Raw genomic sequence first — 72,089 nt, forward strand, 5'->3', positions numbered from 1 at the left:
AACTGAATTAAAATGAGGTCATCAAGTCGTTCGTATTTCAATATGGCTCATGTCTTTATATGAAGAGATTAGGACACAGCCATGTATAGAGGGGAGGCCATGTGAAGAGACAAGGAGAAGATAGCCATCTACAAGCTAAGGAGAGAATCCCCAGAAGAAACCAGCCCAGTTGACACCTTGATCTGGGATTTCCAACCTCTGGAATAAAAAAATAAATTCTGTTGTTTAAGCCACTCAGTTTGTGGTGCTTTTTTTGTGGCAGTACTAGCAAACGAATACATAGCTGCCCATCTAGGGGGAGGTGCCACCTTCCTGGCGTTTCTTTGACATTTCTGTTAAGTCATAGAACAAATGATGGCTATGACAACTGAGAAAAGCCAAAAAAAGGTACTGCCAGATCTATTTTCCAGATAATCATATTGAGGCTCAAAGTGGTTAGAAGTAAAATTAAACATGCAGCTTGCTAGGCTCTATTGTCTTTTAAGTCTCCTTCAGAACATTATCCCTGGAAGATCAGTAGAAAAAAGAACTCTATGATCCAATATATTTGAAAACATTATATATTCTCTCTTCCCCTTAGTGATTCATGCAGTCTATTAGCATATTAAGGACTCTGATACTGTATTTCAGAGGGTTGTTTAATTTTATTAAGTCTAGTATTTACCAAGTGTTTTTGATCAGAGAATTTATTTCCTAGAGTATCTCCTAATATTTAATACAATGAATATTCTATTGAAAATATTTCAGCAAATGCTTAACTATTTGCATTGGTGTTCCAATCTGCATTGCCAAATGGACATCAAATTCTATTTTGGTAATAAAGTACTGACATTATTATTAGCCAGTGAGAACATTGGCTTAAGTGGCTCTCAAATAAATTGATGACATATGCTGTCCCCCCTGGCCAAACTGCCCTGTCCATCCTTATCCCCTTGGTTATATTTCAAAATCCTTCTCAAGTTTCACTTTCTTTGTATAACCATTCTTTACCCTTTCTCCTCTTACCCCCTACCATAAGACATAGTCCATCACACTTTTTTCTGGATTGCATTCTGGTACATGTCATTTGTATAGATTTAATTATGTTTTGTATTGTATAGATTCAATTACGTTTCTATTTTTCCTCTTAGATTGAGAAACACTCGAGGGCAAGCTGTGTGTCACACTCATCTATCGCTGGCACAGAGCAGAGTGTCTGACACATGGTGAGTGCTCAGTGAAGGGTAACACAGTGAATTATTTCCTGGTCTGTAACCAGTCCTCTAGTGCTGTATCAGCTGGACACACTATCTTGTCTACCTTTTTTTTTTTTTTTTTTTATTATACTTTAGGGTTTTAGGGTACATGTGCACAATGTGCAGGTTTGTTACATATGTATCCATGTGCCATGTTGATTTCCTGCACCCATTAACTCGTCATTTAGCATTAGGTGTATCTCCTAATGCTGTCCCTCCCCCCTCCCCCCACCCCACAACAGTCCCCGGAGTGTGATGTTCCCCTTTCTGTGTCCATTTTAATCATATTAAAGTCATAGAATAAAAAAATTTTTCAATAGAATGTTCTGGAAAAAAGTACCAATACCTTTAAAATATTAAACTCAGCAAGCTGTATTGCGCATGCACTGAAGCTAGTGATGATCAGTTTTTGAATAATAATAGCTCTTATTGGTTATACACTTACTATGAGCCAGGCCAGTGCTAAATGCTTCACGTACACTATAGTGTACTAGTATAACAATGTGTATAGTGTACTAGTATAACAATGACTACTATTGGCTCTGTGTTGCCATAATTTCCAAACAAAAGCACAGACACTATTGAAAACACAAACTGAGCCGTGAGTTCTTATCCGGAGAGTTGTGAGGAAGTAGTAGTGAGAAAGAACACAATTTCCTGTGGTCCAGCCCCTTCTCTTTATGCAGGAACTCCCTGCCACCCAAATATATCCCAACTTAGCCTGTTACATTTCACCGCTACTGTCACCACTGAAGGCCAAGCTGCCACCACGTCTTGCCTGAACCACCACTAACTTTCCTATTTGCACCCACTCTTGTCTCCCAGAGGATTATTTTCCACCAGCAGCCACAGCAACTTTTTCAACTGTAAATTGTATTACTAGATGTATTTGCTTAAAAACTTTAGTCGTTCACTGTCACATTTGGAATAAAATTCATATACCTTATCAAGGTCTACAAAGTCTTTTTGACCTGTTTTCTACCGACCTCTCAGATACAATTTCTATCTTATTCATTTTTTTTTATTTGTGCCTTGAGCAAGCTTATTCTTGTCTCAAGGCCTTGGCATTTGTATGTAGTTCTTTTTGCCTGGAAATTTCTTTCCCAGGTTCTTTGCTGTGCTGGTTCTTTTTCAAATATTACCTCTACAGAAAGACCTTACTAATATTAGTCCTCTTTAGTTACTTTCTATTGCTTCTCCTGCGTGTGTGTGTGTGTGTGTGTGTGTGTATTTACTCACATAAATATGTAAAATCATCTTGCTTATTTCTTATTTCTTTTATGTCTTCCTCAACTAGAAGGCATGTTCCATGAAAGCAGGGACATTACTAATTTATTTATGACATGCCCAGTTCCTAGAACAGTCTCTTGCATATAGTAAGTGCTGATTAAATAATTTTTGAAGGCATGAAAGAATGAAGAACTTTTCACTATTTGAAGTAGACTGTGGTCAGTGGAAAGAATATAGTGGCAGGCATCACTCCTAGGACAAAGGACAAAAGAATGCCTAAAGTCCATTTCCCAATTTTTTTCTAAAGTTAGGGGTCATTGGGTCACTGAATATCAAAAACAGTGATCTACACTGTTTTATAAGTGAAAATTAAATTTTTAAGGGACTTCCCATAGTGACACGATTAGATCCCATCCCCACCACTAGAGGTGAAATAGCCTCTAATTTAGTCCTTTGGGTACTTCAGAAGGGAAATCCTCTTGGGTATGGTTTATGACAGTCAAAATTTGGAATCAATTCCATTCTAGAATTAACAACAACAGAATGAAGCTCTGGTAGAATGAAGTGGAATGCCTGCTGAATCCAAAAGCGAAAGAAGTTAGAGGGAACAGGATTGGAGCCTATGAAAACATCTCAGCAGTGAAAGAGGTAAAATGTCAGTGCTTGTGCTTTATTTGTGACCTGGCCTCTCTGGGAAACTACAGCCCTCGAGCCCACTGGGGAATGCGTATCTGGTGTCAGCCTTACATGACAAAATCCTCTCTCCTCTGGATTCAATGGGAAAATCATGTCAAGGTGTTTTTTTTTTTTAAGTTACTGTACAAGAAAGAACCACACTGTCATTGATCAGCTATAAACCTTCATGGCAGAGAAAATCATTGTGGGATCCAGCACATTGCAAGAGAAGATGTGAGGGGCTTATGTAAGGTTCTGGGTATAAAAGCACCTGAAACAATTTTGGCACTCTATAAATGTTCACTTTCTCTTCTTTCCTTCCTTCATCATTTTCCTTTCAACCCAGGTATAGTGCATGGAGAGAAGCAAGTTGAACACTCTACAAGTTCTATGTATTATCATTTAAAGATAAATTTAAAACAATTCCTCCTAAAATTGGTATGAACAAAATGGAGATTTCCTTTGCGATAGTTTTCAAATAAAAAGAATACATTTAATCAAGCTCAAAGTTAATGCCTTTTTACTTTTAAACATATAAAAATAACTCAATTTGTAATAACAATCATGATTACAATTCATAACCTAACATGATCTAACCTCTTCCAAATAACTTTAAGAGCTGTAGTATCTCCAGTATCTAGAACAATAGTTGGCACATAGTAGGCTATAATCAAATGTTTTTGAAAGTATAAAAGCATGAAGAGCTTCTTTATTACCCTTGGCAGAATCCAGCTGGGTGACAGAAATTTGGGGTGATCACTCCTGGAAGGAAGTCCCTGAAATTTATTTCCTGCACCATTAATGGATTAGTGCCTTATTATTATTTCTGGAAGTGCACTGAATTTGCTAAGCATATTCTATTTTTGGAAATACTTTAAAATATGTTATACATAATCTTCACAGCCCCCTTGTGAGGCAGGAGGAGTTTTGCTCTTCCTTACTTATTGCTAGAGAAACTACAACACAATGTGTTTACATAATTTGCCTTCTCCATCCACCGATTTGTGGCCCCTCCAAGATTAAAGCTGTGATTTCCTGGCTGTAATTAAGTAGGCTACCTGAGGGTAACATATATGTTTCAAAGAGAGGATAAATAGGCTGCGAAAGTGAGGATTTTTGAAGAAAAATGAAAAAAGCTCGTGCTAAGATTTTTAAATAGTGCAGATGAAGAACAACAATAAATTCTGGAATCATTGTCTTAGGAGAAGTGAAGACAGGCGAATACTGAGTGATGATGTTACAGAGAGTATACGACTATTATAAATTTATGATACTTTTTCATTTTATCTTACATTACAGTTTCTGCTGTGCCCATTTATTTCTACGCTATAGAAAAAGAATCCTGGGAGATAGAACCAGTATTTTATACAATTTTTCATCATCCATAATACTTCAAGCATTTAAGAATCTAAGTAAATTTTAATTAGACTCCTCCATTTCTGCATTCGCCCTCTGTATCATAAAGAAAAATGAAGATGTTTTCATCTTTGCTAGGCACATAATTAAAATGGAACAGCTAGAATCTAAGTCTACTAATATTTGTACTTTAACTTTTTCAAACCACTTTATTGAGGTGTGACTGACATACAAAAAGCTGTACTATTTAATGTATGCAACTTGAGTTTGGAGATAAGTATACATTGGTGAAACCTACACTACTATCTATGCCATAAACCTCTTCATCCCCTCCAAAGATTTCCTCCCACTCTGTTTATTATCATATTTTTTTCTGATAAGAACACTTTAGATAAGAGCTACCATCTTATGGTGGTTGCCAGGGGCCAGGGGCAGGTATTAGTCAAAGGGTACAAAGTTTCAGTTATACAAGATAAATAGATCCTAGAGATCTACTGTACAGTCTAGTGTCTACAGTTAACAATACCATATTGTATACTTCAAAATTTGCTAAGAGGGTAGATCTTATTTTAAGGCTACAACTCTTTAAATCAGCAATTCTGGCCAGAGCTATAGAGAAGAAGACAATGTATACCAGGAGTGCTTAGAAGGCCAATTTGGGGCCCAACATGGGGTTGATGAATTCATCACCCTGAGATCCACTGAAACCCCCTTACTCTCTCCTTCTCATGGCCCACACCTGGCAGACTCACTGGTAGTTATAGTCCTTGCTCAGTTTCTGTAGCTCACTGGCCATGCCTTAGACATCTTGAAGTCTAGTCTTAACCATGAACTTGATGGTGTTCTAACCCAGAAATTGCCTCTTGTCTCCACAGGTGCTTACCAATGGACATAAGGGTCACATAGCATGATGATATAATGTGGGAAAGGACACTCCATCTGCCTGTGTGCCTGAGAAGATGAGGACCTAGGCTGAAATATTCTGGCATTCAATAAGGATTAATTTGTCTATACTAGCTACTGGGTATTTGAATTTTATAAAATTATATTTTATAGTTGTATAAGGTTATAGTTTTATAATTTTATCACCAAAGTTTTTCAAGATCTCTTTCACTTTGTATTTTTGCTGGTTTCTTTCTGAAAACACATGTCTAGTAATGCCATTCTCCACTTCAAAGAATGGAACACAATTACAGAAAGCATAGAACAAAGCCTAGGTTTCTTTCATGGCATTTACTGTTTTTTGGAATCTATTATATCTCTTACTCCCTCCACAAACCCTGATTTTAGCAATGCTGAAAACACTCAGTGCAGAGACCAAGGTAGATTCACTTTATTTCTCCTGTGCTCAGTACAAGCTGTGGCACAGAGTAGGTGGCCAGCACATGCTTACTGAATGAATGGATGGATGCAACTATGGGGCAGTCTTTCAAGCATGCCTTTCCCCGGCTCTCCTTTACTTTGCTTGTGCTGCAGTCTCCACCTGGAAAGCCTTTTCCTGCCACTTTCTATTTTATTTTTATCTATTATTGCCCTATGTGCTCATGTCCAGGTCAAATGACAGGTCCCAGGGCAACTTTCCTAGATTTTGGACTTCATCCCTCTGTGTTCTGAATCCGCCTTATGAATATGGCCTTCATGGTACTTTTTATTCTACCCTAGATGACAGTGTCTGTGGGCACATTTATTTCTACCCTGAACCAGAATAGAAAAAGAATCCTGGGCAATAGAAGCAGTATTTTACAGAACTTTTCATCATCTGTAATACTTTGAGGATTCAAGGGTCTAAGTAAATCTTAATTAGCTAGAATCCTCCCTTTCTGCATTCCCTCCTCTGTATCCCCTAAACTTCTCCCTTCAGTTCATCATTTTCCTTAGTTCATACCTTCCTACCCTGTTTTATATGGTATCCTCTTAAGTCCCATGTTTCTCTCCTGACTCCTCATCATATCTTTCACCCCACTCATGGAAGCGTGGGCTCAGGTCCTCCTTTTTCTTATAGGGCCAGCTCCTGCCCCTGCACTTTTTTCTTCTTATGAGTACTATAAAGGCAGTAACAGTGACTGTTTTGAAGACATAAAGAGGAGTGTGAGATAGTTACAAAGATGGTGGCCCCTTGGCCTGGGGAATTAGGATAAATGAAAAATAAAAATATGGAGGTAGAGTATATCTCCCTAAAGAAGACTGCTCTCTATTTGGCTTTAGCCCACATTGTTGAGGGGGATGTTTTCTTTGAGGTGGCCTGGGGAATTAGGATAAATGAAAAATAAAAATATGGAGGTAGAGTATATCTCCCTAAAGAAGACTGCTCTCTATTTGGCTTTAGCCCACATTGTTGAGGGGGATGTTTTCTTTGAGGAGGTCTTCACTTGCCTTCTTTCTTGCCAGCTCTGCCCCAGAACTCTCCAAGCAACTCCAGGTCACAAAATAAGAAACAGTAGATGAGTCAGTCCATGCCCAAGAAGAGGCTCTAGTGGGGAGTGATGTGAGAAAAGGTTATGGAGGCTGGATCGGGGCCAAGGCATAGTCCAGGTAGCAAGGGGATGGTGAGGTAGGCAGGACACAAGGGAAAGGGAGGGAGGCCTAAGATGCTTTCCTCTCATCTATGGTGAGGGCTGGGAAGAAGAAATGTTAAAGATAGTCGAAGTTCGTTTATATTTGTATCTTCCCATTTGGCCAGTTCAATTTCCCTTTCTCCACATCATACCAATACTTCCATTTTTTCTTAAATTCTTTTATGCATGTTCTTATTCTTTTCTATCCCTGATAGTACAGTTCTCTTTGTCATCATTGTTTGGTCATCCTGTATGTCTTTTTTATAACCTGGAGTTCTCAATTTGTTTGCTTTTTTGTCCAAGTCCATCTGAGTCATGTCTTCATCTGAGGTGGATTTATATCCTCATCCTCCACTGATTCTGTTATCATTTTGAGGTGGGGGAGGCCTGTGGCTGGAGGGGAACCTGGGGACTTATTCTGCTTTCTACCACTACCTTAAGGAAGACTGCCACCAGGAGTGGGACTTCTCAGTGTTTGGTTCCCATACCCGGACAAAGCAGGTCACAAAGCAGGTCGGGGATCTGAAGCTGCCTGTCAGAAACTAGCTACAGGTGTGAGGAGGCAGCCATGGAGACAGGAAAAGAGAAATAAGCCTCAGAGAAGTTTTGAGAGAAATGACATGCCTATGGCCTTAAAGCTGAGCCACAAGGTGGAGAGGAAGCCTTCTTATGAGCTTAAAACATAACCAGGAGCCAAAAATGTTTAATCCTTTTTGATGCCACATGGAAGGACCATGATATTGGGGTCTTATACCTTCCTTTCAATAACCTCCCACAAGCTGAGCTAACAAAAGAATGTTTCTTCAGCAGGCAGATATATGGTAAGTCCAGCTAACTACTTAAAAAATCTAAATATCAAAGACAATCCCTTAACTTTTCATTCTTTCCACTCATTAATCAGCTGTTCAGTTCCTTTTTCTTTTTAATTTGTGCAAATGTATAGAGCACATGAGAAATTTTGTTATGTGTAATACATAGTGATCAAGTCAGGGTAATCAGGGTGTCCGTCACCTAAGTACAATACATTTTGTTAAGTATAGTCGTCCTACTCTGCTATCAAACACTGAATTTATGCATTCTATCTTACTGTATGTCTGCATCTTTTAACCCACTTCTCTCATCTTTCCCAGTCTTTGTTATCTATTTTTCTACTCTGTCTCCATGTGTGCAAATTTTTTATCAGCTAGTCAATTTCCGTGTCTTCATGTAACTAGTGTGTGCATGGCAAACCATACCGTACTAAGGACTGGAATGGTGCTGTATGGAATGAGTCAATTTATACAAATATGTTTGCAGATATCAAAAGTGTGTGACAGCCTGAACCCTAAATTATTCTGTACCTCCAAATAAAAGTTTATTTTGCAAGAATGGGAGAACTGTATTATTCTATCACTTCTTAAAATATTCATAAAGCAAGGGCCATCTTGAGAGGGGAAAATGCTGTCATAAAGGCTTCATGGTCAAGCTGAGCTTTCAAGAGGAAGCCTTTCTCTGGTCTATGGCCAGAGGCTTGAGCAACCAAATTTTATTATCTGGATCACAAGATATATAAATCCTGGCTTCAGCAGATCCTCTATTACTTCCTCCCACGTCTCCAGGCAAATCCACCTTAAATTTGTACAAGGAGAATTAGCAAGAATTAATAGGCAAGGATGGACAGCTACATGTGCCCTGGCACTCTCTGCTTTGAATAAGCCAACTACACTGACTAGAAAGCTGCAGGAGTCAAAAGTTGTTGTTCTCTTGGATCAGAATGATTTCCCACTACTCAGCTTTTTATCTACTTTTTGCCCATTCCTCAAAAGTCAACTCCCTCTCTCTTGCTACTAGGGGCCTTCCCTGCTGATGGTTCTTATGGCAGCCCCTTCCTTTTCTGAGCCTATACTACCTGCACTGTTCTCATTAATAATCTTTGGTACCCTGTCTATACCTGATGACTTGGACACATTGTGGGGCTTTCTAGATTTTTTTTTTTTTTTTCTGAGACAGATTCTTGCTCCGTCACCCAGGCTAGAGTGCAGTGGTGTGATCACAGCTCACTGCAGCCTCCACCTTGCGGGCTCAACAGTCGTCCCACCTCAGTCTCCCCAGTAGCTAGGGCTACAGGCGCATGACACCAGGCCCAGCTAATTTTTGAGTTTTTGTAGAGATAGGGCTTCACCATGTTGCCCAGACTTGTCTCAAACTCCTGGGCTCGAGTGATCCTCCTGCCTCGGCCTCCCAAAGTGCTGGTACGACCTAGTGTTTCATAAAGGGAAACTTTTTGTCCTTAACTATACTGACAGTTCCTTCAAAGAAACATCTATAACTCATTATTTTACATTTTTTACTTTCAGGAACTTATTGTTGGAAATTAGTTAACACATGACCTGTTGAATTAAATGCTATAACATTTTTAAAAATAGAACCTTTTGATTAAAGATATTTTAAAGATCCCAGTAAAATATTCAAATCATTTCAAAATTTATTTTTAGTTTTAAATATAAAGAAATGGAATAAATTATAGTCTTAACTTTGAATTCTTTGATTCTCATTTTCCTTTTCTCCTTGACATGGGGATGAATAATGTAATAATATGGTTTGTACCTGCAGTGACAATAACAATATTAAATAATGTTCATCTAACACAGGTGCAAGTATTCTAAACCCTTTAAATGTATTTTCTTTCCATTAGCCCTTTGGGACTGGTACTGTTAACATGCTCATTAATAGACGAAGAACTGATATTTAGGGAGATGACTTCCAAAAGTCACTCACTTACTCACTTATTATGAGGAAGAAGGGAGTTTTGAGCCCTGGTTTATCTGAGGCCAGATCCCAAATCCTAATCATTGATCTTTACAGTCTCTCTCTGTCCCTAGATTAATTACTGCAAATGTCCGTCTTGCAAAAACAAGTTGAGCTCCTTCATGTATTACCAATGAACACGAAGTCCAGAACAGTGGCATTCACCGTGGATCCGTACCCCTCCAGTACACCATGATGGCAAGCTTTCATTCAGCTCTGCTGCCATGCCAAAATCTTGTCCTTCCAGGTTTTACAAGTTTTGGAAAAGACTAATTTATAGTTCACGGAGCTATGTACTTCACTGGGATATACTGAAATGGAGACCTGGCCTGTTAAGTACATGATATTTTATTTTGATACATTTAGCTATAAGCTATATACTATTTGAAGAAACAGTAGAAAGAGGCAAACAGCTGATTTCCCTTTAGCCTTGACTCTTGAGTACTCAGGGAATTGTTATCTGAGGGGATCTGTAATATGACAGTTTTTCATCTCTAGGTCATTAGCACTAAATCCAGTCCAGGATACTAAGGGCCATAAGGTGTTTTTTGGTGGCTATTTGACACTTTACAAGAAATAAATTTATGTTCTGGTGGACATCAGGAATATAGCCATAGAAGCTTCTAACATCTATGGCTTCCTGAAGGATTCTTTAAAGAAGTATGTTAATAAGAGTTGATAATTATATCAGAAATGATTTCCTGAAATCCGCACTGGAAATGTAAAAGAAAGCTTGAATTCCCTCCACAGACATGGGAAATGGCCCCTCCTATTGTAATATCAAAAGGCTGTGCTGAAATTATTTGCATAATACTGTGTGAATGACATGGGCCACATATACATCCTATAAACCCACATGGACAGCTTGGGACACCTACATGGACAGCACTCTTTCCCTATAGACCTTCTAGAATGGGTCAAGAAAGACTAACTGATCAGATGATGTGAGGGCCATCTGCAGTTAACAGGAGCATAATTTAGCTACTGAAGAGACCATATATGGTAAGAATTAAGAGCAGGGACTCATGCCAGGTTGCTGAGCTCCACCACCTACCAGCTGTGTAACTTTAAGGAAGGCAGGCACTTAGTCTCTCTGCCACTCAACTCCTTAGCTCTAAAATGTGGACCATAATAGAATCAACCTTGCAGGGTTGTTGTGAGCATTAAATGAGCTGATATATATGAAGTACTTAGAATAGTGCCTGGTACATTTAAGGATTGACTATTATTATTATTAGAGCAGAATATAGGGAATGATATTGATGTTCATAATAAATGTAAAGGAGCTCTTGAAATTGCAGTTTTTCAATCCTCTTAAGTGAACTAGAAAATATCTATATCTATTTGACATTGTCTGGGTGCCAGGCACCCAGCAGGTTGCCAAGGATACATACATGAAAAAGTCATAGTCCTTATCCTTGAGGGATTTATCATTGTGAGTAAGGCAGATATGTATAATAATGATCCTCAATTATTATGTTAAGTGCATGAATAGAGATGTCAAGTTGTTATGAGCTGATAAAGAAAGGATTGAATAATTCTCCCTGGGAGGGCTGCTCCAAGAAGATATTGTTCAACTGCATCTTAAAGAATGAGTAGAAGTAAGTTTACCAACATTCAGGACCTGGTGATGGATCTCTTTTTTGGAAGACGCTGTATCTATCTGTATTGTACCTAGAATATTGTGTCGACTTTATCACTGAATAATAGCAGTATTTGCTAATCAACTATGACATGATGGTCTCTTTATTAGATTTTCTACAAAAGGGTAGAGAGAAAAGAGAATGGGGAGGAAGAGAACGGGTGAGGAGAGAAAATCAGAAGAGGAGAAAGAGGAAAGAGCATAATTTTCCCAAAGGTAAAGTTAAAGATAGGAAGGTAAAAAGCTTCCCTGTGTAATATCCTATTCAAAGGCAATAATGTCCCAGTGGCTTATTTTAGTAAATTAATCAGACACATCGAAGCCAAGTAAGGGGCCCTGTCTTTCATTGTTATGAATGAAAGAACTTTATTTAGAGACAATTCCTCCAAGGAAACAATGCCGTTTTAACTGATTTTCATGTGACATCTGGATTTGTCCCTCAATAAGTAATATACAGACATTTCAACTGCAGTTTGCCCAGTTCTGCTTCACTGGTCATTGGGGAAATTCATCTAAAGCTGCAAAAAAGACTAGGAATGTTTGCATCATATTAATAAACGGGAAACCGAGGAAACTGCCAACTGGCAGCAGAGTGTGTTTTGGTGGTTTGATAAGGCTACTAAAGAGTTTATGATGTGACAGATGTTTCACTACACTATTGTGAAATGAATAGATTATGAGAAGTAATTAGATGTACATTGGAATCAATGCTGTTATCATCGAGGCCTTCGGGCGATGCAGTAGATGAGAGTCTTGGCAGCAGGTGGTCCAATGGCTCCGAGACAGGAAGACACACCGCGGGAGACTGAGTGACAGGTTTCACAGATCCAGGGGGTGAGAGATCTGAGCTAGGGCTTGCATTTGTAATCTTTACTCATGTATAAATAATAACAACTCCACCATTGACTTCATATGCTATGTCATAGCCTCTGTTACCCTCACACACGTAGAATAGTACTGGTTTCAGACACGCAAAGTTATTCTTGGTCTCCCTGTTTTCAAATATGCATATGTATGTTCAATTGTAACTGACAGCTCTATCATTTTTTGAGGGAAGATTTTTAGAGCTAATCATCTGATGATTACATTTATTTTTAATGCTTGGCATTGAGCCGCCATTGTACAAAACTTCCTATAGGTTGCAGATCAGAAGCTGAAAAGTACTTTAACTGCCTTTCATCAGGAAAATGATTTCTTCTCTCTGGCTCAATGACTAACATTTAAAGACACACATTTTCCTCTCTGCTCTGGGAAATCCCTTTGCAGGAGACTTGGCAGGGTCACCTTCCATCCTTGAAGCAACCATATGGAGCCTGCTGCTTTTAAGAGAAGGTTTTGGTTTCTGCCAGTTTCCAGGGTCAGCTATTAGCACACTGGGGAATGTTGAAGTTTTCAAGCACAGAATGAAGAGGGAGGAAAGAAATGGGTGATTAGGGGAATTAAGTAACTGATTCCCTGTGTACATCTGCCATCCCTGCAGGAAGAAATATCTGGTAGAACCATTTATTAGCCCCTATCTGCTTAAAACAGCAATGGTATTTATGTAAAAGAAGGTGGGGAGCTTTATTGAACAATCTTAATATGTAGTTCTCATAATTAAAGAGATCTTAGTAGGAAATATGTAGCATATGGTGTATACTCATTCACATGTATACAAGTTTATAATACTCTTACGTTTCTACCTCATTAATTCTATTAGTTCTTCTATTAGAAGAAGTTCCTCTATTAGTTCTTCTAATTCATTAGTTCTTCTATTAATTCTTTTAATAAGCATTCATTGAACCTTTGCTATAACCCTATTACTTGCTGTTATGGATATGATCTTAAGTGATTATGTCATGAAGAATGCAATTGCGTGTGTGTGTGTTTGTGTGTGTGCGCGCATGCATGTGCATGCATACATGCTTTCATGTTACTCCCTGTGTGCTTTCCACACAAGAAACTAGATATTTTGTTGGGGTGGTCTTTTTGGGTGCTTTCTTTGAGGCTAGTATGCATTATGTATCAGACTTCACAGAACAGAGAATAAAAATCGATGTCATCTAATGAAATAATATAGAACTATGATATGAAAAACCCTTTTAAAACTAAGGACAGCTGGTTGGCATTCTTAACTAATCCATGGATGTTTTGGCATAAGCAGTGGCTGCAAAACATATTCTAAGATGATAAGATTTTGTTTCTTATTAGTAATCTGCTTAATGAAAGCCTAGAAAAAATAATGTACTCCACATGCCACAGATTAAAATAAGAATGATAAAGATCTAATGTATGAAACACAAAGCTTTTGCTTTTCAAAGTTCTGCTGTATTGGCTGTGTCTGGGGATCTCTAGTGTAAATCATAAGCTCATATGATTCTGATAGAGCTATGGTTGATCAATCAAGGCTTCCTACCAAGACAATGATGCTTAATCCTTCATATATAACATGACCTCATCAAATGGGCACAAGAAACAATCTGAAGAGGAAGGATCTGTGCAATGGGTCTATCCCCAAATGAGCATGAAGTTACAGTAATAAAAGCAGCCACTTATGGAATACTCTGCTAAGTGCTTTCCAGATATTATCCCATTTAATCTTACCAATAGCCTTAGACAGTACATTCTATGATCATCTTTATTTTATAGATGAAAACATTAGAGTTTGGGTTAAGAAAATCACCCAGAGTTGTTCAAAGAATGTCAAAACCTGGAATTAAAACCAGTCCTCTGATTTCAAAGCTCATTTGCTTTGTCACCATATTTCAGGTCAAATATTGTTATTTGAGTTCCTTGCTTTTTCTATGGGACTCAAGGTCTGATAGGTTTCAAATAAAGAGGACGGTTATTCACTCTTGGTGGGAGTGTAAATTAGTTCCACCATTGTGGAAGACAATGTGGAAATTCCTCAAGGATCTAGAAACAGAAATACCATTTGACCCAGCAATTCCATTACTGGGTATATACCCAAAGGATTATAAATCATTCTACTATAAAGGCACATGCACACATATGTTTACTGTAACACTATTCACAATAACGAAGACTTGGAACCAACCCAAATGCCTATCAATGATAGACTGGATAAAGAAAACGTTGCACATACACACCATGGAATACTATGTAGCCATAAAAAAGGATGAGTTAATGTCCTTTGCAGGGACATGGATGAAGCTGGAAACCATCATTCTCAGCAAACACAGGAACAGAAAACCAAACACCACATCTTCTCACTCATAAGTGGGAGTTAAACAATGAGAACACCTGGATATAGGGAGGGGAACATCACACACGGGGGCATGTCAGGGGTTGGGGGGCCTTGGGAAGTATAGCATTAGGAGAAATACCTAATGTAGATGGCGGGTTGATGGGTGCAGCAAACCACCATGGCACGTGTATACCTATGTAACAAACCTGCACATTCTGCACATGATTCCCAGAACTTAAAGTATCATTAAAAAAGAAAGAAAACATTCATGGTAATTGTATTCTAGCATCTTCCCAAGAATTACTGTGATACATGAATTAGGGCTAAATTTGTTTTAAAATTATTTGATATTTTCGTATTAAGTATATTGCCTCAAAACAGAATATTTTAGGATTATTAGGCTTGCTCAGTATGACCCAACGCTTTTCTTCATACAAAGAGAATCAGTGACTGCTTGCCAAAATGTAGTAGACTCTGGCCTATTTATTATTATTATTAGTAGTAGTACTTTGTTACTTTATTGTATTTTAGATTCAGGAGGTACATGTGCTGGTTTGTTACGTAGATATATTGTATAATGGTAATGGTTCTAGTAAAACCATCACCCAAATAGGGTATAAAAACACAAATTATCTATCAAGTACAATATTGGTTACAAACATAAAACTTTGAACACAATTCAAAATATCATCATTAAAAAAGAAAATTCATGCAACTCTATTTTCTGGTTGAATAAAGAAAATAGTGGCACAAAACAAAGCTTAACAGTATGTACATTTATATTCATTGGGATTCTTGCTATATTGACTTTGCTCCCAGTATTAACTATGGGGCTTTGAATGAACGTGCCCATGGGTTCCAGTGATTGGTGTATTATTCCATCCGTACCATAGCAATTAATTACACAATACCCTCAGGTGGTTAAATTAAATAGTATCTTTGGGTGATTGAATTAAACAAGATCCTCAGGTGGTTTATGTGTACGTTAAAGTCAGAAAAGCACTAGCCCAACCTAGGCAATGCTTAAACATCTCCACCCATATGAACGCCATTCTGTCTTTGGACAGATCTGGCTTTTAAAAAGTTTGAAGTAAACTTCGTCTCCAAACAGCTATCAAACTTAGATTAAAACTCTATGTTGAAGATTTTATTAGGCAAATTGATACCAAAGTTTATATGGAATAACAAACATGGAAGAATGCTCAGAAAAACACACAAAGAAAAACAGCCAGACATTAAAACATACTATAAGTTTCTGTAATTAAAACATTATTGTATCAGCACATAAGAAGACAAACACACGAGTGGAACGGAAAGCAACCCAGAAATAAAGCCAAGTATATACATAAAATTAGTATATATTAAAGATTGTAGCTGAAATCATTTGAGCAAAGGTAAATTTTGTAAATAATGGTTCTTAGTAGCCATTTAGAAATAAATAAAATTAAATCTATTCCTCATATTATAAGAATAATCTCCATATCTATAAAAATTTGAAATATGAAGCCATATCAATACCAGACCAATTCATGGTTGAATTTCTCCTCAACCTAGGAATAGGAAAATATTTTTGAACTATGACTCAACATCTGGCAGTAAAAAAGGTAGTTGATAAGTAAGTTTGACTCCATAGATTTCTTTTTCTCATTACAAAAACACCATAAACAAAGTCAGAAGACTACTAAGACATTAGAGGAAAATATTTGCAACATACATCACAAAGGTCTGCTATCCCTAATATATTAAGAACTCTTAAAAATTGAGATACTGAGGACCCAAAACCCAATAGAAGAATGGAATGAATCCATAAATAGACAATTCACAAAAAAAGTTATCAAACGGCTTTTAAACTATGGGAAGATGTTCAAATGTACACGTAATTACAGAAGTGCAAATTAAAACAACACTGAGGGCCGGGTGCAGTGGCTCACGCCTGTAATCCTAGCACTTTGGGAGGCCGAGGTGGGTGGATAATCTGAGGTCAGGAGTTCGAGACCAGCCTGACAAACACGGAGAAACCCCTCTCTACTAAAAATACAAAATTAGCCAGGCATGGTGGCCCATACCTGTAATCCCAGCTACTCCGGAGGCTGACAGGAGAATCGCTTGGACGTGGAAGGCGGAGGTTGTGGTGAGTCAAGATCGTGCCACTGCACTCCAGCCTGAGCAACAGGAGTGAAACTCGGTTAAAAAAAAAAAAAAAATCCCACCACTGATGTGTTATTTCCCACCTAACAGATTGGCAAAAGTTAAAAAGCATTATAATATATTCTGTTGGTAAGTTTGTGGGAAAATAGGTACTTTCTCATGTATTTCTAGAGGGAAGGCATAGTGATACCTACAGCCTGTATGCAAGAAAATTTGGCCATATTTTAAAAATCTACATATGCACTTACTTTTAGACCCAGCAATAGCATTTACAGGAATTTACACTGTAATTACACCTCCAATAAAACACAGATTCTAAATAAATAAAACACAGTACACAGTTTTTAATTGCATCATTAACAATAAAAGTTTAAGAATATTAATCACATCATTGTTTGTAATTATAAAATGTGTGAAACAACCTAAATGCCCATACATAGAAGAGCAGTGGGATAAACTGTGATACATTTATACAAGGGAATACGAGGCATCTGCAAAAAAGAATGAAGAAGAGCTCTATGACTGATGTGGAATGCTTTCCAGGATGTATTGATAAGTAAAAAATGAGAAGTGCAAAGAGTATCTGTAGTAGGCTAATTTTTTATGTAAGCATGAAAGGAAAATAAGAAAATAAACGTGTATCTGCTTATATGTGGAAAACAACACAGTAAAGATAAATGAGAAGTAATGAGACTGGTTACTTACAGGAGGTATGGAGGAAAGAATGGAGGAATGAGAATAGAATAGAAAGGATAAGAGGAGAATGACACTCTTCTATGTACATGAGGTTTTGGTATAATTCTGAGTTTTAGAAGCTTGTTAATGTTTCACGTGCATAAAAATAAATAATTAAAAGTAACTAGAAGAGGGAGGAACCAAAAGTGTAATGTAAACAGTAACAAATTAATGTAACTGCATTACAAATGTATAGCAAAGCCACACTGAAGTGGGTAGGGAATAAAAAAACAGATCCAAGTCAATTTGGAAAACAATCTTTTGACAATATACATAAAGGTAAAAGACAAAAAGAACTGTACTCAAATATTGAACAATAGTTTTAAAATTTGTTTTTCACAGAAGTATGAGTTAGTGACTCTGAGACTACTTTATATGTAATCTGGAATTAAATAAATGTGTAAATATATTGTGGCTAATGAGGTCTGGGTTTTTCGTTGTCCGATAAGGAGTTACAAATAAGGGAAGAGACAAGGTTGGAATCAGCCCTCTGGTGTTGGACTGGAATGAGACGTATCGATATGAACTCATGGTTTCTAAAATATTTACAGGTAGACAGATACAGAAATTGATGTGTGTGCATGTGTGTGTGTGTGTGCATGTGTGTGGATACATACTTATATTTCCCAGTTCTTTATGCTAAGGGGGCCTAGAAGAAATGACACCTCAGAAGGAACAAACACACCAACACCCAGATCTTGGTTTTTAAATGCCATTTTCCAATAAGGGAAACAAGGATTTCTTGGAGAAATTGCTGATTTCATAAAATGCTTCATGACTTTCCAAGACTAGGACAAGGAAAAGAAAAACAAAACAAGATAAGCCAGGAGCATCGTGTAGTGCTAGAAATTAAGCAAGTGCTTAAAAAATGATAAACATATGTCAAAAGGACTTTGAAGGGACACAGGAGCCAATCTGAAGTAATTTTCACGGTCAAATCTAGAGAAAAGTGAATTATAACTCAAAGAATAAAGCAAATATTACTATACCTATTTATATCTATACTGATATAGATATAAAAATCAATTGAAAAAATTGTCGAACCAACAATTAAGTAGAGAAGGGGCAGCCCTTCCCTATGGTAGGATTTTAATTAATAGGTGTGAAAGAAATAATGCAAATGGAAAATCACCATTTGACTTGATAGATATATCACAGTAATTGTTGCAAACAGAAAGCACCAATAGATGCTAAAATTAGTGTGTGAAATTATGATCAGAAAACATATATTTACATAACTCAAAGTATCACCACACAAGATATCTATTAATTGCAAAGGGAAAAGTAGTAACTTTGCAGTGAAAAAGCCTGGAAGACATTACCTTTAACAAATGATTGGAGTTAACCTCATCAGTAAGAAAGCATATTGATATCATGTGCCTTCTGATATGATGCACCTAGGAGGGTACTATGTTATGGCTGTAAAATGCTTGCTAAAAATACGCAAGCCTGTATTTAATCATGAGAAAACTTCAGACAAGGTCCAATTGAGGTCCATTCTACAAAAATATCTGGCCAATATTCTTCGAAGATTTCAAGGCCTTGAAAAACAAAAACAATCGAGGAACTTCCCCCAGTTGATGAAGGCAAAGTATGAAATCCTCAGCTGTTTCTCCATGGTTGACTTTAAGCCCACTCATTTCCTGTTTACTCTCTAACAAGTTCCAGTTTGTCTAACTTCTCTTAAAGAAGGCCTCTGGGATGGGAAGCCATAGTCAAAGTCTTAAAAGTCAAATATCTTAAAAGGCTAAAGTGAAATTGTCATCTCGTTTGTTTCTGATATTTGACTCCCATTAAAAGGGACTGAATTCATAAAATTCCAAAGGAGTTATGCAATGTTGTTATCTCAAATTGAGGTGGGATACTTAAATAGGACAGAGGGGGTGACTGCCAAGCCACTGTTGCATCTGCAGCTGCCACACTGTTTCCTAAATCCTGCATCTACAGTTGATGCGTTATAGAGTCTCCATGTAGAATCTTGTATTCATTCCCATTATATTTTATCTTGCTAGATTTTACATCATTGCTCTAGCTTGTTGAGATCTTTTTCTATTTGAAGCTGTAATCAAATACAAAAGCCATTGTGCCATCTATAAATTTGTTGAGTAAGCCTTCTATACTTTCATCAGTCATAGATAAAAATGTTGAACAAAATCAATCTCCTTCTAGATTGATATTATTAGGTAGAATACATTTTCATCATACAAATTATTACTAACCCAACTCACACAAAGTATCCATGTATTCAGTCAAGCATGCTCCATTTTGTTCACCAGGATATAAAAGGGAAATTGTCAAACGAATTTGGAGTTTAGAGTCTTTTTACCACAGTTCATGAATTACTGTCCTACATTTGTTGTTTGGCTGAGAAAAGGGTCTCTCACAGCATCTAGTATCACAAAAGTCAATTGAAGTCTGTGTCAATCTGGCTTCACTTCTGCTCTGGCTGCCTTAGAATTATCACTGAACAACTGCCAATGTGTCACTCCAAATAGCATCTGGAGAAAGCAGAGACACTGACAAGCCAACAAGGTATTTTTTGTCCTAACTTCTGTTCCAACAAAAATGATGAGATTAAGTGAATGGGTACTTCATAATACAGGCAACTCGAGTTGCTCCCAGCCAGGAAACATAAGCTTTTATTAGCCCATTTATGCCTAGTGTTCTATTATTGGAACACATATGGGTCTTTTAACACAATTTAAATAATTACATTCCATAAAATTTGTCCAAAGAAAGAAAGAAAGAAAGAGACAGTCAAGTCCACTGTTGTATATGCTGTTCAATGATTTTTACGTCATATGTCACTCTAGCCAATCTAAAAGTAGAAACTATTACAGGCAGTTTATGGAGATTCTTATCTTATTTCGGGTGTATGTTTAAAAATCTAAATTGTTTACTGAATTACACAAAAAAATAAGGAAAGTCAAGTATGTTAATTTCTTTAAAATCACTTAAAATATTTGTCCTTCCAGGAGACTTATGTGCTAAAATTCACAGCATGTAATTTCGGCTGCTGATCAGTGTATTCTGATTTATAGAAGCAAGATATTGCTATAGCAGTCCCTACTACAGCCCATATTATTGACACTGGAGACATTTGGAGCTCTCTAGGTCTATTGTTTGAAAATCCTTCATAGTTGCCTGCACTTGGGGCCCCCTCCAGACCTCAACCTATATATTTCTTCATCTGTGTTTAGCTGAATTTGTTAAAGTATCCTTTGTAATAAATGACTAAATTTTCAAGGCAGAGAAATTCAAGATCAAGGTGCTGCCAAATTTAGTTTCCGATGAAGACTTCCTTCCTGGCTTATAGAAGGCTGCCTTCTCTCTGCGTGCTCGCAAGATCTCTTCTTTGTGTGCTTAGTTTGTTTACTGTTCCTATAACTGAATACTTGAGACAGGGTAATTTATAAAGAAGGTAAATTTGGCCAGGCACAGTGGCTTACGCCTGTAATCCCAGCACTTTGGGAGGCCGAGGTGGGCGGATCACGAGGTCAGGAGATCAAGACCAACTTGGCTAAAATGGTGAAACCCCATCTCTACTAAAAATACAAAAAAATTAGCCGGGTGTGGTGATGGGCGCCTGCAGTCCCAGCTACTTGGGAAGGTGAGGCAGGAGAATGGCATGAACCTGGGAGGCAGAACTTGCAGTGAGCTGAGATCACACCACTGCACTCCAGCCTGGGCGACAGAGCGAGACTGTCAAAAAAAAAAAAAAAAAAAAAAGAAGGTAAATTTATTTTTTTATACTTCTGGACACTAAAAAGTCCAAGGTTTAGGGGCTGCATCTGGGAACTTTGCTCTTTGCTCTTAAGGCCTTGAACTGACTGGATGAGGCTCACCATATTATATAGAGGAATATGTCCTTTATGCAAAGTAAAAATTAACAAAATTTATAAGAAATTAACTACATATGAATCATAGACCTAAATGTAAAATGCAATATTGTAAAACTACTAAAAGATAATGTAGGAAAGAACTTATATGACCTGGGGTATGGCAATTAATTTTTAGATGCAGCATTAAAGACACGATCCAAGAAAGACTTCAGTAAAATTAAAATCTTCTGCTCTACAAAAGTCACTAACATGAAGATGAGAAGACAAACCCTAGAGTGGAAGAAAATATTTGCAAAACCATCAGATAAAGGACCATTATCCAAAATACGCAAAGAACTTTTAAAACTCAACAATAACAAAACACACAACCCAATTAAAAACTGGACCGAAGGCCTTAAGAGACACCTCACCACAGAAGATATACAGACTGCAAATAAGTCTGTGAATGTGAAAAGGTGTTCAACATGTCATCAGAAAATGCAACTAAAAACAATAATGATGTAATCCCAGCACTTTGGGAGGCCAAGGCAGGCGGATCACGAGGTCAGGAGATCGAGACCATCCTGGCTAACACGGTGGAACTCTGTCTCTACTGAAAATAGAAAAAATTAGCCGGGCGTGGTGTCGGGTGCCTGTAGTCCCAGCTACTCGGGAGGCTGAGGCAGGAGAATGGTGTGAACCTGGGAGGCGGAGCTGGCAGTGAGCCCAGATTGCGCCACTGCACCCTAGCATGGGTGACAGAGTGAGACTTCGTCTCAAAAAAAAAAAATAATAATAATAATAATAATAATAAAGAGATATCATTACACAATGATCAGAATAGCCAAAATCCAGAGTACCAACAACACCAAATGCTGGCAAGGACTTGGAGTAACAAGAATGCCGCTGGGAATGCAAATTTGTACCACCATGTTGGAAGACAGTTTGGCAGTTTTTTACGAAACTGAACATACTCTTACCATATAATCCAGCAATTGTGAAACCAATCCTATAAACTTTATAAAATTAATCAGGATAAGTGAAAATAAAGCAAGCTTGCAGCACACTCAGCATTAATGATTAGGTCAGCTTACTCCCTGACCTGTTTCCTTACAGTTGTTTGTCTATTGCCCCAGAATCACATAAACCCTGTTACAAGATTATAGCTCTTCTCTTAACTGCTTTATAGATAAACATTGTGAAACATTGAGTTTTTCATCTGAGGTATTCTTTTGGGTCCTGCATAGTGGTGAAACTAACTGACACCAGCTGGTCTGAAGGATCCCATGAGAAGCTAACTCAACAAAGAATGCAGTTTCCACATCCTGATGATTTCATCTTCCTTACCCTGACCAATCAATTACCCCAATTTTCCAGCCCCTGGCTCTCCATAATCCCCTTAAAAACCCCAGCCTGAAAACTCCTCAGAGAGACAGATTTGGGGGTTCCTCCCATCTCCTTGCTCAGCTGCACTGTGATCATTAAACTCTTCCTCTGGAAAAAAAAAATCTTATAAGCTTTTTAAAAAAACACTAGGGGAAAAATAAAATTACAATAAAAATGGTGTATAGGTCTCATAAAAATCCCAGAAGAAAACCTAGGAGAAACTCTTCTGGACATTGTCCTAGGCTAATAATTTATGACTAAGACCCCAAAAGCCAAATGCAACAAAAACAAAAATAAATAAATGGGACCTAATTAAACTAAAAAGCTTCTATACAGCAAAAGAAATAATCATTAGAGTAAACAGACAAACCACAGAACAGGAGAAAATATTTGCAAACTACACATTTGACAAAGGACTAATACCTAGAATCTGCAAGGAACTCAAACAAATCAGCAAGAAAAAAACAAATAATTTCATTAAAACTTATTGAAAGTGGGCAAGTGACATGAACAGACAGTTCTCAAAAAAAAGATATACAAATGGCCAAGAAGCATATGGAAAAATGCTCAACATCACTAGTCATCAGCAAAATGCAAATTAAAACCACAATGAGATACTACCTTACTCCAGCCTGAATGACCATTATTAAAAAGGTAAAAAAATAGACATTGCATGGATATGATGAAAGGGAATTCTTATACGCTGGTGGTGGAAATGTAAATTAGCACAACCTCTCTGGAAAACAGCACAGAGATTTCTCAAAGAACTAAAAATAGATATACCATTCAATCCAGCAATTCCACTACCGGATATCTACCCAAAGGAAAAGAAGTCATTATATCAAAAAGGCACCTGCATGCATACACTTATTGCAGCACAATTCACAACTGCAAAAATATGGGACCAACATAAGTGCCCATCAAACAATGAGTGGATAAAGAAAATGTAGTATATATACACCCTGGAATACTACTCAGCTGTAAAGAAGAATGAAATAATGGCTTGTGCAGCAACTTGGATGGAGCTGGACGGCATTTACTCTAAGTGAAGTAACTCAGGAATGGAGAACCAAACACCATATGTTCTCATTTATAAGTGGGAGCTAAACTGTGGGTATGCAAAGGCATACAGAGTGGTATAATGGACTCTGGCTATTCAGAATTGAGGAGGGTGAGAAGGGTGTGTGGGATAAAAAGCTAAATATTGAGTACAATGTACATGATTTGGGTGATGGGTACACTGAAATCTAAGCCTTCACCACTATATAATCATCCATGTAACCAAAAACCACTTGTACCCTCAAAGTATTGAAATTTAAAATATATTTATATACATATAAAGAAAAAGATGTATAGGCTTGACCCTTTTAAAATCTCTGCTTTAGAAACATTATATACTGTAATAAAAGAAAATAAACTGAGAAAAATATCTAGAGTAAATACTGTAGAGGGTTACTCTTCCTAATATGTAATGATGCGCAAGTTGATTAAAAAATACTGAAGCTCAAACAAGTCAATATTGGTGGGAATACAACTGGCACAAGCTTTCTGAAGGGCAAATTTGATAATATATATCAAATGTTTAAAAAATGGTACACCTTTGACCTAGTAATTCTGTTTCTGGTAACCTATTTTAGGAAAACAATATTCTAAGTAAATAAAATGAAATAACAGGAGAAAGCAATACAAAAAAGATCTTAGAAACAGCATCATTTATAACCAGGAAAATCTATATAGACAAGAGAAACGTTCAGTAACATGGCAATAGTGAAATTATGTCAAATTAGATAAAATTTGAAAATCTCTAATTTACAATGTCAATATAAAAAAGATGAATAAATTATTACTTATGAAATAATACACATAAGAAGAAAAAAAATGCCTATATACGTATGGAAAGATTGTGTGCTTTTTAATTGCCTTTAAAACTTTTTATCGCTACATTTGAAACTTCATCCCATGGATGTTAACTGTCATGTGCTCAGTAAAAACGTCTAATTAAAATATAAATTTAAAATTAAAATAAAATTTTAAATGTGTTCATCCCACCCAGTGTGAGAATATATTTTAGGTTCAGTGTTTAGGTAATGACTTTTTCTCAGAGTGATAGTATCCCTTTTCATGTATTTCAAGATGGTGACAGGGAATATGGAATGTTACCAGTTAGTTTTAGCTTGCTTCCTCAGAACAGCTGCAGGCTTTCTTCCTGGGCTCTTTCTGAGATATACTGTGGTCTCTTTGTGGGACACCAGGAACACTCTGAGCATTGTAATCCTGCTCGACATTTCTCATCATCTCCATACCATCCCAGAAAAGTAATCCTTCCTCTGAGCTATACAGCATTTCATCTTTCTGTTACCAAGCAAGACAATGCATTTTAGTTATATGATTTCATGCAAAATGCCTCTGCTAAACTACGTCCTTAAAGAAAACAGGACTACTGTTTTCTTTAATTTAAATATTTATTTATATATTATATTAAATATATAAATATTATTCATTTATATAAATATTTATATATTTTAAATATTGTCTTCACCATTTATCAGGATGATTGACGCATCCCAGGGCCTCAAAAGAGTCTTGAATGAATAAATGAATAAATGAATCAAGAACATCAACTCTATCACTTACTGTACCAATTGCAAGTCTGGGTATGGCAAGTCACCTCTCTAAGTCACCATGTACTTCTCCCTAAAAATTCAGGTTGCAGAGACTTCCAGAAAGGCCTCAGAAGAGGGAAGCACAATCACCGAGGTGAAGGCTTTTGGTAAACTAAATTATTTAAAAATATGCTAACGTATTGACTGATTAGGTTCTTCTCCTAAGCGCCTTTACATACTGCTAAAAGAGACTTAAGAGCTAAAGCCATGACCATTTAATAATGGGAAAACATATGTGAAAACACTTGAAGCACAACAATAATCTACTACTTATATTTCTAATAGTAATAGCAACAGCAATAATAATACTTAAAATTAGCAGTAATATGTCCCACCTTATAAAATACTGCCCCCGTTTCAGAAGGAGTATGAGAAATAGTTGAGTCCCTATAGAGTAATATATTTATTTAAAGGAGGTAAAAAAAACTCTCAAAAAATGCTGAAAGACTTCATTTATTATTCTCTGTTTCTCTAGCATTAATGGTGACCCAGGGTCTTTAAAGATTTTTGTGCATCCCCAAGTACCCAACCCACTACTAGCAGGCTTGTTCTCTCTCTCTCTCTCTCTCTCTCTCTCTCTCATTTATAAAGACTAGCCAATTGCCATGGATATCTATTATACAGAAAATTAAATTAAATGTATGTGTTTGGCACACATGGCAAGTGTACCTGGCATTCAATAAGTTTCTCTCAGTGAACCTGACAGTAATGCATTTGACTAAGATGAGCTTGCTTTTTAATTGGGAATAAAGAACAATTGGTGCTTAGTTTTTAAGTATAAGGTGTGGATCCATGCAAACTCATTTTATTTTAAAAAGTGTGTAACTTTTTCTCTTTGCCACTTTATTGTTAAATGCCATTATTTAGAAAGCTGCTTTGACCAAACTGGAACTGAATTTTATTTGGCAATACCTTAGAATAAGAAGAAAAGTTTTGCCAAGAAAATGAATCATTTAAACAAAACAACTGGGCAGTTTTAGCTACTTCCGAAGCAGCCAATATATACAAATATGTGTGTGAATCTTTTATTCTTCAGTATAGTCTTGGCAAGAGTCCTACTTGCACACTTCTGTAGCATTTAGGAACAATAGGACTACATTGTTTTAAAATATTTTATAATTCAAGTTTATTCACTAACCTACTTAAGTCATCCAAATTAAAGTACAAATCAATATTTAAAAGCTATGTACTCTAATAAAAAATGGGTGACACACATAGAATAGACAATTCTTAGAAGAAGAAATATAAAGACCCATTAAACATGATTAGATATTCAGCCTCATTACAATCAAGAAAATGAAAGTAAAGATGAGACATATTTTTGCCTTTACATTTGCAAAGATATGATAGGAATAATAACTTCAACAAGTTGAAAAAGTTGTAGATACAGGATTATTTATATTATCAAAAGCAAAAATAGTACGGAAAACTCATGACCATCAATAATGGATTGGTAAAATAAATTATGGCATATACATACCACAGGATACTTTGTGGCCATTAAAAATAGTGAGGCTAATTACCATTTTGTTGGGTGGGGTCTCCAAGACTGCCCTTAAGTTTGACCACTCAGTAAAAGGATTCAGAGAACTCAGAAAAGCTCTTCTACTCATAGTTATACTTGATTGCAGCAAAAGGAGAATACAGATTAAAATCTACAAAGGAAAAAGGTGCATAGGGCCAAATCCAGCAGAAATGAGGTCCAGGTTTCCAGTTATTCTCTCCCAGTGGAGTCTCATGGGCAGCACTGACTTTTCCTAGCAGTGATATGTGACAACACATGTGAGTGTGGCCGACCAGGGAAGCTCAGCTGAGCCTTTCTGTCTAGGGTTTTTGTTGGTGGTTTATTGGTGAAGCACCCGCAGGACTAGCCCTAGCTTCTCAGTATCCAGCCCCCTACAGGTCAAACTGATACATGGTCCAAAGCCTCAGGCATACAAAAATGGGTATGCACCATAAATCACATTGCTAGCATAAATTGTCTGGCATGGCTCAAGGTCTCAGATATACAAAGACACTCATTGGCAAGGACATTTCAAGGGCTCACAGGTTCTATATCAGGTGCCTATCAAGGGCCAGTAAAGAAAACCTTTAAAATAAGCAACCCCTAAGCCTATTGAGTTAGCCATTTACTGCATAGTCTTCATTTCTTGTTTGTTTTGCCAAAATACACCACCAACAATACAAGCCATCAATAAAAATGATTGACTACACCAGTGTATGGGGTGGGGAGAGAAGGAAGATGAAGTGAAGACGGGTCCATGCTCCTGTGGAAATAATGCCAACATTGGCGATGAGTAGGTATTTGGTTTGTAAAAGTTCCCTTGTCTACCCTCTATTAGCTGTGCCCTCAGACTTAATTTTTACTGCAATCCACAGTATGAAATACATTTTACATAGCGACATAGCACATGCTTGTATAGGCATATCCACACTATTGAGACAAATTTCATGAAAAAACTCTTACCTTTACTACATACAGTGCACTCTGATATTTCCCATCCCATTGCATTCTTGTCTATTCTATATTCTTTATAAAATGTTACATGAGTTTCACTAATTTTATAATTTACTAATAGGTCACAACCCTCAGTTTAGTTTGATAAATATTATCTGTCATACTTCTAAGTTGCAGATATTCATTTTTGACATAGAAAGATTTTATCTTATATGGATAAAAATCAAGTTAGAGATTAATAAATGTACACCCTATTTTGATTCATTTTACATAAAATATTATAAATATATTCATATATATGTGTGTATCTATAGAGAGAGGTGATGAAATTTGTTCATTGAAATGTTAAAGATGTTAAAGTAACCTTTAGTTACTTTGTAAGTAAGTTTTTAAGGTGGGGCTTTGAATATTATGGTCTTTATTGAACTTTTGTTTGTTGAATTTACTTGTTGGCATGAGCATTTTTTTTTCTTTACAAAAACAAGAAAGCAATTTCTAAAATAAAAACGATATCTCAAAACAGCAAAGATAAAAAGAGTAATAATACTCATGCATGCCAAAACTACATTTACTGAATTCATCAGCCAGAGTTACCAAGATTTAAAATCAGTTTCAATTTCCAAATATCTCACATTCTTACTTCAGTAAATTTATTGAAGATAAGTGAGAAGCAAATTGTCCCTTTTTGTGACCATCAAACCATTTTAAACCACTACTCTTTTAGATACTAATAAGTTATTCTCCTTACTGGTGTTAGCTATAATCAAAGCCTAAATAAAATAATTTTGAATGTAATTAAGTAAATATATAAAACTAGCAAACTTAAATACATAACCCAAACATCCTTTTGTCTTTGTTATCTGAAAAAGGGAAATTATTATTAGTCAGTAATGTTAAACGTTGACAGTGATAATTTATTATCATTTGATAACTCCAAAATACTCAAGATTCTTATTCATTTGTCGAGCATTGGTGTTAGAGAAGAATGCAGTTCACTTCTATGGAACTTAAGGAATAAAACTTCAAATTAATAGTATTATAGCACTTTGGAAAATTCAATGTTAATTATGTTACATTCTGCCCTTGTAAAAAAAGAAAAAACTCTGAAACTCATATATGGTTTAAATAGCAATTATCTATTAGTTTAACTGAAACAAGTCATTTTTTTTTTTTTTTTTTCCGTCAGAAAGAGAAGAACTTACGCATAGCCACAGGAACTCATCTATTTTCAAGGCAAACCTGTGTCCCTGCAGCTGCCATTACCTTTACCATCTCATCAAATCAGACACTGGGCTAGATGATACATATGAAATTGAGTGATTACAGAATTAACAAGCTTCCCTGAAGAAACAATCCCTGATCCTCCTATAGTAGAATTCACATTCCTAGAAAACTTTACCACTTTCTCTTGTTTCCACTGTAAGAGATTTCTAGGTGGGTAAGGTCATGGTACCTTAACCTTTATTTGCATAGCTACTTTCCACCAAGATTACTTTCCTCTGTAAACACAGCACAATGGAATAAAAACCACATCCCCGTGTAAAAGTCTCCCTTCCTTCGTTTCTCCACACGTTAACCTTTCATGGCTGAAAAAGTGTACCTGATTGTTAATATCCAGGTCTAACCACATTTGTGTGTCTTCAAAGACCAATATGCACTCAGAAAGTATTTGAATTTCTCTTCATCTTGTGAAGATCTTCTTTTGTTGTGTAATTAAGGTGGCCTATAGCCAAACAAACATCTAACTGAATCTCATGGGAATTAATAAGCATGATTTTCCAGTGTCTTGGGATTAGTGATAGTTTTTGAAGAATTGGTCTTCAGCTTAATAATGAAAATGTTGGAGTGTAACTGGATTACAATATTAAATGACCCAAGAGAATAAAGACCACATAACCCTAAGCTACATGTCACTTAAGGGTTATGATATTTATAGTCTCAAATGTAAAAATTGCATTGTAATTGTCGTGATAAAATGATAAAAAGGGTTTTTGTGAACTGATAACATTACCACAAAATGTATTTCACCTTTGCATTTAAGATGATATGCTAACATCTGATAGAGCAAATGTCACAGATTTGCTAGATTATAAAACAATGATTTCAAATAATATTGCTGTGAAGATGAGTTGTACACTTTTACCTAAAGCTGATTTTAAAGGGTTACTTCCTCGTTGCTTTTTTATATATGGTATGCTGCATAAAAATATAAAAAATCTACCTGTATAAATGTGTGTATTCTATAATTAGTTCCAAGTATTTAATGATCTGCTCTTAAATCTCCTCAGTTTATGGAAGGAAATTTAATAAACAAGTTTTTAAAGCTATAAATGAACTCTGCCAAAGAAGGCTATCTTTTAAAGTATAATCAAAGCTCTAAAAATGATAATAAAGTTAGGAGCCATATGCCTGGAACCAATGGATTTCTTTTCACCTTTGACTCAAGATAAAAAAACAAAAAGGGAGAGAGAAGAGGTTTCAGTCACACCGTATTTAATCCAATTTGCTTTGGGTTTAATCTCCAAAACAAGGCTGGTCTGCTAATTCCCAATTATAATGGCACATGTAATCAGAGTCCTCATTAACAAAGACTGACTATATTGTCTATTAGGAATGAAAATTTGAAATGCAAATTCAGCAAATCAAAACGTTAAATGAGCTTCTACCCAAGATGCTTAGAGCTCCCGCCAGGGCAGCCCATGCTGGCCGACACCTGCCCTGGATTTTCCCTCTAGCTGAATGTTTCCTTCGGTTCCAGTCTTTGCCTCCTAATTGACCTGCTTATGATCTCTGCAACAATTAACATATGCTTATTAGTAATGGCTGGTTAAAGATTTCAACTGCTGCAGTTTACAAAGTCTAATAGAGATAGCATGCCACAGGAAAGATGAAGCCACTATTTCCCTCATCAGCAAAGTCACAATGGTTAGATGCGTGTGGTAGAAATTACATGATTTTTCACACTGTCTGATGTATGGAAATTGGTACTAACTGATACTGGAAATCACTGCATACGTGATTCCAGGCCTCATATACACCGAGAAAGATAGAAACATTGGTGAGTCCTTTTTCCCTTTGAGCAAGTAATTTCTTATTTGGATTTAGAAAGAAGAGAGAGTGAAAGAACTTCTCTAACTGGATGAATAAATAAAGACATTTGGTTTATTCTGAATTCAGAAATCATAACTCTTTTCTTCAGAGTGATTTCATGTAATGGGATGGAAAATTTTGAACATCACAGAAATCTTACCTGAGTCTTAATAGGGTAAGGATGCTTTTACAAGAGTATGTTCAGAGCTCATATTCTGCTCACCAAATACTCCCTTTTAAAAATTTATTTTTAATTTTTGTGAGAACATAGTAGATGTATGTATTTATGGGGTACATGAGACCAAATACCCCCTCTTAGTTTCTGGCTGGTACCACCAGATTTGAAAAGACTAAAATGTTGGAGGAGTAACTTCCTTTTTTTTTTTTAACTCCTAGCCATGCAATTTAATGGGAGATACATTCCACTTTCTCTGAAATAGTTTTCTCTTATTCAGAATTAATATTTGACCAATTATAAATCTCAGTTTTTACATTCTCTTATTGATTAAAGAATAGTAGTTTGGCTGTTCCTCACCCAATGTGCAGCTGTACCTTGATTATATACCTTGATGCTTGATCAAATGCATTCTTAAATCACTGTTTGTTATCTCTGTCTCTAGCAGGAGATAAAAGACTTGTTCTAAGTCTTAGGAGATCTTGGACTCTTATTTATCAACAATAGGATTTTAGATAAATGTACTACTTTTCTATTGCTGGGGAACAATATTTACAAACAGAAGCTTGAAACACCATCCATGTATTAGCTCACAGTTTTGCAGGTCAGAAGTCTGGGTGGGGTGTAACTGAAGTCTCTGCTCAAGGTCTCTGGGTGGAAATCAAGGTGTTAGCCAATGTGACAGGCCTCTTCTGGAGTTTGGAGTTCTCTTCCAACCTCATTAGTTGTTGGAAGAATGCATTTTCTTTGAGCTGTAAGAGTAAAGTTTATGTTTCCTTACTGGCTGTCAGATAGGGGCTGCTCTTGAGGTAGGTACTTGAGGCCTCTCACATCCCTTGCCACATGGATCCCTCCCTCTCCAAGCTGGCATTAATTCACTGAAACCATATAGTCCTTCAAATCTCTGACTTTCTTTTCTGCAATGAGCTGAGGAAACTCTGCTTTTAGAGAGCTTATGAGATTCGGTCATGCCCACCCAAATAATCTCTCTATTTTAAGATCCATGGATAACCTTATCATGAGAGTCAAATCCATCATATTCACAGTCTTGGGGATTATGCAGGATGTGTACAACAGGGAGTTAAAAAAATCTTGAAATTCTGCCTACCACAGCAAGTCACTTAGCTTCTTTTGGCCTTACTTTGCTAATTTACTAAAAGAGAAGGTTGGACTAGATAATCTCTAGCTTCTTTTTCACATATTTTCAAATGTCCAGGACCAAATCATTACAAACACAAGATTTACAGACACAGACCAACAGTTAATTGTTATACACCCAACTGATCTGTTTCCTTTGGTTGGTCAAATGGTGATAGAACAAATCCTGTTACTAGATTTTATGGTCTGAGTGTTCATGGTCACACAATATTCATATATTGAAATTCTTACCCCCAAAATGATGGTATTAGGAAGTGGGGCCTTTGGAAGTGATTAGATTAAGGAGGTGGAGCCTCCATGAATGGATCAGTGCCCATATAAAAGAGGCCTAAGAAAGGCCCCTCATTTCTTCTATCATGTGAGGACATGAGGAGAAGGCACCATCTATGAACCAGACACAGAATCTACAGGCACTTTGATCTTGAACTTCTCAGCTTACAAAACTGTGAGAAATAAAGTTCTGTTGCTTATGAGCCACCCAGTTTATGGTGTTTCTTCATAGCAGCCCAAGCAGCCTGGACACAGATACCAGGCTTTCTAGGTAAAATGAAAAGGAATTAATTTAAAAAATGAGAATGAGGCCGGGCACGGTGGCTCACCCAGCACTTTGGGAGGCCGAAGCAGGTGGATCACCTGAGGTCAGGGGTTCGAGACCAGGCTGGCCAACATGGCGAAACTCCGTCTCTACTAAAAATACAAAAAAAAAAAAAAAAAAAAAAAAAAAAGACGAGAATGGTGGCGCACACCTGCAAATCCCAGCTACTTGAGAGGCTGAGGCAGGAGAATTGCTTGAACCCAAGCGGCAGAGGTTGCATGAGCCTAGATCACGCCATTGCATTCCAGCCTGAGCAACAGAATGAGACTGTCTCAAAAAAATAAATAAAAAATAAAGAGAGAATGATACATGGTCTCTCATTTTAATAAACAACAAAATAGCCCTAGAGACAAAATCAAAACCTATATACAAAGAACAGTTATGAAATGAACTATATGCTTGTCCAGAGATGAAAGCTCAATATTGGTAAAGAAAATATTGCTTGGGCATTTTATTTTTTACCTTGTTCTGTCAGTAGTGTAAAGTTCTAACAAGGCAATGTCCATGGATTTTTGATGAAGTTCTTTTTCCAGAGTTACATGTTATAATATGTTTCAAAATTTATTAGATTTCCAAACAAAAATCCATCTGTTCAAAAATTCTGTTAAGAGCAATTCTTCTGTACACTTGCTTAACTCTAAAGTAGTCACATCTTAATGTATCTAATTTTCTAAGGAGCAAATCTGACTTCCAACTGCCACATAATCCAACTTCCAATCTTGACAATCATTTATGAAATCATTTGCTTTTTTAAATGAAATTTTATATAGGTATATTATTTCTGTCTTAGAGCAGTATTTATTGCTTCAGCATTGCTCAACACAATTTTCCCATGTTGGGAAAGAGGTATATGAACTCCATAGCTTATTCAGGTGTTTGCATGTGTCTAATTTTAAAAAGTAAAGACAGTAAAAACACATAATTCTTTTCCTTCTTTCTAGGCTCTGGAATTAAGTCAAGAAAATAATGAACGTACTTAAAAGTTTCAAAAATGCTTCTGTGCTTGGTGTTTAGTTAGTTAAAATAACTGTGTTAATTTAAGAATTGGCCATTGCAACTTTATTCTCATCTTGGTTTCAAAAAAAAAAAAAAAAACCCAAAATTACATTTTTGGTATACAAGAGCAAGAGATAGGAGTATATATTTTTCCTTTGTTATGGGAATATAAATTTTGTTTTTCCTAACTGAAACAACGAACAAATCACTTTGGTGCGGAGGATTTTCGAATAAACTGCATTGAAAATATTTTTAGGAGGGCTTATTTACATGATACAACTATTAGGACCTGATCATTTATCACTGATTACATATATTGGGCTCTAAAAATATCAAAAGCCCAGGTGAGTATTTGAGCTCCTAAACTTAAATGTCTGAGTGGTTAAAGTTAGTTATATTTATATGAACATTTCTTTGATAAGCAGCCTGAGATTCCTCCCTTTCAACATGCGGTCCTTGTTCCATTTGATATTCAGACTTAGTTCCTCCTTGAATTCAATTACTATAAATGAAAGCCTATGGTAGAACTGAGGGGTGGATAATAAAAACTATCAACTTAAAATGGCTATATTTTGCTTTCAGTGAAAATTTTCCAGGCATCTCCACAATCAAATACATTTATTGTTTTTTCTTTCTTTGATTGCAGTTGGTAAAATGTCTGGAAATTGTTATTTAGACCTAACCATATAACTTGAATAACACAGGATTACAACCTCCTTTTAAAAATGAGATGTTAACTATTTGAAATATTGTAATGCTATGTGTCCGTCTGTTTGAAAAAAAGGCAGCCTTCTTGGAAATCTCCATGATGGAGAGTAAGGCTCTAGCTCTTAAACACTGAATTCTGCATTTCTCTCCTGAATTTCAGAGTCTTGAGTCACACAAATATATGACTAGGGAAGACATGCTTAATCTGTCTAAGATATACTTCCCCACCACCACCACTGGCAGAGTAGGGATGATTATAGTACTCACCTCAATGAATTATGAGAATTTAATGAGTTAATACTTGTAAAACACCTAGTACAGTTCTTGGTACACAATAAATGTTTAGTAACTATTATAGTCATTATCGCACATAGTTAATCTGTCTAAGATATACTTCCCCACCACCACCATGGGAAGTTAGAGATGACTATAGTATTCACCTCAATGAACTGTGAGAATTTAATTAAATGAGTTAATATTTGTAAAACACCTAGTACAGTTCTTGGTACACAATAAATGTTTAGCAACTATTATAGTCATTTTTGCAATGGTTTATTCTGTAATAAACTGCGTTGTGATTTTAGTTCACCTCAATATTATGTTAATTTTAATAATATATTTAAAAATATTTTAAATACTCAATATTCTTTTTTATGTACCAGTTCCAAGAAACATTTCCATACCCTGGAAAATGAGGATTAAACAGATAATGTGAGCAAAAGTACGAGGATTTTCCTGGCACACATATGCTCAACATGCATTCACTGTTTTTATTCTTAGAATCACCCCAGTGATACCATCCACCTAGAGTTAATCACTCTCAATTTTTCCAGACTATTTTCTATACTTAATAAGATATATATTACATATTTATTTGACTATTCCATCATTAGTCTCTCACTTTAAAACATAAAAAGGTAACAAATTTTAAAAATGTAATTTGGAGGCAAAGTAGAAACAATAGTGGTAGCTGGCAAGATTTTTTTTTGATATCTCTGTTTATCTCTCTTATCACTTATCTGTCATCATCCCTTTTGCTTTAGCTATCATTGTTGCTTATGGCCAAATCTCACTCTCCTCCCATTTTTTCCTTCTCTACTGCCATTAGGCTCTACTCCAAGCTTCTGTCCTACCTCACCTGATCTGCAGAAATAGCCTTCATACTGATATTTTGATATCTATTTATGCATTTCTTTAATTCCTTCTTCAAAATCCCTGTAAAACATATTTAATCCCACCTTTAACCTTAAGACCCTTTATTCAACTACTGAATTATCAAGTGGCATTGAAAAAGAGAAAGGAGGAGGAAGAGGAGAGAGAGTTCAGCTTAATAAATATTCAGATTCTTGCAGTCAATTACCTTCAGCATATGCTTAAATTTTGTGTTATGTTGAAAAAAGTAAACATTTTATTTATTTTGGAAAGAGGCATCACAATCTTTTTTTTTTTTTTTTTTGAGACAGAGTCTCACTGTGTCACCAAGGTTGGCGTGCAGTGGCACAATTATGGCTCACTACAGCCTTGGTCTCCCAGGCTCAAGTGATCCTCCCACCTCAACCTCCCAAAGTGCTGAGATTACAGGCATGAGCCACTGCACCTGGCCCATAATCTTCATTCTTTCAGATGCTGAATGTCTTAATTTGTTTCCTGAAGATTCCTGACTGACTCAGCCACCGGGATTAAACTCTCCCTCAAGGCAGGTCGTTGACAGGTCACCATCTCTCCTAGTTCTTTTCTTTTCAGTGATGCCCACGGAACATAAACTTTCAGGTTAAACTCGGGAGCTTGCTTTTTTCCATCCCCACCCACTTACCTCTACTCCTTAGCCCAGAGGGTGGATGGAGCACTGTGGGGAAGGGAGGTCGCTACCTTAAAGGCACGCTTCATCCTAAGACTTTGGCTTGTCTTCTCTTGACCAGGGACTTAGAACATTTCTGACCTCAGGTCAGCACAACCAGAGAATGTGTACTCTCCACCCAGTTGTCCCACACTTAAGCTGGAAACTTTTCCTTTTGTTTGAGGATTCATGCAACTGATATTTGCCTCAGTCAGATACTCCTCCACTTTACTTCACTAAATAACACGTACTCAAAATTTAAAACCACATTTGATCATCATAATAATATTGTTCACATGTTTGGCTCTAGAGATTTCTGCTAGTTTAGGCAATAGTTTGAGGATCATCTACCACATTGGTTCTCAACCTTGGCTGCACATTGGAAGTACGTGGAGGTCTTTAGAACCTATTGATGCCTGGGTCCCTCCTCCAGAGATTTTGATATAATTGGCCTGGGGTGAGGTGTTGTAAAAGCTCCCCAGGTGATTCTAATTGCAGCCAAGGTTGAAATTCATTGATGTAAAGAGAGTCTCAATATATGGAGAATGAAATCAGAGGTAGCCAAACCCAGTGGGCCTTTCCTGGGGTTTTTTCCAGCTCTACCGACCCATGCTCCTGACTGCCTGCCCTTCAGCCACTCTGGACATCTCTTGGTTGCTCTAATTCCCCTCACTCTTCTCACTTAGCTTCTTAGCACATTTGGGTCCTGCTACCTATGTCAGCATCTGCTACCTGTCTACATCAATCTCTAGTTAATTCCTATTTAGCTTTATATATATCATTCCAATTGTAATTTTCTAGGGAAAATCATACTTGATCTCCCTGGCACTACTGTTACAGGACAGAGAAATGTGTTACAGGAAAGGGGTTTCCATCCAGATCCCAAAAGAGCATTCATGGATTTCACACAATAAAGAATTCAGGGCGAGTCCACAGTGCAAAGTGAAAGCAAGTTTACTAAGAGAGTAAAGGAATAAAAGAATGGCTATGCCATAGACAGAGCAACCTGGAGGGCTACTGGCTGCCCATTTTTATGGTTATGTTTTGATGATATGCTAAACAAGGGGTGGATTATTCATGCCTCCTCTTTTTAGACCATATAGGTAACTTCCTGATGCTGCCATGGCATTTGTAAACTGTCATGGCACTGATGGGAGTGTAGTACTGAGGATGACCAGAGGTCACTCTTGTGGCCATCTTGGTTTTGATGGGTTTTGGCCGGCTCCTTTACTGCAGCCTGTTTTATCAGCAAGGTCTTTAAGACCTGTATTTTTTGTTGATCTCCTATCTCATCCTGCGACTTAGAATGCCTTTACCATCTGGGAATGCAGCCCAGTAGGTTTCAGCCTTATTTTACCCAGCTCCTATTTAAGATGGAGTTGCTTTGGTTCACACACCTCTGACACTACTTGTGCCCTGGCAAATTCATCCCCTTCATAATAATTCACCGCACTGGAAAGGCAGAATAACCAAAGGATATAGCATCTACCCCTGGATGCCAGACTGCTAGGTCCAAGCCCCAGTATCATCATATCCCAGCTGTTAGATGTGGACAAGTTATTTAACACCCTTGAGCCTTGATTTCTACCTCTATAAAATGCAGATAATTACTGTATGATTCTTATAAGGTTGCTGGGAAGATGACATGAGCTAATATACAGAGAACACTTAGAATGGTAGCTACTGTACAATAAGCACTAGAAAGTATTCCTGTTTAGTTTTAGTGAAATAATTCATTGTTTATGCCTACTTTTCTCTCTTTAGAATGCAGGTGTCATGAAGGCATGCCCACAACTGTTGTTTTTCTTTTCTCTGCTTTATTCCTAATGCAATGCATGTATTATAAATACAATAAATTTGTGTTGAATAAATTAGTAGATATATAATGCAAGTAAATAATTATGGACATGTTTCACATCATCTTTCTCACAGTATTTTCTTGTAAACATTCTCTTACCATGCAATGTCCTCCAAATGTAGGACTTTTAAAGTCTGAATAATTGAAAATGAATAATTTCACAATGAGGAGGCTGTTTCTAAGTTTTAATAGAGCTTCTAAACTACAACAATGTAATTTTTCTTCTTCTAACATTTTTTGTCTTGAAGAGCCAACAATTAGAATGAAATAATGAAATAAATGGCCAAAGGTTTAATTGTAGAACTGGGCAGGCTACATAACTCAAAAATTAGGTAATTGGGTTTTGAGTAAATATAAATTGATGGCATGTTGTTAGTGTGTAAGAAATATTAAATAATAATAACACCTGTATAAAGCTTAGTATTTTTTATATTTCATAAAACTAACAAACCATTAAGCATCCACCTGAGGGTCTACTGCCCCTTAACTTTTAATTTAAATTGATTTTATGTTTAATATATGATTACTCAAAAATATTGTAAAATGTAAGGGAGAATTGCAACCTCATAAATCAATGTGTTCTGGATTGCCAGTTTAATTTCCATATTGATGTGGTGCCCAGGCTGGTAGTATCTACGAAAAGGCAAAAAACATAAAGTCATCACTAGATAAAGGGTTGGATAGATTAGACAAGAGTCAAAACTAAAGGGCTTCCTCTGATTAGCCTCCATGGTAGGAAGAATAAACATAATGATGAACTAGATTTTCGATTTTGGTTTATACTCTATTCTTAATGGCGACGTGTATTTGTGACAACTTTTGCCTTTATTACAGTTGATGGCATATGAGACTGAGTAGTGAATTTGGCCTCCTGATAAGAAATGTAACAACTATGGATTTCAGACATTTTTATGTAATGGAAAACACTATGCCTTCTAATTATAAAATAGACATTTACTTTAGTGGTGACTAGATTTGGGAATTGTCATTAAGCAGAAAACTTCATATACATATATGTATGAAGGTATTAAAAGCAGCTAAGTTTTTATTGGTAGCGTAAGGTTGTTTTAATTTATGGTATGTTACTGTGTTCAATGTATTCTTATGAGTCAAATTTGAAATTCTTTTTGGAAAAGGAATAGCATAAACAGACAAACAGCAGAAATTCTGGAATCAAAATGGTTGTCTTTCTCTTTTGGCTCCACCACTTAATAGCTGTGTGACCTTGGGCAAGTCACAAAATGAAATAGAGTTGACTTTCAATAACAGGGAGTTTGAACTTCTCTGGTCCATTTACATGTGGGCATTTTTCAGTAAATACAATTGGCCTGCCATCTCCACAGATTCTGCATCTGCAACTAAATGCAGATCAAAATTACAGTATTTGCCAGATGCAGAAATACAGCAAGACAGAGAACCAACTTTCCACATACTCAGATTCTGAGGGGCTGACTGTGGGACTTGAATATTCAAGGATTTTGGTATGGGGTGGGGTGTGTCCAATCCCCTGGTGATACTGAGGGATGACTGTTAATGCACACAAAGTGTTTCTCATCATGCCTGGCATATAGTAAGCAGTCAATATGCTAGTTATTCTCACATAATTACGACAACAGTGGTGACAATAATATTGATACTGCCTTGTAACAGAAAATAATTTCAAGTGTTTATAAATAATAGCATTTATCTTAAATTTTATTTTACTTTTATTTCCTTTAATTTTTGAATGCTTATTATGTGCCATACATATTTTTAAACATGTCTTATGTACTGCTTGTTTAACAATCACAAACACCCATTAAAGTGGGAGCTGGCTGGTCACAGTGCAGTGGTTTTTACAACTAATTGATCACAAACAGTTACAAATTTCTTTGTTCTTTTTCCAATACCACTGTTCCACTTGACTAGCTAATAAACAAACATATGTGCTAATATACTTTTTATTTTACAAATGAGGAAACTGAGGCATGAGATTAAGTGACCTGACCAAAATTGCAGAGGTTGTAATATAAAATACCTTTACTGGTCTTCACTCAGCCATCTTAGTGGATTAATCCACACTCCCTTCCATCTGAAAAATGCCGGGGCAGATAACCACAGCATTCTGAATGCTCAATCTGGCAAATGAGCTCCTCTTTGCTTGTGCCTTGCTGCATCCACCAGTTATGGGACAAGCCCTCCAAGAATCAGATGGTTTATTCCCAAATCTGTTAATGTGATTGTCCTGGTTAATGATAGCATATAAATGAACTGTTGCTTAAATACTACACAAATCAATACAAAGGAATTGAGAAAAGATAGAAAATTGTTTCCATGAAAAGTAAATAGAATCTTTTGTTAACAACTATTCAAATTAGGGGTAGGTGAGACAAATCTAAAGATGGGGGAAAGCATCATAAAACTCTAGCAGGAGTCTATACTCAGATTGTCTTTGAATTCTACAGCTACTTTAAATAACCCTAATAGGGAACTGTATGTGTGCCTTATTGGGGTGGTTGGGGCAAGACTGGAGAAACACCCAGCGAACCTACTCTCAAGGACATGAATTGGCCCTATGCCCAAGAGGGATAAATTGAAGTATCTGTAGTACTTTATGGATCATTTTTATGATTTCCTTCTTTAATCAACTTTTCTAATTCATAAACCAACCACTAGTCATAATTGTATCAGAGAGACAGGAATATACACAAGACTATAAAAAGCTAGAGGTAATTACTGAATCTATTGCTTTGTAGTGAGAAAGGAAATGTTAATTATAAAAGTAAACAAGAGGGTCTCATATATAATAATTTTTAAAACCTACTAAGTTAACAATAATAAAAACAAAATAAGAAGTAAAGCATACTGGGGTAGATATTGAAAGTAAATGTTAAAAGAATTAAGATGGAGAATTTTTGCACTCATAAATAAAGGACTCATACTCCTTAAGATCAGGTAGGAGAACTTTGGTGTTCAGCCTCTGCCTATTTTTCGATCTCCTATCACTCTCGGTTTCTTTCCACCCCACATCCCCACTTGGTTTATGGAATGAATTATTTGTTAGCACTCAAAGCACAGAGTATCATACTCTTCTCTATTTCTATCATATGTTTAAATCAAACAATCTTTGTCAAGGGCCAAATGTATGCCCTACACTAGATTAGGCTCTCAGAACATGGCATTGAGCCTGATAAAACATTCATTCTCTCATTCACGTATCAATCTCTATCCACCCCTCCATCCATCCCTCCATTCTTTCAATACTCAATAATTGATTGACATAAACTAGTGTCAACTATGAGTTGATATGTTAGTTTCCTATTGCTACATAACAAATTACCAGAAACTTATAAGCTTGAAAGCATCTATTCTTCAGCTTATATTTTTGTAGCTCAGAAGTCTAGAATGGCCTATGTAGGTTCTTTGCTTAGTCTCACAAGGCCAAAATCAAGGTGTTGGTGGGACTACATCACCTTCATAGAGCTCTGGGGAAAAATCCTCTTCCAAGCTCATTCTTTTTGGGTAGAATTCAGTTTCTTACAATTGCAGGACTGAGGTCCTAGCATCTTTCCTGGCTTTCAGTTTGCAGCCACCTTTAGGTTCTAGAGGCTGCACCTATTCCTTCATGAGTTCCTCTTATCTTCAAGCAAGTAGATACACAAAATCCTTCTTAAACTGAAAATTTCTGACTTCCTCTTCTACAACTGGCCAGAAAAAAATTGTCTGCTTTCTTAAGGACTCCTCTGATTAGGTCAGATCCACCTGGATAATTTCTCTTTCTTAAAGTCAACCGTGCCATACAACAACCTAATCATAGGAGCAAAATCCACCAAATTCACAGTCCCAGGGATTATGAAGGGCATCAACACAGCATAATGGGGTGGGAGGCAGGAAATCATGAATCCTGGGGATCTACAACAGTTAAGCATTATGTTGGCTGATACCATTTGAACTTATGTGGCTTATTTTTATGTCCCCATTTTGCCTATATGTGTTCCTCGCTTTGTTGTAGTATCATATATATATATATGACATATGAGGTTGTTACATATATGATATATAAGGTTATTTTATGTATATATGATATTACAACAAAGTGAGGAACACATATATATGAGATACTGCAACATATCATATATATGATACTAGTATCATATATATAAAATAACCTTTCCAAAATGTTAATGATAAACTTTTATTTGTAAATATCTTGTGTGTGTGTATATATATATATTTATATAATGTATATAAAAATACATTTTACATTGTGTGGATATATAAGAAGTATATATGCAACATATAAATATATGTAAAATATACTGTAGGTATGTAATTATTGTGTGCATATATATATTTGTATACACACACACACATACACACAAAAGTTTACCACGCACATTTTGAAAAGGCTGTTCTGGCATGAGTGAGTAGGGTGAATTGTGGGAGGAGTTGTTTCCCTGAAGGCAGGAAAACCAGTTGAGAGGTTGGGGGATGGGGATTATCAGGTGAGTCTAAGACAGGGCAGCTCCAATATGCACAGAGCACAACGGAAGATAAGAGATGTTGAGGAGGTATAATCAATAGTGCTTGATTTTTAATTGGATTGGGGGCTGGCAAGAAGTTTAATCTAGGATAATACCCAGATTGCTGTTCTCAGTAACTAGATAGGGTGATGGAATCTTTTCCTGATGATTAGGAATACAGGAAAGAAAGTTTTATTTATTATCAGTAAAAGGAGGAAGGGGAGGAGTTATTTCTAATCCAACATTTGGCCAGCTGAGTTTGAGTTGCTTAAGCAACTTGGGGATGCCTAATAGATATTTGGGGACATAGGTCTTAGGCTCAGAAGAAAGCACTAGGATTCACATATAACTTTAGGAAATATATTAGAGGCAGTGGAAATCACAAGAAGGGTGGACATGTGCTATGATAAATAGTTAGAATAAGAAAAGAGCTGGGCCAAGAACAGGACACTGGGGGATGCTGGAATTTAAAGTATGAGCAGCAGAAGAAAATGAACAAAAAAGGGGAAAATATGTGCAGGAAAAACTCGCCTGGATAAACTGTAGGGAGAAAGGAATTGAAAGAAGAAGGAGGGGGCCAGGCACGGTGGCTCACACCTGTAATCCCAGCACTTTGGGAGGCCGAGGCGGGCGGATCACGAGGTCAGGAGATCGAGGCCATCCTGGCTAACACGGTGAAACCCTGTCTCTACTAAAAATACAAAAAAAATTAGCCAGGCGTGGTGGCCGGCACCTGTAGTCCCAGCTACTCGGGAGGCTGAGGCAGGAGAATGGCGTGAACCCAGGAGGCAGAGCTTGCAGTGAGCTGAGATCGCACCACTGCACTCCAGCCTGGGCAACAGAGTGAGACTCCTTCTCAAAGAAAAAGAAAAAAAAAAAAGAGAAGGAGGTTATCAACTTTATTACAGGCAGTAGAGGTTTTCATGATGATGATGATAAATAATAACAGTTATATTTATTGAGTGCTTGAAAAGTATATTTTGCTGTCGTGTTAAGAACAAATTATTAATTCTTACAACACATCCAGAGGTATTATGATAGGTATCATTATTCCTGTTTTATATATGTAGAAACCAAGGCCCAGGGAACCTAAGTAACTGGCAGAGGTCACAGAGCCAGGTACGAACCCATGTTGCACTGGGATTTAACTCAGAGAAGTCCAATACCGAAACACGTAATCTTTTTAGCATGCTGTATTACTTCCTTACTGCTAAGTCAAATAAGAACTAAAAAGAGTATATTTCACTGGCAACTATGAGATCCCTTTTTAAGTAAGAAAGTTTTTTGTTTTTTTTAATTGTTCCCGGGGGCCAGCATGTTTATATGTAGCTGTGTATTGGGGGTTTCAAAGATCTGGACACTAGTGTGGTTGAAATACAAAAGTGAGGTAAATTTGACAGTGCAAGCTATATTTGCAAGGAGTTCAGCTACAAAGTGTGTGAGAGATAGTAAAGAAAGGATGGGCAACGTTAAGAGAAAATCTTTTTGTTCTGAATATTATTGTTGGTAGTATTTTTAATTATAACTTAGCACATTATGCTAAGTTCTCCTGTTTTGAGGAGAGATCATAGAGTTAGGACTCACACATAATTAATGCTAACTCAATCCTAGTTCCCTGTGTGACTTGATGCAAGTTGCTTCAGCTTCTTGAGTGGCTTGATAATAAGGGTAATAACATCTACCCTGTATAACTTATAAGATACTTAATAAGTTAATGTAAAGTGCCAAATATTATATGAAGTTCCTAATCACTTAGATACCCACCCAAGTTTAAACATTTTGAGAGCAGCATTATTTTTCTATTCCTATAGCCAAATACAGAACAGGTACTTAATGAATGAATGCATAATATGCGTCAGGTATTTGGTATCTGTGTCTCTTCTTTTGATGGTGAGGGATGATTTTGCGTCCTTCTCAAAGCTGCTTCCCCTAAGTCTTATACTGCTGAGCACAGAATGTGAACTCAATAAAGGTTTCCTGATTGACCTAATGAAAAGCTAGAAGTAAGATTAATGTCAAACATTGAGTATTAGTCACATGTAATGGGTTTATCATTGTGCCGGGAAGTTGGTATTTATGCCACAAATAGGTGAAATAGATACCCAGAATATAATAATGAATCCTAGTCACAGTGTAATAGTGTTAGCTAAAGATGAACATGTAAACAGAGAGGAAGAGAGTTACTATTATTGATTGTTTTCCTATAGTTGGCTTTATATAGAAAAATTTAACAGAAAATATATTTTTATGGTCATGATCAAATCAGGAGCAGGCTACCGTACACTTGGAAGTTCTAATTTAATCCACCCACATAAGCAGCAGCTGTGGGATACCCAGTGCAACTTCCCCATACCACACATGGGACCCAATTATTGAGCTACAGGGAATTGAAATAATCAAATCTTCGGGTCAAGTTCAATTAAACCACACATAGGAAGATATGGCAGACTTTGTCAAGGACAGACAGGATGAAAAGGAGTAGAATAATTCCATCAGACCTCATGCCACCCAGGCACACACACCCCACACTCTTGTTCATAGTGTCATTTTTGAAAATTGAAGACAATACATAAATACAACTAAAATTGATACCTCTAAAATCCTTCTCTGGATACTCATGTTTTCACTTTTATTTTTTGCTTACTTGTAAAAGAATGTCCTTTCTTGATCTGCTATTACCTACTGTTTAAATTGTATAATAGTTTTTTGTTAAGATACCACCATTCCCTCATCATGGAATTTCTGGAGTCTTCCCCCTTTTTTTTTCTTCCTACATTCAGTTAGGAAGCAGGTTCTTTTACTTGAACCTTTTGAAAAATTTTTACTTCTGTCTTTGAGTGCTCTCTTTGCACAGTTACAGGTTCAGTTCTATGCCACAATACTCCCAGCACTTGACATATCACCTAGCATTCAGTATCTAGAAGACACAATACATGTCTATTGAAGGTATGAATCACCTCTTACTCTCTATCCATTCTGCTGCTACCCAAGTTCTTATCATAGCTCATTTAGATTAGTGCAACAACCTGTCTACTTTCTCTATCTCTAGTACTGCCATAGCCAACTTATCTTACGTATAGAAGTCAGAGTGATCTTATTAAAATGCTTTGATTATGTCATCCTCTGATTAAAATTCTTCAACAAATTCCCCCTGCACGTTGTGCACATGTACCCTAAACTTAAAGTATAATAATAATAAAATAAAATTTAAAAAAATTCCCATCATATATGGATGCAAATCCAAACTTCATAGGAAGATATTTTAGGTTCTCCATGATTAAGTCACTGGCCATGTCTGTTTATTGCTTATTACTTCTTTTCATTTCTTTCTTCCTTGCTCCCCTTCTTCATCTCACCCTGAATCCTGGGTTTCAGTCACACAACAGATTGCAAGCTCCTGGTGTTTCCCATGGTTTCCATGTTCCATATCCCTGTATTCACGCTGCTTCCTCTTCCTGAACCTCACAGACATTACCAGTCAGCAGGAAGATCATTTGCCCACTTTTCAAGACTCAACTCTCAACTCAAGCCTCACCTCTTCTTTGTAGGAGATTCTATTCCTCAATACATATCTCCTGTATATCTTGTCTAATCTTCTGTCAGAGCATTTATAATACTAATTTGTCCTTGTTTTTATTACTTTTTTACTTGCTTAAGTTACTTCTGTTACTTGTTCATATTCTGCTTCCCTAACTACAATCTAAATCATGAGACCAGAGACCCAGATGGGTTCATTTTTACATTCACAATGCCTAATATAGAGCCTAGGTATATAGGAGACATCCCATAAATGTGTGCTAAATAATTCAAAAGTTAATTGTTTATTACTAAGTTATGACTGTTTGTTGAGCTAAAATTTAAGCTTGCAACTAGAGATCATGCCTTATACCATTTGAAAATCCCAAACATAGCATTTGTTTTTGTACACAGTAGGAGCTTAATATTGTTTAGAACCAGGATGTTGACCCTGATTTTGTTTTTTCTATAAACCTCTGAAAATGTGACATGCTCATTCTCCCTCAAAGGACAGCTAAATTTAGTATAAGGATCAACAATCTTGTAGTTTCTTGTAAAACACAAAGAGCTCAATACTTGTATGTAGAGGAATGGTTGCCTAATTAATATACATTGAGTAATTAAACAACATGGGACTATCCTAAGTAAATGTGAATGGGGTACTGTCTCTGATATAGAAATCTTTTGGCTTTCTCCAGTGCCACTGAAAAAATTTCACAGTTTCTGTCAACATTCTAACAAAGAAATCCTTGGCTAAAAAATCAACAACCAGACATTTTGATAGATTAAATATATCCACAAATCCCTTGCAGTTTCTCCCATAAAGATACAGAATCTATTCTCCCAATCCTTACACCTGGACTGTTCTTATTTGTCACATGCTTTGACCAATAGAATAAGATAGAAATGGCATTGTGTGAGTTCAGGAGTCAAAAGCCCTACTGCTCCTGAACTCACACAATGCCATTTTTTTTCCTTTTGGAATGTTACCCAGGGACTACCATGTATAGAATCCCAGGATGAAAGGCCACATGGAGAGACAGCCACCCAACAATCCCAGCTAAGCTCAGGCCCCAGCCAAACCATCGGCTGATGGCAAACACATGAATAGGCCCAGGCAACACCAGCAATCACCCAGCAACCCATAGAAGAGTGAGAAATAATAAAGCATAGTTGCTTTAAGCCAGTAAGTGTTAGGGTGGTTTGTTATGCAATGACAGACAACTGATAGAGGCATGGATACAAACGACAGCTTCTGGATTCCTTTTCCTTAATAAGTTGAGGTGTAAACAATCAGAAGGTCTTTTTAGTGACTCCAGAAATCCTGGGTAGAAGGTTATTCAGTGAGATTAGGAAAGCATTTCCAGCTCATTATGACAAACGACAGAAATAGAAAAGGCTTTGAGCAAGCACATGTTGATACACATTGATTTTATAAATCTTCAAGTCCTGGCAAACACGTATAAAATATAAGACTAATCAAACCAAAGTGAGAATCATCTAAATGCTATGCTTCCAAAATTAAAACAGTGAAAACTCAGTCAAAAATATTTAAAAACTAGTAAAAAAAAAAAAAAAAAAAAAACTCTGGAATTTTGAAGAAGAAATGCTGTGAAACTAAAATTCATTAATATTCAATAACCTCCACTCAGCTTCTCCAAATGTGAAGGAGTCAGCAATGGGGTCAGCTGTTTCCTTGTAGCAGAATTCTGGTTCATTCACAAATGCACCCCTTTCGCCATCAAAAAACTAAGAAAACCTGAAGCTGACCAGAGCCTTAACTAAGATTAACTAGAAAATTTCTTAGAGAGATACCTAATGCTACATGACGAGTTAATGGGTGCAGGAAATCAACGTGGCACATGGATACATATGTAACAAACCTGCACATTGTGCACATGTACCCTAAAACCTAAAGTATAATAAAAAAAAAAAGAAAAATCTGTGTGCCACAGTTTCTCCTTATGCCGTATAAAACATGCACAAATAAGGCATAAAAAAATCCTCTAGATTTTTGTAGATATATTTGAATCTTAATATGTTTAAAAATGGCGGCCGGGCACGGTGGCTCACGCCTGTGATCCCAGCACTTTGGGAGGCCGAGGTAGGTGGATCACCTGAGGTCAGGAGTTTGAGATCAGCCTGACCAACATGGTGAAACCCTGCCTCTACTAAAAAGACAAAATTAGCCAGGTGTGATGGAGCATGCCTCTAATCCCAGCTACTCAGGAGGCTGAGACAGGAGAATCGCTTGAACTTGGGAGGCGGAGGTTGCAGTGAGCCGAGATCCCGGCATTGCACACTAGCGTGGGCAACAAGAGTGAAACTCCTTCTCAAAAAAAAAAAAAAAAAAAAGGCATATGCCCAGGGCTCAACAATTTACAAAGCACTGGTACATTGTTGATTTCACACACCATCATGGGTTTGGGGATTAGTTTCTCATCGAAGTAAGAAAAATGGCACTCAAAGAGTTAGCAATTTGTCTAAATGTAAAATAAAGGTCATTCAGCAGGGAAAATAGAATTAGCACCCAGATATTTTCTTCTTAATCCCCAAGAAGTGGATTACATAAATAATGATCCATTAATAGCTAATATTTATAGCTCATATGTGCCAAGTACTGTTGCAGTGATTTATATATATGTTAATACACTTAGTCCTCATACGACAGTCCTAGGAGGTAAATATTATATGTACCCCCATTTTACAGAGAAAAAAGTTGATATGGAGGTAGGTGTATTAATTTGCCAATGGTTGCACAGCTGGTAATGACACAGCTGGGATTTCAGCCCTTATGGCCCATCTTTAGAGTGTGTGCTCTTAAACCATTGTGTATAATTCTTCTCCATGAAAATGAGTAATATTTATTTTTATTTTTTAATTTTTAAAAATTTGTATATATTCATGGGGTACAGAGGCAGTTTTGCTACACTGACATATTGCATTGTCCTGAAGTTGGGGCCTTCAGTGCGTCTAGCAGTGGAGCAACCTACATTGCACCCTGGGGCCCACAAATCCACTTCTGATGTTTCAGTAGCTCTAACAGTCCCACATTAGTTGGACAGAGACTGACCCTGAATAGATGATCGTTATATCTCAAGGAGTGAAAGAGGTTACTGTAGATCTTTCTCCAAGTGCCATATGAAAAAAGGTAATGTCGATATCATGATACCATTATGTTCATGGGAATCTCAGCTCAAATTCCAGGGGTCTCCAAAGGCCAAATGAAGCGGCTAAAGATGTATCTATTGATTGCTAAGGAATGATTACCAAGACACTAAATCCATAGCTTCTCACCTTCATAACTGACTTGGTTTTGTTTCTTCCAAATGTGTCTTGAAAAGATTTATCTTAAGGAGATATGAAAAATGGATAATTGTATTGTGACATGTATGCACCCATTTTGGCACTCAGCAGACAGAATATGATAGAATAGACAGAATATGTATCTGTCATTGCTTTTTATATTTGATTTTTCCTAATCTTTAAAAAGGCAGTTTAAAGGAGAAAAAACTGATTTTATTTTAAAATGTTTGCTCAATAACCACCCTACATTACTTGATAGATAAAGTAATACATGAAATTTAGTTTATCAGGGGTTCTTAGAATTTTGAGGGCCAAGAGCTCTTTTGAGACTTTGATGAAAACCATGGAGTGTTTCACCCACCCAAATGCACAACAAAATAAAATATTTTTTGGTTTCTTTCAATGGGCCAATGACTCTTTTAAAGTCTATTAAAATCTATTAACAAACCTCCAGATTAAATATCTCCACTTCATCCCTTTATTTCTTAATTCATAACGTGGGGCTAATCAGAGATCTAAACAATATATCTGCTATCTATAAATGTCAACAATGGCTCTATTACAATAGCAATAATAATAACTAGCATCTTTATTGTGGGCTCTATATATGCCATACTTGGTGATCACATGATACATATACTGATGTTATCATTGTTTTCCATATAATAAAACTGAGGTGTGGAGAGGTTGACTTCCTTCAAGTGCTGAAGCCAAAATTTCAAAGTGGGGAGTCTGATTCCTAAGATCATGTTCTTTGTGAAGACAATTAGCATATTGTAAATGCTCAATAAACACTAGCTGCTGTAATTATTACTTATTACTTGAAGACAAGGGTAGTCCTTGTATAAAAATGCACAGCACATAAGCAAAATTCTTTTTCTTGAATAAGTGGAAATGGATTTCTTTTCTTTGATTTAATAATTGTCTCCTTTTACTCTAGGTTCTAATAGTTAGATAATGGATCTTGTCAACCATTATATGTCTTCACCTCCAGCTAGGGACACATAACTTTTATTGTGGTCCATTATCTGGCCAATTAGAGGCCACAAGTGTGTCCCCTGACCCTCTACTTCACCTTATGCTGAAGAAAAAGAGTAGAAAATGTGGAGGCAGCAGCTTTCCTGACATCAAAAGTAAAAGGAGCTCCAAAGCCTCCTATATTGAGACCATTCATTTTCCTCCGGCTATAAAGTCTATCACGCAAGTCCTGTGGATAGAATTTAGTCCTGATGCCACTTCCCAGCCTTTCCTTCTTGCTTTGTCACTCCAAATGTCAAATCTAGCAATAGGCATCTCTGCTCTAAATATTCAAATATTCTTTTCAATTGAACAAGGGGATTGAACTGCTCGTAAGTTTTGATAAATGTGTCCAACTTATGAAGATTTTATATTTTTATCACACGCACCACTGATCCCCAGACTTCAAGCATTCATATCATTTAGTGATCGTCTCTTAATGGATTTGTATGACATATTTTTGTTTCCAAAATTAGACTGAGCTATAGTTAATTCCAATTTAGAAATTTAGTTTTTGGAACTTCATATTACTTGAAATAATTGAAAGCACTATGGGATGTTAGGTGGGAAAAACCCACAGGTATTTGCTGACACGATCTGTATAAATCTGTTAGGATTATTCATGTTCTCACTCGGAGAGGCAGAAAACTTAGACGGTCCACATAACTCAAAATGTATGTTGCATGCATGTCTATAATCTCAGCTACTCGGGATGCTGAGGCAGGAGGATTGCTTGAGCCTAACCTGAGCAACATAGTGAGACCCTGTCTCCAAAAAACAAACAAAAAAGACACACCCACATATGCTTCAGAATACTGGGCATCATTGCAAGAGAGTTGTTGGCTTTGTCAATTGCCTCCATGTCCACCTTTTTATTTTGGTTTTAAAAGTAAATGAAATCTAAAAATTCTACTCTTATGGTCTTAATATTTTCTGTTCTGCTCACCTCTGTTTTCTTTAAAAGCCTTTTTCTACCCCTTTGCCAATGTCAGTGCCCGCTAATTCCATTGCTTGCCTCTCAGTTTGTTCTACTTATGGCAAATTTATAAAGGCATTTAAGTCTCTATTTGTATATTATATTTGCCATTTTAAGTAGAATAGATGTTTATGGGAGGCTGATCCCTAGTGTTCTAATACGTCATATAAAAAGTTTCCCTATATTTAACAAATTCTAAAATAATGATCATTGTCCTCCCTTTTCCAGCTTTTCTACTCACATACTCTCTCCTCAAATCTCCCCCTTCCATTCTTTCTGAAAAGCACACCCAAATATGAAAACTTATATATACATATATAATACATATGACATATATTTTATGTATATATATAAATGTAAAACATACATACTTTAATAGCAGAAACATCACTGGAAAGTTCTGTAAAGGTTACTTCTTTTAGATTTTTCACAGCTTAAGGAAACGGCAGTGAAATTGTCCAGCTGCTTACCTGCTGCTTGTGAATTCCATAGTTATAGATATTAAACATTAAAGATCATCACAGACCCTATCCAATAAATTGTTATGTGGTGTGATTGAGAAATCACTGCCTATGTCTGATTTCTCCATGAGAACTGATCTTTTATCCAAAATTTACAAGATGATGGCTTAAAGTACATCTAAAAATGGAACTACATTCTTTGCTCCTTATCCAGGTAAAAGCAGACAAAGGGCAAACTTCTAATGAGAAGAGAATTGAGGATTTTTTAATTAGTCCCAGGTCCCATGAGAGCACTAACTCTGCCTCATGAAACCCCAAAAGAGACCAGAGAACTAGAACCTGGGATCTGACTGAAGCTGGAGGTTCTTAAGAGGATAAAGATAATGTCCTAAATGACCTAAAACAAATGAGGGTCCTATATCAACCGGAGAGTTATAAAGTGAGAACAAGCCCAACGTGTAGCCTGCTCTTTTGAGAATACAGGTCTTTGATCTGCTCTCAAACACCAAGAAAGCAACTTCTTTCCCAATAATTATACAAGCTCTAAATTATGAAGATCTTGAATGCCAGAATGTCAGCAGTGCATTGTCAATAACAGGTTTTAAGCCAGGCATTGTAATGACCAGAGCTTTGTTTCAGGAATATTCATCTGATAACAGTGTGTAAAGTGAGTTGGAAGGAGGAGCAACTTGAGATGAGATGGCTGATCAGAACAACTTTACAGTCTTGCTAGAGAGACATACTAGAGATCAGAACCAAAGCAGTGTCAGAATGGAAGGAGAAGGGTTAGTCATTGTGAGCAATATGATTCAGGTAGAATAGACAAGGTTGGCCCCAGATGTACTAGCAGGAAAGCATCAACACTAACAGTAAGATTTCTAGTTTAGTTAACTGGAAGAAGGGTAAGTAGTATTAATCATGAATAGTAAACATAAGAAGAACAAGTTTGATGGAAAATTAATGAAATCAATTTTGAAAATATTTATGTTTGAGGTGCCAGCAGAATGTACAGAAGGAAATATAGAGGCAGTTAGAAATGTATGCTAAAGCTGGCCGGGCGCAGTGGCTCACGCCTGTAATCCCAGCACTTTGGGAGGCTGAGGCGGGCGGATCACGAGGTCAGGAGATCAAGACCATCCTGGCTAACACGGTGAAACCCCGTCTTTACTAAAAATACAAAAAAAAAAAAAATTAGCCGGGCACGGTGGTGGGCACGTGTAGTCCCAGCTACTCGGGAGGCTGAGACAGGAGAACTGCGTGAACCTGGGAGGCGGAGCTTGCAGTGAGCCAAGATCGCACCACTGCACTGCACTCCAGCCTGAGTGACAGGGCGAGACTCCGTCTCAAAAAAAAAAAAAAAAAAAAAAGAAATGTATGCTAGAGCTTTGGGGAAAGGTCAGATCTGACAGTAAAGTCATTGAGCGTATGATTATCAAGGAAGAGCATACAAAGAAATGACAAAGGCCAAGAACAGCTGTTTGGGCTACATCTGCATTTAGAAGAAATAAAACAAAAGGACCCTGAAGATATGAAGAGAAGGTCATGTCATAAGGCTAGAAGGAGAAAAATCCTTCATAGAAGCCAAGGAAGAATGGCCTCTTAAAGGATTTCTGCGGCATACTTTTGTTTACAAAATGAAAGTAAACAATAATTATTTTTTGAAATTTATTAGATGTTCAGAACACTCAAGATCATTGAAAGTAATGTTCAGTTGTGCAGACAGAAATAGTAAGAACTATGAAAAGGCTATTGGATTTGGCATGTCATGGTGACCCTTAGAGAGTAATTTTAGTAGCATGCTGATGACAGGAGCCAGACAACAAGAGAATAATAATTGAGGAAGCAGGAGCATGGAATATAGATTTCTTTCTTCCTTAAAAAGTATCTATTGGTGGTTTGGCAGTGGCTTAAAGAAGAGGAAACAAAATGACTGCTCAAAAGGGTAACCAAAAAAAAGGAGATTTTTACTTACTTGCTTGCTTACATTAGGATGAGGAAAACTTGAGCAGAGTTGGGAGGTCACAGTATTACTGGACAAGAGGTAAAGCAGATAAAAGAGAGCTCTCTGGGAGAGCAAGGTGTTGAGCAACACTGGGAGGGAGTGTTTTAGGCCACAGAGGACCAGACTTGGAGAGAAGGGTATTGTCTGGGGCAAGAGTAGGAAAGAAGAGAAAGTCACTCATATTCAAGTGATAAGGTTTGGCTCTGTGTTCTCACCCAAATCTCGTCTTGAATTGTACTCCCATAATTCCCACATGTTGTGAGAGGAACCCGGTGGGAGATAATCCAATCATGGGGGCAGTTTCCCCCATACTGTTCTTGTGGTAGTGAGTAAGTCTCATGAGATCTGATGGTTTTATCAGGGGTTTCTGCTTTTGCATCCTTCTCATTTTCTCTTGCTGCCACCATGTAAGAAGTGCCTTTTGCCTCCCGCCGTGATTCTGAGGCCTCCCCAGCCATGTGGAACTGTAAGTCCAATCAAACCTCTTTTTCTTCCCAGTCTCAGGTGTGTCTTTATCAGCAGCATGAAAACAGACTAATATACCAAGGAAGTGACTTTTGAGACAGACTTGAAGGATGTGACAGAACGAGTCAAGTCAGTATCTGAAGGAGGAGGATTCAAAGTTTCAGAAAAAAAAAAATGAAAAGTTTCTAAGACAAAAAAGTGCCTGACGTTGTCATAGTGGCCAGGGTGTCTGCAGGAGAGAATGTCGGAGTGGTAATGGAGTATAGAGGATATGAGATCACGCAGGAATTTGTAGATAATGTTAAGGACTTCACCAGTACTGAATTCTGAGACATACATTTTACTTTTGACCTCTTACTGTGGGCAGCAAAGTTGAAGATTAGAGCCAAATTTGCATCCCAATTCTAGCTTTTGTGAAGTACCCTGGGCTATGTCTTTCTGTGTACTAACTTTATCTTTGATTAACTGTACTATTCCACTTTCAACCTGATTCCATTTTAAACACCCCTTTGAGTTTTATACAATCATATTCCAATTCTTTTGCAACAACAAAAGTTATAAATAATCAAATGAAAACAACTTGAAGGAAAATATAGAAAAGATGTTTATAAAAATTTCAGATGACACAAACAAAAATCTAAAGGAATTTGCTACTAGCATATAAGATCTCAGAAGGCTGAACTCTGGCCCTAAACCAATAGAACATAGCAAGAATAAACTTCCTTATTTATGTCTCAAAAAGAAATTATACATGAAGAGGTTAGGGGGAGATGACATAAAATGCTTATGTGAAACAGGGAAGAAATTTTGATACAAGCTAACAACGTGATACAGCCGCTGAAAAGTGAATATTACCATGGGCTCTACTGATATGAATAGAAGTACCAGACTCAGACCTAAAGAGGAAAAAGTTGTTCTCCTGCACCTGTCCCAGACAACTTTGCTATCTTTTATATATGTCTGTGCTTCACCTTCAAAGAAATGTAGAACAATTATAATGCCTGTTGAGAAAAAGTGGCCAAGCCATGTTAAGAAGAATTAATATTTAATCTGAAGTAGGAATATAATAAGTGCCTAATAATTGTTTCAAACACTCAAACTAGAAAGTTTATATGAAAAAGGATCAAATTAATTTTTGTTGCTTCAAAGATTACAAGTACAACCCATAGACTGTGGTCCTAGGAAGGCATGTTTCACTGTAACATATGAAAATGTTTTCTAATAATGAAAGCTCTCCAGTGAGTTCCTTATCTCTCGTAGTGCTATTGCAAAAGCTGGATGACCTTTGTCAGGGATGCTGAGTGTGGGGCCAGATGAACAGAGCACTAAGTCCCTTCAGTCTCTAAAACTTTATGCTAAGTAAGTTTGTAGTGTTGCTCAGCTCTGACATGATAAAGTTCCTTGCAAACTTGAAGACAGGTTTATCTATCTGAAATGATGTGAGCTAACATCTCACCACGATAAATATCCCCAAATGAATGCACATACAGGGTCAGTCCTTTTGGACATTAACTTAAAATACAAAATTGTAGAAATATCAATTTTGTAACATTAAACAACTGGACTGTTCTGGTATATGTTATTATTAGTTTTAAAAGCATTTTCTCCTTTCTTGAAACTTAAATCTATGTTCCTTCCATTTCTAAAATATGAAAAATTCAGTTTATAGCTGTTTTGCATGCAAAACAAGTGAAGCAAGAACAAGTGTAGCAATGGCACTTATTATGGAAAAAACCATTTACCTTATTCATGGAATGTTCTAGGTTTCAAATCGAGAGAAAACTCTTTCCTCTACCCTCCTCTCTCCAAGCAAAAGCACTCTTGATGGACCTGGCATACTTTCTGTGTATGACCTTTCACAACAAAAATGGGTTGTCAGCCGGGTGTGGTGGCTCACACCTGTAATCCCAGCACTTTGAGACACTGAGGCAGGCGAATTACCTAAAGTGAGGAGTTTGAGACCAGCCTGGCCAACGTGGTGAAGCCCCATCTCTACTGAAAATACAAAAATTAGCCAGTCATGATGGCATGCACCTGTAATCCCAGCTACTAGGGAGGCTGAGGCAGGAGAACCACTGGAACGCAGGAGGTGGAGGTTGCTGTGAGCCAAGATCATGCCACTGCACTCCAGCCTGGGAGACAGAGTGAGACTCTGTCTCAAAGAAGGAAAATAATAATAATAAAAAAAAGTTCTCTAATGGCAATCAGTACTTATAGTAATACAGTATAAACAAATCTGTATATCTTCTATCCATCCATCCATCTCTCCATTCATTCATCAATTTTTTCTTCTATCTATCCATCAATTGATAGCTTTGCAAACAATGTAATATGCAAAAACCAAAATTTTTATATTCATAATTTTATTTTCTTTAAATTGAAACTATAAACCATAAGCAAGTTGTTTTCAACATAGGGTGGTATCCTTTAGCATTTGATTAATAAAAATTGAAGCAATGTGTTGTGTCTTTGGTTGTCATTGAATAAGTGGTATCTACGTGAAATCAACAATGGCAGGAAGACTCAAGTAAGTCAACAAGAGAGGTTCCAGAATATCTTCAATTTTTATAAAGTGCATATTTTCTCTGTTCTGTTTGGAAATCCCTGGATGGCTCTATTCAGCCCTATGGATGGATTAGAAACAGAAAGGACATAATTGACTCGTAGTGAGAATACTGGACTATTCAGTATATTGCTTTTGGCTCTCTACCTGAAAGAGCACAGAGATCCGCAGAACATCCTGCAATGTGATTAGCCAAAGTAAAGTTTTCTGGCGGGAACTAATGGTGTTGAGATATGGTAAGCTTATTTACAAACTGTTTCTGATTTAGAAAAAAATTCCAAGAAGCTGATGCTACAACCAACTTTCATGGTTCAGATCACAGGATTTATCCTGGGATCATTTTCAGAGAATATATAATTCTCCTACCTCTTTAGTTCTATAGTCAATCTAATCACCTCTCCTCTTGTTTGTTTTCATACTGTTTCTAGGATTATCTTCCTAGTGAAATTTATCTGCTACAGTCCACGACATTATTGTCTTTTTTTGCTAGCTTGACATACTTGTTCTTGGGATTCTGTATGCATGGTTATAACGTAGTACTCCAAGTACTCTTTTCTTTTGCTACTTTTAGTTTAGGAGAAACAGATATATTAATTCAATCAACAGCTATTTATTGTAATTCAGATATTGCCACATACAATTCCTCCACCACTGTAGGAAACTATTTACAAGTCTACCAAATATTATAATTTTACTTCCTCATTGTCATTCTGATCATGTGTGATATCTAGGCTAGCAAGGTCTTGGCTGTCTGAGGAGGTAGAGTATTCCTACTGGACATATTTTTTATAAGCTGGTGCATAAGGAGAGTTAGGATATACCATGCTAGTAAGGGAGGAGCAGTGGTGAGTTTGCATTCTCTACTTGGGTGAATGCAACGAGGGATTTCCATGTAGGACTTTGCTTTTTATCTGTTTATACTCAGGACCTGAGTCCGAGCCAGAGCACCTCAGCCAACAAACAACACAAAAGATAAAAAAGCATAAATTCTCTATGCCCTGCTGTCAGAGTTTAGAAGCTTGCTCGATGGAGTTATCATTGCTAACCAAATTATTCTCCTTGTATTTTATTTTTCCCTTCCCCTTCCCCTCCCCTTCCTCCTTCCTTTTCCTTCCTTCCTTCCTCTTTCTCTTTCTTTCTTTCTTCTCTCCTTCCTTTCTTTCTTTCTTTTTCTCTCCTTCCCTCCCTTCCTTCCTTCCTTCCTTCCTTCCTTCCTTCCTTCCTTCCTTCCTTCCTTCCTTCCATCTTTTTTCAGACAGGATCTTCCTCTGTTGCCCAGGCTGCACCAGGGGTGTGATCACAGCTCACTGTAGCCTCCACCTCCTGGTATCAAGTGATCTTCCTACCTCAGCCTCCCAAGTAGCCAAGACTATAGGCTTGCACCACCACACCCAGCTAATTTTTGTATTTTTTGTAGAGACAGGTTTTCACCATGTTGCCCAGGCCACTCTCAAATTCCTGGCCTTAAGCAATGCACCTGCCTCAGCCTCCTAAAGTGCTAGGATTACAGATGTGACCCATTGCACCTGTCCTCCTTGTATTTTCATTTGTTCTCAGGCTCTGGACAATTTTCAAGTCTTCTGGAGAAATACGGCTCTCTATTTATTCTTTGGTTTTAAAAACAGTACTTGGTCAATGTTCCAAAAGACACTGCTGAAAGAAAATGGAGAATATTTCTTTATTTAGGAAAGTGAGTCCTCTGGGACAATTTGTGTGAATCTCACCACTTGGATCCTCATGAGGAATGTAATGCCCCGAAGCTTTGTGTTTTGCCAAATTCCTTAAATCTAAAGAGTAAGATAATATTGACTAAGAAAGATGCATAACTTAACAGAGGTCCTAACACACCATGTAGACAATGGCTAGCTGGGTTCTATAGCAAGATGATAGGATGCACACCTCAGCCTGCAGAAAAGCAGATCATTTTAAACCTCCTCTGAAGTGTTAGCCTCAAGGCTCAAGGCTATCTGGGCCAGAACCTAAGGAGGAGCCTGAGAAGATGCACATTAGATGAGTGGAAGACTAGAAGATACTCTAAAACTAAGTAGGCCCAGGGAATTCTAAGAGTTTAGCCCAAAACAAAGCAGATATGTGCTGGAATCTAAGTAAGCAGTCTAGGAGGGTGGATATTTTTCAGCAACAGCATTAGAGTTGAGGTCGGGGGGTGGATTTAAGTTCTTGTCTAAGACAGACACTGCGAAAGATAGCAGAAGAGTGACTCAACCAGGAGGCAGAAAGCAAGGAAACTTGTGAATTTGATCTTGGGCAAGCCATATTACAAAAATGGAGCATAACCTCCTTCCTACTTTGCTCAGGCAGTTACTAAGAGGATCAAAAGCATTGATAAATCATGCTACACATCTTAGCTACCCAAGGGTCTGGTCTGTACCGCCTTTGCATTCAAAAACCATTGTGAACTTACCATGTCCAACATCTTACAATGTGTTACGTATTGTAGAGAAAATCTTCTTTTCTGTATACATCTACAGAGCAGTCTGAAAGTTTCAGATCTGGATAGTGATCTGAGGCAATTCAGAGACCTAGAGGTATATTGCATCAAGAACAGAGCTGCTAACATTTTCTCCTCCTTCCTTGAAGCCTACAAAGCTCTTTCTTCAGCTCTTTTCATTCACCTGTATGGCCTGCAGACTCCTTTCTTTTCAGTAATTTTTTTTTCTTTTCACTGACAGTGGTCCTGAATCTTAATGAGGTATTAGACTATCTCCACATCTTCTGAGCTACAAATCTAGGAGAATGAATCCACTTTTTGAAAGGTTGACATAAATTTTCAGTAGTTAACTTATGTAATGAGCAGCATGTCAGGAGCAAACCAAGAAAGCAAGAACAGACATTGTGGCGCCAAGATGCCACTCTGCTAATACTAAACTAGTTCACTGAATCAGAACTATTCCAAAATGGACAGCTCAGCAGGTTTAGTGATATGTCTGGAACAGTGGAATAAATTTGGCTTCCTAACTTCAATCTGACAGCTTTTTTTTTTAATATAATAGTACAGTCTTTACATTCAAAAACCATTGTGAACTTTCTCCGTTCAAAGCATTGTGATAGGTAGTATAGCAAAAACAAAGATAGATACAATATTCCCTTCTTTCCTTTCTTCCTTCACTCAGCATGTATTTATTGAGCACTTATTGGGACAGGCCTGCAAGGGTGAGTGTGAGAAAGCATAATCTCCACTCTTACAGGGCTTAAGGTCCTTTGAATGTAACAGATATGAATCAAACAACCTCACAAACAAATATAAAATTGTCACAGTGATAAGTGCTATATAAGAGCATTACATAGAATTGTGAGAGTATATATTAAGATTTTGCTTCTTTGTGGGAGTCAGAAAAGCCTGTTTGAGGAAAATATAGCTTGATCTGAGATATAAAGAATGAATGACAGTTGTCAGGCAAAATAGGAAAGAAAGAATATTCCAGGCATAGAGAACAGTATATGCAAAGATCCTGTGGTGGGATAAACCACACTGAGTATAAAGGTCTGAAGGAAAGCCAGAGACTAAAGAGAGCAAGGGGGAATGTTGTGGGAGAAAGTTCAAGATGGTAGGAGCATCCCAGGCCACAAAGAGCATTACATGACATTGAACGGCAGTGGCGAAAACATATGAGAAAGAGAGGAGGTGGGAAGTAGGAGAGGAGGCAGAGTAGGGGTAACACAACGAATAGTTAAGAGACTATTGTGACCAAGAGAGAAACAATTGTAATTGTAACTGGATTCAGTGGTGATAATAGTACAGAGAAGGAAAAATGTGTGGATTTGAGAGCTATCTATGAAGTAAAATCTACCAGTTAGGTGATTAGGTGATGGATTGATTCTCCACCAGGGAGAGGCAATATGAACAACTGTTGGGTTTCTTGTACAGCTGGGTGGATTCATGGTGATAGGGAAGTGGGGAATGAGACCTAATTTGGGCTGGGGAAGGAATTACATCTCTTAAACTTTCTTAGTGTCCTCATGACTAGTAGTAGTTACAGGATGATTTGATTATCCATTTAGCCAACAAATATATGTTGACTATCAATTGTGTCCAAAGTTATGGTAAAGTAATGTTGACAAGTGCAAAGGCAAATAAAATCCGATCCTCCTCTCAAGAATCCAACAGGTGGTGCAGGTTCTGTGTCCTCCAGTCCCACTAAACCAGTGTCCCGGGCAGGGTTCTGTCTACACAGAAGCAGGAAGCCTTTTATTAAATTTGCTCAAAAGTGGCTTGTTACTGACACCTGGTTATTTTTTACTTAATAAAGACTAACTTCTTCTTTGGTCTGATGGCCTTAGTTAGCCTTTTCCCATCAACAGGAAGTTGAGGGATTTGGGCTACGTGGCTTGTGACTGCTCTGATTTCTGTGAAGTTGTAACATAGGACTTGCTGTACTGTTCTATAATAGAAGGAAAACGCTATGAAAGAGCAGCCACTGGGGCACAGATTTCTGATTACTCACTCCCGCATTCATCCCTCTTCTCAGTAAAGGTAGGGAAAATAGATTTATTTCAGGGCAGCAAATCGCCCTGTCATTTGCCTGGCTTCACATGCACCAGAGGGCGTGGCCATGGGGCCGGATTTTAGCCAATGAGAAGCAAGCAAAGGTGTGGGCATTTTAAGGGGAAATGGCCAACCGGCTGTGGTTCTTTTTCCTTCCTGCTACCTTGAGTGCAGATGAAATCAGGAGAGCAGACCTTTTACACTGTGAGATCACTTTGAGAACTGTGGCCCTTTGATGAGAGGGTGAAAAGGCAAGAATGAAGAACCTAAAACCCTGACACTTTGGAGCCACCATACCTGTCCTGCACTGTAACTCTGGGCTTTATTATGTGAGAAAGAAAACAATCCTCTATTTTGTAAAATAAGCTACTTATTTTGCATTTTATGGCACATGCAAGTAAGCCTAATTCTAATGGATTTTTAGGCTATGATGGCTACAGCTATTAATAAATCGGGAATTCATCAGAGTTTAGAATAAAGTCACTGGAAATGTTTCTTTGTTTTATTTATCTAATTGACTCTCTTCCTGTAAAATTCTGAGATCCTTAAGGGGAGAGAAGATATAAAAATCTATATTGAGTAGAGTACTCTAAAAGGGCTATATTTTATATGTTAATATATAGATAGTGTTTGTAAAGTGACTTTTAGATTCAGAGTATATGAAAGATGATAATAATTTGTCTTACTTTAGACAACCTGGAAATTTTTTCTGGTCTTTGATAAAAATGCCATCTCCCAATCTGAGCTATCTCCAGGATTCCATCTAAGTAATAGCAATTTATAAATAAAAATTCCCATTTAAATTGCAGAACAAACGCTCAACACCTTAATAAGAGAATGTGGAGGTCAATGAGTCAATCAATCAAATCTAGAAAACAGTTTCTGGGAATTTAAAACTTAAATAATCAATTAGCAAGAAAAAGATATAAGGACAAATTCTGATGTTTGCTGCTTTATTTCAATCATTATATAATAAGGGTTATTTATTGATTGGTATCTAGTCTCTTTTTTCCTTTATATTTTCACTAGAGTCTTGATTGATTGAGCGCCACTTCTAGGGGCATGGAATTAGTTGGGGAACTACTTACATGGGGATGTGATGAGATTGAGGAATGCAGGGATCAGGTAGGGCAGGGAAGAAGAGAGTAGCCAGAGTGAAATTTGAACTGAAGTCCAGGAAAGAAGCAATGATAATGGCTTGAGAGATAGCACCAACTGTTAAGTCCAAGAGAGTGAGCCAAGGGAAATGAGCTGGAAGCCAAGGGAATCAGTGGTGAGGCAGAGTTCTTGGCGAGTTGGGGCAAGAAATTAAGGGAAGCATATGAGCCAACTGCAGTGTGACTTTAGTTTCTAGCCTTGAAGCAGGCACTCATACAGCCTACAGAGAAGGAATATCAACACTCCCAGAAACACTTCCCATGGTAAGCTTGGCTATCCCCAGTGGCATTTTTCTGTTGTATAACATTTCCTGATGTCTATATAAGAAATTCACTAAGCCTTGGGTTTTAGAACCTCACTATCTACCTGTGCAGGTTTTCTTGTCAGGAGTTTGTAAGAAAGATGAGCTCTTGCAAACCTTGACTTAATTATTTAAAAATCTTCCCATCACTGAGATGCGTCATGCAAATACGAGATATCAAAAAATACCTGTTATGAATGCATACATATATGAAGGCATTAATGAATGCACAAATGAATGTATGAGTGAAGAGAAACTATATTCTCTGTTAGAACTAACTATATTTAATGCTTATCTCAAGTTGAAAATTAGAGAGTCACTGACAAATTTGCCGCATATCAATAAGCAAAAATAAATATAGAACTGCTGTATATATTAATATTTATATAATGGTGGTAAGACTACTGGGTCTGCCACACTGACCATTTTCTACTTTAACTATTGAAAATTGATTCTAGAAATAAATTGCTCCATCTTTGTATATCTTATCAGAATATTAAGCTTCTTTGTTAACATTTATCAAGAAAACATGATGTTATTCCTAAAAGTAGCTCCATTGTTCCAAATGTTTCCTTTTTCAGATAAGCTATGTGTCTCACACTTTATAATTTAATTATAGATCATTTTAAGTATACCAAAATTATAGTAGGAAAGATTTGAGCTAGTTTCTAGAATGTAGCATCTGAAAGTAGGATTGTTAAAAATAATGTAGATTAAGGGCAGTCTTATAAGAACAGCTGAGGTGAGAATTTGGGCTTGTATCACCTCTTTTCTCTTTCTTCCTCTTCTTTTTATTCTTACTCTCTCTTTCTCTCTCTCTTTCTTATTTTAAACTAAATTTATATAATACTAATAATAGCCTAAATAAAAAATAATTCCACAATTCACCCAAATTAGAAAAAAAAAAAAACACCACCCTCTTTATTCACCAGCTTTGTTACTACTTTTAGATGGATGGTCAGTAAAAACTGACTTCTTAAATGCTTTTCTAAATGGTTTCATTCTGTCTTGGCCTGTAGGACAAAGCCATTTTATAATTAACCAATGAAAAGTTATATTTGACGAAATCCAGAAAAGAAAGAACTATGAAAAAGTAAAAATAGCAGAATAAAACCAAGGTCTCAAATACATTTCAGTTTGTTTTATCTTGTGTATGTGCATTTAACACATTTTTCTCACAAAACACTTCTTGATCCCAAATCTTCCAAACCATCTATGTGTAACAAACAGTATATGCTAATGTTAGTTATTGTCCCTTGAAGCCATCTCATTTTCTGATCTTTGCAAAGAACATTCTGATGATTACGAGATTCACATGTCATGACTATTATTTTAATATTGGAGTATTAGTGTGTCATGAAATGGATTTCATTATCATAATGTAAAGGCCAGTTCAATCAACTGCATCAAAACAGAGAGTGAACAATTTGACCTAAAGAAAGTGTGTTAAACTGTGTGGATGTGATTATGTGTGTACATGTTCACATATTTCTACACTCACTTCATGTCTTACCACAAACTGTATTTCTCTCCTTTTCCATTGTTGGATCCCAATATTCAATAAAGACATTTCACTCATTGTATTGCAAAGAAAATCATGAGTAGGGGCACAAAAACAGTCGAAAAGCAAATGAAGATGCTAAGAGCTCTCGATTTCAGCTATGAGTGAATTTTATGTGTGTTATGTTACAAATTGGGATAAGATCTTAAAAGACAGTAAGCTGTTTTTGGATAGCTTCAGCCTTTACCAGTGCTTCTCAAAGAATCTCCTTTGTACCTTTTTCTTCCTTCACAAAAACTCCTTTGATTTGAATGAGATTTTTGCCTAAGGCTTAATAAAATTCAATAGCTGTTAAACTTTACTTTTCTGCCTTGTATGCGTTCTTTATTAAATTATTGAAGATTTCATTCTGGGTTAAAAGTAATCAACGTAGTTAATATATCAATTACTGCCTTGATTCTAAAACATAAAACATAAATGTGAAACAAAGGAATAGAATTTATGCCATTATTTATTAGTTTTTATTTTCTAAAACTGAGAATGTTTTGTTTCTGTTATTATTTAAAGGAGCATCCTGATTTCATTTATTTATCAGGCAGTTGTTTAACTCTTACTGCTGGTAAAGCACTCTATTGATATTAGGGGATACAGAGTTGAATAAGGCATTTTTGCTTGTCTTAATGAGCAAGAAGTGTGAATGGATGGGAAGATTCACATATAAATAATTCAAAAGTGTGAAGGGGTAGAGGCAAGGACAGAATGAAGGAGAGAAAAGGGACAAAGAGAAAAGAAGCAAAGATGAGCCATGTAGTGTGGACTATGCAGTGGAGGAATGCTGGCCTCATTGCCATACTGCCTATGAAACTCTTAATCTGCTTTTCCAGATGGAACCACTGGTATTATCCTGTGGGAATACGTATAATGCTTATCACTCAATCAATAATAACTCCCAATTGGTAAGCTATATGTCTCAGGCATTATCTCATTTCACTATCATCAGCCACTTTAAGAGATAGGTGATATCAACCCCATTTTGTTGAGGAAAATGCACCCCAAAAGACAGATCAATCTGTATATAGTCACACATGTGTATTCCTCCAGCCAACAAGTGGAGGAACATAAATGAATCTGACATCAGTTTGATGGTGGAGCTGATGTCCTATGCACTTTCCCTTCACATATCAGCAGTGCAAGTAAATAGAGAAGTCTTTTGGCTTTGAGATGGGAAAATAGACTGATGAGAGTGAATGTTCTTAAATCTCATCTTAACAGTGTGGTTCAGCGTGAGAGGGTTCCTCTCTCTAGGGCAGGTGGATATTATAGCATAACACATAATACAATTTCATGATATATTTCCTTTCATACAATGCATAGCTTACGCTGGTTAAAGAAAATATCTTCAGACATGCTTAGCTAAATGATACAGTCTTACTTTCTTTGTTCTAACCTAAGCATAAAATTTGGAAGCAAGATGACTTTGATGTTGGCAGGCTAGACTGACAAACAAATTATTTGAAGTCTTTGAATGTCTCATCATTGGTCAAACAGGGGAAATATTCACTTGAAAGGTAGTTCTGACAATTTAAACAGATAATATAGGGAGTATGGTCAGTGATACTTAAGGTATTTGTGCCAGTAAAGTATCTAAGGAACTAATAAGAGGTACCCACTCTATAAAAACTATTATTAGAAATTGGTTTTATTAACACTCATATTTGTGGGGTTCCTTTCCAAATTCATATTTTAACTCTAATTTCTAATGACATTAGTTAAAATTAAGGCACTTTAAATCCAGAGAATTTTCAACATCACACAGAGAAGGCAGCTAATTTTCTGGCCCATTTATTACACAAAGCTCCCTAAATTCAGGCCAAAGCAGCTCTTGCTCTATTTACAGTGATTCCACATTAAACACAGATCTTATTTGCAAATTATTATCACCCTTAGACTCCAGATTTCTTTTATTCCCCTGCCTGGAAAGAATTTGTACCACTTTTTCCTCATGTAGTCATTTACATTTTTGAAGGCCAAGTTTCTTTTTATGTAGACAGTTCTAACTTCTTTGGATTATATTTCTGGTGTCCCTGGTGTTCGATACTCCTCCCAAGGTAGGATCATCTTAAAATTTTATGAGTATGTTTTGAGATCTGCATCTTCCCTCAACACATTAATAAAAATGTTGAATTAGAAAGAACCTCACACATATCCCTTATGATAACCTCACTTACTACATCTCAACAATTCAACACAGATTTCACAAAAATTCACTCAATTCATTTTTACAGACATTTATGAGAGCTTTCCTGCTATAGCAGTAGCCGGAGGTGAATAGGTGGAAAAGCCCATATTCCCTGTTTTCAAATAGTTTACATGTGAATCACCCATGAGAAACCATTTCTCATCTGAGAGCTATCCTGTAACTTCTTGGTCGGTGCAAAGGTGAGAGAAAATACCTCACTCGTTTTGATCCAGCACAGTTTAAAAAGCTAAGGAGTTACTATTAATTTGTTAAATATGAGTATTATTGGGTAAATGCTATGTGTTTGTATCATTGTGTTTTATTCGCAGACTCATTCATAGTTGAGGAAGCAAATAGTTTTGGGGTTGAAAGACACTGAGAGATTACTTGTTGTGGTATATCAGAATCCTAGAGAGAGTGCAACTGTTTGAACAGGATCTCAAAATGAGTTAGCAAAACAAGTGGTAGTGTTGTATCAGTTTTTTCCACTGCTCTGAATTGCCTTGGTAAATTATATCCATGTTATGAAAGTCATCTTCTCTTAGAAGGTAAGCTCCTCAAAGACTGGGTTTCTATCAAGCATAGATTTTGTGCTGATGCTACCATGCTTTGAGCATTACATTGAATTAATATATTTCTTATTTGATAGTTAATATTAAATATTAGACAACAGTTGTGTAGGTTTGTGTTTTGAATGTGTGGCAGAAGGGTGCAGAGAATATAAAATTTCAAAAAAACAATGGAAGTGATAAGTGGTTTTAGATATGTCTGGTGATAGGAAGACAAATTTTAAAGTTTTATGGGAGAATTTAAGGAATGATTCGTTAGAGGTACACAGAAAACTAAAGAAAAGAAAAGATTAGGTTATTATTACTTCTAGAAAAATGTGTAGAAGACTAGAAATATACTCAGCCTCAAATAATATTTGAATAATATTTGTATAATAATATAAACATTTCTGATTTAATTAAAACCTGTGATATAGTTGATAGGAAGAACTGAGGCAAGGTACATAGCTACAGTTTCATCTTTCATAGTGAGAACAAGATAGATGATGTCAAAAACTTAAAAATCAAGCAGTGACTCCCTAACCATTTAGAAATATGGAAGTAAATATCAGAAGAAAACAGCTAAAAGAGTTAGAAATGGCTGCTTCTGTTGGCAAATCACTGAGGTGAGGAGAAGCTGTGTGAGAGAAGCTGTTTCATTTATTATAAACCTTGGAGAAATACTTGACTTTTAAACCAATACAGGTATTACTTTTATAAAAATAATTCAGCCTAGAAAAGAATAAATGGGTATATCTATATGTATATAATCAATGAAAAATATACACTCAACTAGTTACAAAAGTACATTTAGTAGAAGAGATAGCTGGGATTCTGTCAACTTGTTTTTAGAAGCAAGGCCACAAATCAGGAAAATTTGAGCCAATCTGGATGTTATCTATTAGAAGACCAACAGTGTGGGTCTGTTTTCCCTAATTACTGCATGAATAAGCAAAGAGAATTCTAAATAGAACAATGACAATTACTCTGTAGTGAGAACTTCACATCAATATTTCACTTTTGTGAGTAAAATATAATGAATTTTATTTTTCCCAATCCTTTCATAAATCCCAGAATGCACATGATTAAAAAGAGAAAAATATATTTTCACATGGTCATATAAGTTCCCTAGTTACATCAGTATCTTGATTTATTGATTTGCTACATGTTTATTTTCAAAAATAATGTTTGTATCTTTTTTTGATGAGATATTTAAAAATATATCAGGACCTTATTCTACTTGTTCATATTATAATCTCCAAGACTATGGACAAGTTAGTTTACTTCATTGAACCATAATTCCTAATATTGGAAAAATAATTGAAAAGCATATCACATGCTCAGTTCAGTACTTAGGAAATAGTGGGCACCCCCCAAAATTGTGACTATTATTTTTTATAATTATTTCATCTTCTATATTTGTTCATAGGACAGTACAAAATATTCCAACAAAGAGAATGACTCCTTATGGTACTGCTCATTAGATATCTGAGGATTCCCTTTCCAAATGTCCTTACAGCTCTTATAAAAGCATTTACAACAATCTAGTAGACACCCTTCTTCAAAAAGTAGCAAAAAAACAAACAAACAAAAAAGCAAAGACCTCCACTTTTTGAGGAGATAGATGTTTTCAGTAGCCTATTTCATTTTGTCACTTCTGCAATAGCATAAGTATCGTCAGAGTTAAGAGCCAAGCCCTAGTCACACACAGCTGATGGATAAGGCAGCCAGACTGTGGATACAATTGCTGCAGGAGTAGCTCAGTGCCATCTGGAGTATGTCCCTGGTGAATCATGCCCTATATGTAGCTGAGAGCTGCCAACTCATAAGTGCTGGAGAAAATTGGAGGAAGTAAGGTGGAAAGGGAACTAGAGATGCACAGTTTTCGAATAGCTGCCAAGCACCTACAATTCTTAAAATTCTGCTCACAACAATAACAGCTTTATATGTCTGTGTGACATTCATAAAAATAAATCTATTCATTTTGACATAAAGTAAAATTTGTTCATAAATTATGTGTTTCTGCAGTTTTTTTATAAAGTTGCTTTCACTGATTTCCTGAGGATTATTCACAATTTTTTATAAAGTGTTTCTTAATTTAATATGTCCACTGTGACATGTCCATTATGACATGACCAGGTTGAAAAATCTTGTAGTGTATCTACATATGTGTCAGAAGTTAAAGTGTTTTGCTAAAAATAACCAAACAAACTAGCTTTTCCATATCAACTAAACTCTTTCTCAATGAAAGCATACCGTGAGTTTTTGAGTGTTTGTCAAACAAGGCAGTTAATGTTTTTTTCTGGCAGCTATTCTTGCAACTTTTATTTCTAGGCTCAGCTGCATTCTGCTGTGTTCTACAATATTTCCAAAAACTCTGTTCATACTCTTACTCATCTAAGAAATTACAAACGCATCTGCAGTTACTTAGTTGTTGTTATCATATATGACAACACTCTGCTTAACAGTGAAGTGTTCTAAGCTACAGTTTTTTTCTCCCAGATTTTATTTCTCTTAGCACTTTGTCTATAATGTATGCTGGATTTCCCTCTCTTAGGTACCATTCACTTTCTGAGTTTAAAGGTCCCATATCTTTTACAATGCCAGGTTATTCCTATTACTAACAAGTTTAGTTTGATGTCATACACTAGTATTTAACACCTATTTATTTCCTTGTAAGTAGTTTCAAAGATAGTATATTTGTCTTTTGAAAAAGAACAAACTCAATTCTCTAATGCAGTTACCTCTCCAGCTCAGCATATCCTAAGGTTGTTCTGGCAAAAGGCTGTAAAAGATTGGTATTGATATTCTGCAGCAGTCACATTGTCAAGCTTCCAACAGGAGGAAGAGCATTTAGAAAATCTGGCCATGTGGTAGCTAATTACACTATTATAAACTGAATTTACAACAGGTGACTTGTAGGCTATGCATTGACAAAAAGCACCCAAGCACTTCTTTAATTGTTTTCCCATAAAGTGAGAAACAAAAGTAGCATTTGTTATGTGGTACATCAATGCAGATATCTTAAACATATTAGAGAAGTCCTGCACAATTTTTGTAATCTCACATACACCTTCTTGGTGCTTGTTTATTTTCATTTTTTTTTACAATTCATATTTAGTGGGTTCCTTGTGTTCTTCTACGATTTCCCCCTCCTTTTTTTTTGGAGACAGAGTCCTGCTCTGTCACCCAGCCTGGAGTGCAGTGGCACAATCTCAGCTCACCGTAACCTCCGCCTCCCTACTTAAGAAATTCTCTTGCCTCAGCCTCCCGAGTAGCTGGGACTACAGGCACATGCTACCACGCCCGGCTAGTTTATTGTATTTGGCTAGTTTATTGTATTTTAGTAAAGCTGGGGTTTCACCGTGTTGCCCAGGCTGGTCTCGAACTCCTGAGCTCATGCAATCTTCACATCTCGGCCTCCCAAAGTGCTAGGATTACAGGTGTGAGCCACCACACCCAGCTCTTCTATGATTTTTAAACTGGAGGCTCATTCCAGTCATTAGAAGACAACTAAGGGAAGATGACACACGATAACATAACACTAAAAGACTCTTAGAGCTTTCTTCAATGAAACTCTATACTTCTAAGTGTGGAACACATAACTGGTCTTTAAATCTGAAGTCTGTTTTGCATATTCCTGTCCTTTAAAACTTATTAAGTGTCTAGTGAAACGTGTGCTTTGTATTCAGGCATGATCCGTGTGTCATTGAAGGCAATGATCTAATGTGCTATGGAAATTTCCTGGGGCATATTATAAGCTATTGTTTGCCATCTTGGCTAGATAATCCTGCCTCATTTATTGGAGGGCCATTTCAGCTGTACTGTCAATAGTGGAGGAGGATCAGGTCACCTTTGCCTAGAATGTTATGTAAAAGCTGTCAAATATTCAGGATTACAGGCACATTAAATGTTCGTTAAGATTTCGGTCATACCAGTATTACTGAGGAAGGTTTACGGTGAGTTTGTCATAATTCTGCCTTGGATTTCTCCACTTTCATGCTAAAATCTTGTAATAGTATGATCAAAATTTCATTATAGGTAGTTCTTTGTATAAGAGGAACAGATGTTGGCAGGTTTATCTGCTTATTTTTATGAATGTTAGAACAAGAACTTTTTAAAATAAAAAATGACCTAAATATCTTATTATCTTTCAGAATTAAATATGCACTCCCTTTATTTTCAAGTCATACAATCTCAGTATATCAACACAGACTTTTCATATTTGGAGAACCAGCTTATTAAAAGTTACAATAATTTAACAAGGAATTTTTCATTACGGTATCCATTATAAAAAGCACAGCTTCTAAGTAAGACTAGAGCAGTTCATTTTGGAGTGTATTTACTTTTTATGTTGTCAACATTTTATTATAGTATTAAGAGATGATTGCTCTACTGCACAATATAAATGCAGTGGGCATTCATAGACAAACTGATATTGGCAGCCTCTGAACACTTCAAAATAATAAATTGTATTTTTGAAAGGTATTTCAAGGTTAGCATGTTTCATTGATGACTCATGTTGAGTTATTGCTATAGCAAAGTTTCTGTATTTATTGGATCAGGTCTAAGACATTCCATATTTATTGGATCAGGTCTAGCTTCAGGACACTGAGAAGTCTCCATGATGAATTCTGCCCCTGATATCGCAAGAACCCACTGCATCCTTTCTTCCTGGCTTACAGGCCTCCCATCCTTTCTTTCATCCTCTCACTTCCTCACCCCTACAATTATC

The 72,089-nt window shown here is 36.7% G+C and overlaps 1 long non-coding RNA gene across 1 annotated transcript; it reads left to right on the plus strand.

Annotated features, from left to right (window-relative positions):
* The first annotated feature begins 9,958 nt into the window (after positions 1-9,958).
* On the plus strand, positions 9,959-29,172 carry LOC134732608 (uncharacterized). Its single transcript, XR_010115924.1, has 3 exons — positions 9,959-10,174; positions 11,592-11,696; positions 29,065-29,172. It is a non-coding gene; the product is annotated as an uncharacterized lncRNA (long non-coding RNA).
* The last annotated feature ends 42,917 nt before the right edge of the window (positions 29,173-72,089 follow it).

This window comes from Symphalangus syndactylus, chromosome 15, assembly GCF_028878055.3.
Source record: "Symphalangus syndactylus isolate Jambi chromosome 15, NHGRI_mSymSyn1-v2.1_pri, whole genome shotgun sequence".
NCBI lineage: Eukaryota > Metazoa > Chordata > Mammalia > Primates > Hylobatidae > Symphalangus > Symphalangus syndactylus.